A 72,089-nucleotide genomic window follows, 5' to 3' on the forward strand; every position below is an offset into this window, starting at 1 on the left:
CAGTATTCAGGGACTCTTTGCCGGCCTCTCTCCACCTGCAGCTCATCTCCTTTAATTAAGTGCGCCAGCTTTTAGGATGGGCGCAGACCGTCACTCTTCAAAAGATCATCTGCTAATCCACGGCATTATCTGCACTTTTTGTCTCACTCCTCATCCATCTCCATACCTACCTACTCTGTCGCCGGATCCTCTTCCATTTCCTGCAGCTCAAACTCTTGGACTTCACTTGACCCTAATTATAGACCATCTCCAACCTTCCACGTGTGAAGCAGCAGGAATGAGAATCAGCACCTCTAAATCTGAGGCCTTGGTCCTCAGCCAGAAAACAGTGGAGTGCCCACTCTGGGTCAGGGACCAGTTCCTGTCCCAAGTGGAACAGTTTAAGTATCTCGGGGTCTTGTTCACAAGTGAGGGGGGTAAGGGAGCGGGAGAATGACAGAGGGATTGGTGCTGCAGCTGCAGTCATGTGGACACTATCTGCAATCTACTTACATCTACTCTAAATTTAAGGGTTTTTTTTTTATCTCTGTGTGTGCTCATTTCTTTTTTGTCTCCATCTTTTTTGTGTTTTTCTGTGTTTCTTTTAATATCTATTTCTTTAAAGTGGTTTGCATCAATCTGTACTGAAGAGAAAAAAAAAACAGCAATGAGGAGGTTATTGAATTTCCAGATGTGCACTTCATGTATCCATATAAGCCAATCATATTTCTCAACTATACTATATATTCTTTGGGGGTGTTCAGTTAATTTGCTTTTTTGCAGATTTAGTTTGTATTTTTATCCTAAAAACTAAAGCTCTTTATTGTTGCTGCTCGGCTGGAATTTTATAAGCAATGACGTGTCAAGCACATAGCCTCTGTAAAAGTGCATACTGACATAATGATTTAGCTACTTAAAAGTAAAGAAATGTTATGCTTTGTTTTTATTGGATAAGTTCATAGTATTATAGTGTTCATAGCCATTTTCATCCAGAGCTTTCTTTTGCAAACTTTATTTTGCTTAATGACATAAAGGTCAATGCTTAAATTTATGCCATGTCTAAATGTTTCCAATGTTTAAAAATGCTATCAACATATGTAAAAAACAACCCTATTTCTTTAATGGTTAATCAATCAGCTGGATGAATAAATAAAATTTTTACAAGAAAATGAAATTAATGGCCTGAACTTTTTACTTTCCTGCGGATAATGAAATGGTTGCTGTGAAAAGCAGTTATTAGTCTACACCTCATTCTCAATGCAAAGGCTCTTTAGCATTGGTGAATAATCAAACTGTCTTCACTTTAATCATTTCAGTCACATTTGACTATGATATTGCAGCAAATGTGAAAAAAAAAAATCTCTCCCCTGGATCAGTAAATGTGAATAAAACAATGTCAAGTTTAAGCAGCAATATGTTTAAAAAGAACATTTTTTAAATTATTTTTAACAGATTGAAACATGCGATTATGTGTCTGTAAAGTGATCTTGGGGAAACATCGGGTGTCAGTGTTGTCACAGGGGGCCAAAGGCCTGTACAAAGTTCGGGACTTACGTGCAGAGGCGGTTGAGGTAACTTAACACAAAACTTTATTTGACACAAAAAACAGAGCTATACTTGGCGTGGGGGTATTAACAAGAAAACCTGCCATGGCACTTACATACAACGTGATACTTGGCGTGGGATTTGTGATAAGGGAATCTAGTGTGGTAGCCTAAGGGTAGTAAACATAAGGTGAGGCTGGTGGCATGATGGTCACTACCCCACTGAGGAGAGTGGAAAAGGGAGTTAGTGGGTGCACAGGCTGGTCCGGGGATAACGGTGGTATTTGAGATCTTTTACGTGGCTTACTTTTTGCAGGTGGAGTAGTAGGCTTGGAGCGGGAGGCAGAGATTCGAATGGTGAGTTGAAAGTAACAAAGACGGGCTGACCTGAATTCCAGGGCTCCTGGTAAGCTATGGTGGCAGGAGGGCAGGCAGGTGAGTTGTGGCGAGTATTTTCTTCCTGGAATATGGCATCAATCCGGTGAGGGCTGTGACCAGTGTCCAAAAGGTGAGTTCCGTTGCGGTACGGAGCAGCGGTGTTTCAAAGGAGGTAAAGGACATTGTATTCACTTACCTTGCTTTCTAAGACGAAGATTCCGAACGAGAAGGGTGAGCCTGTTACCAACATGGGTAAGCTGACGAACTGGCAGTGAAGAGACAGTGATGCTGGTCATAAATACCCTCTGACGATTGCCACGGATTAGTTCCAGGTGAGCTGCCCAGGTTAGAGAATGGCAGCAGTCGCCTCAAGGTGCTTCACACTAGATACAGTTAAAACCCCAACAATCAAACGACCACCTTTGAGTTAGTACTTTGCAACAGTGGGAAAACCTCCCTTTTAACAGCAAAAAAATCTCCAACATGACCATGCTCAGGGAGGGGTAACCATCTGCCGCAACTGGTCCGGGGTGATGTAAACATACATGGCTGTGACAAAAGAGTCTTAAAGATTTTCTAATTTGCTTTTTTTCCACCCTGGAAAAATGGGAGGGTTGTGTCAGTAAGGGCATCTGGTGTAAAATGTGTAGATCCACTGTGGTATCCACAGCTTGAGGAATTAAGCGAGCTAGTAAAAATAACATTAATTCTGTAGCTAGCTAAAGAAAGGGATGTAGAAGTCATCTTATAATTTTACTAGATGTTATAATAATAGATAAAAAATAATAAATACATAAATAAAATTATTATTATAAAAATAAATGTAATGTTATTCAATTCAATTCCATTTTCAGTTGCCTCAAGGCGCTTTTTATTGCGAGGTAAAGACCCTACATTAATACAGAGAAAAGCCACAGCAATCAGACAATCACCTATGAGTCAAAGTGACAGTGGGAAGGAAAAACTCCATTTTAACAAGATGTTATGTAAACATAACAATTTATTGTCAATTTCAAATCTAAGAAGCTTGGAAAAAAAGCATCTGGACTTCTTTAAGTTTCCTTGAAGATGTTTCACCTCTCATCTGAGATGCTTCTTCAGTTCTGAAAGCAATTGGTGGAGTGTCCCAGATTTTAAGCCCTATGGGAGTGTCCCCAAGAGGGTCATGGACCCCCTATTGATCCCCTACCTAATCACACGAGCCAAGGTGGGAAAATGGCCTATCATGTGATTTACTGAGAACAAATGACCCAAGATGTGAGTGGACATTAAGGCGTCTGGGAAGGGATCTCCAAACTGGATTATAAATGACAGACAGTTGATGTCATAAGCCACTGTCTCTGTTCAAAGATGGTTGTTCACAGTGGACAAAATGGCTTCTTTCACTCCTCTTTCAAACCATCTGTTTCTCTCTCCAAAATGTGAACATTGGCGTCCTCGAAAGAGTGACCTTTGTCCTTTAGATGCAGATGGACAGCTGAGTCTTGTCCTGTCAAGGTGGCTCTTCTATGTTGTGCCATGCATTTATGAAGTGGCTGTTTGGTCTCTCCAATGTAGAGGTCTGGGCATTCCTTGCTACACTGTACAGCATACACTACGTTGTTAAGTTTATGTTTAGGAGTTTTATTTTTGGGATGAACCAATTTTTGTCTGAATGTGTTGCTGGGTCTGATGTACACTGGGTTGTCGTGCTTGGAGAAGAATCTCCTGAGTTTCTCTGATAAACTGGCTACATAGAGGATGACAATGTTGTTGCGTTTGTCTTTCTGATCCTCCCTAGTTGGTGTCTAATCTTTTCTGTGCATCTTTGCTGATTTGATGAAAGCCCAATTAGGATAACCACATGTTTTAAGAGCTTCCCTTATATGTGTGTATTTCTTCTTTTTCTGTTCTGACATTTTTCTGTCCGGTGTTGTAGGGTCCTGATTACTCCAAGTACTGTACAACTTGGACTACGATGACCTGGATGACTGACAACCTTCACACACGTCAAATTCAAATATTAAAACAGCAAAATAAAACTCATATTCATTTACCAAATAAAAATGGACCAAGCATAACTAAGATAACTAATGTTCACTAAATATAACTTTATAATGTGCAGTTGATGTTAATCCAATAGATTTCTTTTAATCAACCTGTTTTGATCTTCTTGAGGTCTTACCTTCACTCTCTCTCTGAAGTAATTTTACGGATTTGTTATCCCTACTTTAAATCCATTTTTTTGCATCCCACCAAGGTCTTGGTAAAAGGTAAATGGACTGGTTCTTAGCGCTTTTCTACTCTATCTGAGCACTCAAAGCACTTTATACAACTAATTCATTCACCCAATCACTTCCATTCACACAAGCACTTTTTCTAAGCTGTTAAGTGCTCCCTAGCTAACATTCATACACATTCACACTCTGATGGATGCATCAGAGAGAAACATGGGGTTAGTATATTGCCCAAGGATATTTGGCATGCAGAGTGGAGCAGACTGAGATCGAACCACCAACCTTCTGGTTAGTAGCTGACCTGCTCTACCACCTGAGCTACAGCCACCCCAAAGGTGTTGAGGTTATTATGCAGATGATTTGTGTCTGTGTATTTATAGAGATTATAGAATGCATGCTGTGTGCTAGTTCATAAAAGTATGATACAATGAAAGCCAGACCATAAGGCGCAACAGGTTATAAGACCCATCAAGCAAAACAAAACAGTCAGATAAGTCAAACTTTATTCAACTCATTCACAATAACTCTCAACATCATTCAGTTGTAACACATAAAATACACAACTATACACTCACTTTTTCAGTTCATTCCTCTTCCACAAATCCATCAAATTCTTCATCTTTGCAGCTGCTCTGTCCCCATGTTCTACTGTGTGACTGAAAGCCTTGAGTTTAAAATCCACTTCGTAAGTGTGACTCTTAACAGGCGCCATTTTGGGGTCCTTATACACACACAATACGATAATATTATGTGGAAGCACAGTACGTATTACTCCATGAGGGTCCTGACTACGGTAGCCATAATGCTCCGCCAATCCATCAAGCGGTGCGGCTTCGTAGCTTACCAAAGTTGTACTAAAACATTCTGACAGATTTTTGAGCGCTGTGTACCACATAAAATCGGTTCGAGGTCAGTAAGCGCAACCAGAATTCATACATAAGGCGCACCGGATTATATTTGTATATCTTGATTTTTATCTTTATAGTCCAAAAAATACAGTACCTTTAAATCTGGCAAAGGACTCCCGGACCAAGCAGTCAAATTCTAGCAGGGCATGTGCCACCCCTAGCCAGCCCTCTGGCCATGGTACGGTGCACTGCTCTGTAGAAGTTTTATTCGGCATCAACAATCCATCATTGGTCCCATTATAGTGCTTCTCTGATAGCATGTTCACATTGTTAAAATAAGAAGAGGTGTGAAGGCAAAAGCTATGCTGTGTGTGCTGTATGGTCACTAAGTGGTGGGGGAGCCAGGTTCCTCTGTGAAGCAATGATATATAAAATGGAAGGGAAAGGTACTGTCTGTGCAGTCCACCAAGATTAATGACTAAAGGACTACATGAAGTGAAATAGTTTATCTCAAGCCTAACAACATGAAACTTGTAAATATGTCTGCTGTTATTCTCTCCTGGACTCAGCAACCATGCTCAGGCTGCATTCATCGAGTTCAGTCATTACACATTTGGAAAGGAAAACTGCAGAAGATATTCTCCCTTTGGACCTTACATTGGCTATTTGTTCAAACTATAGGTGGCTGGGGTGTTTCTTGTCTTCATATTTTGTGTCTTTTATTTTGGAATCTTGGCAGATTCACAATAATAGCGGAGCACTATTTTTCATCCACAATGCTTTCAAGGCTACACAGGCAAGAAAGAGCAGGATAACATCAATTCCACTCAATTTCCTCTGGACCTTGAAATGTGGGCCATGCTTTGTGTCACAATCTTCTGTAAAATACTGATGAACAGCTTTCAGTCTTCACAAAAATGGGCTGAGGTTTTTTAAATCTCCTTGAAGTTTGTATACCAGTGCACTGTGTTTGACAGCCCAGTCAGATTTAGACACTGCTGCTGTTGTAGTGAAGCTTGTGGTAATCCGTTATTAACATCTTGTTTTGTAGATGTTTCTCAGCCAGCTTCATGTCAGAAAACAATCTCATACAAATAAAAACTATCCCAACCAGATTACACTTGTCATCCAACCTTTGTCACCTAGTTGAAAGTCCTGTGTATTAAGACTCGCTATCTTCATTGCCTTCCTTATGTGGAAACCTAACTGAAAACATAGTCTGTGAAAGAAAATACCCTCCCTTTGAAACTAAAATGAGAATTCAGTACAGCTGAATGGAATTAATTTTTAAGAGACTAGATTGTCTCAACACTGTGCTACTTGACTCAGCTGCTTTACTGCAGCCTCGTGATCAGTGACAATTGCTGATCATCAAGACACCAGATAAGAGCTGCATGATTTTTCTGTGTTAAGTCATGTGGCATTTTTTGTCAAGTACCATTTTTTAAGGCAGAGCTAATACACAAACATAACATGAAGGGTTTTTCAACCCTTCATGGACTTAGCTGTAGGTCCACTGAAGATTTTTTTACTGTAGTGTGTGTGTGTGTGTGTGTGTGTGTGTGTGTGTGTGTGTGTGTGTGTGTGTGTGTGTGCAGGCATGGAAGCTCATTTACATCAAAGGTCAGCTGTGGTAGCATAAATTTTTCTCACTGTGAGTATGCATACAATCACCAGGCTGCCTTAGGCTATTAATTTTGTCTTTTTAATCAGTCCCAATGAGTCAAAGATACAAAAAAGTAGATGAAAGCATTTGGCCAGAGTATACTACCAGGTTACCACACTTAAATGTCTCCACATACAATAAAAAAACAACAAATTCCCAATTTTAGCCACTGTCTCTTTTGTTCAAAATGAACTTTCTTTTTTAAAATTCAGTATAGATTTAACTGTAGCCATCCGGGCAACAATAGTGCACAACTTTATTTCTGTTTCCAAGAATCACTGTGGCATACGTTTTAAAGGAATAACTCCCCATTCTGCTGACAGACATATACAGTCATTTGAGACTCACGCAGATTAACCTGAAATGTCTGCATAAGTCAAAACTGTATTCTGATCTGTCTAATGTGACACTCTAAAAAGCTGTGGTGCATGTCCTGTTTGCTTGAATTGTCCCTGTTATGCTTGTAGAACAAACTAATCAAATGAATTGGATATAGTCTGTTGCAGTATGGTGGTACAGTGGTTACCAATGTTGCCACACATTAATAAAGGCTTTACCTCTCACTAAATCAGAAATATTGGACAGGCTGTTAAGGAAATCAGTTGATTTACAGTATATGTCGGGACAAAAAATCAAGCTATTAAGTCCATAGGAGTTTAAACAGTTCAAGGTTATATATAAAATCCAAAGTCAGTGGCTTTCACTATTTTGAAATGAAAAATGGTTGTTGGAAATATGAGTTTTATCAGTAAGGTACCTCCGAATCCAGTAGTCATACTAAAAGAGGTTCAGCTTCTCAGTTCCTCAGAGAAGGTAATGTGTCAGAGAGATTTGCAATCCATCTATTCCACCTTAATAGTAAAACAAGCTAAACAGAGACAAAAGGAGCTTTAGATTTCTTCCAGTCAGATCAGACAATGTACATCTCAAACATCTAACAACAGATACTGCTCATCACTTGGCTAATATTTCATCAGTGGTCTCAGTGTCAGATTTTTGAAGTACTTCTCAGCAGCAGGAACAAGGCATCTGATCAGAACTGATCCTGTACAACACTACAAAAAGTGCAAAAACGGAAAGCATTTACATTCCATAGCGAATGTCTGCTATTCCTTTTGTTGTAGTATGTTTGCCTTGAACAAAGTTCCTAATATGGTATCACACTGTGATACTTACGGCTGCTGCAGTCAAGTTTAATAAAAGAAGCAGCACATTTGTGGTGTATGAAACAAAGTGATAAACATCTGCCCAAATCAAAGAGCAAACTACTCTTTTCTGACTTGCAACTGTCATATTCAACACATGCAGGGAAAACCCAGCTGATAAGAGACAGAGACACCTGTGAAGACAAAAAACAAAGAGAAAAAGAAGCAAGCAACGAGTCTTGTATTTCACAACTAGAAATGCTACTTCAACTCCCTAGCTGTCACTGAGGCTGCTACTGTTGGTTTCATTTCTTCCACCTACAAATAAAACCCAGCAGGATCCAACAATTGCAGGCGAGTCTCTGGGGAAAACAGAGAATCACTGAAGGAGAAGTTCAAGTAGATGAGTCAGTCAGAGGAAACAAGAAGGTAAAGCACAGCTTCATCAGAAAATGACTCATGAAATACACCTACATCACAAAGTTTGATGATTTTGATAGGTGAATAAACACATTTTCAAGTTTTTATTATACTAGTATTCTTTAACTGACCCCCATGTACCTTACTGTTTTTAATGGAATAGTATTAGACATTTCATTGTCAGTAATATCTGACAAATGTGACAAAAATCTGCAGAAATTATTATTAACAGATAAATCCATTTATAGTTTGGAGAGACTCTCTCAGACAAAGAAAATGAAGCAACTGAAAGTTGCATCAATGAATTATAAAAAGCAAAAAAAGGAAATATGATTTGTAAATCATCCTGCACATGTCAGACAGCATTTTAATGTGGCTGCTACTTTAAGCCTTTAGTTTTGTCTTCAAGGAAATGCAGCTTGATCAAGTTGATAAAGCAGCAGAATTTATTATTTGATCCACTGCTGAATTTGTAAGATGGCTCACTAACACATAAACGGTCACGTGATTAAGGATGGAGGCAGATAATTTGCTATGCTGGGTCGAAACAAAAAGAAATTGGGAATGCTTCCTCAGGTTTTAAATCTGTTTTCTCACTGTTAAAAAAACTTCCTGTTAGTTAAACATAATGATTCTCATATCATCAGCTGAACGAAAGTTTGACAGACTCAAGTTTTCCTATGTTGGCTATTATATGAATATCACTATGTTAAGTGCTAAATTATGTACCAATCTATGAACCTCAACCTAAAGATACTTGTTTCTTTTATCTATGCAGCATTAATATTGGCATTTAGCCCACCTTGGTCCTATTCTATCACATACTCCAATTCACCCCTCCTCAATTCCACGCTTGTAAATTTCAGTACCATTTTCCCCCTAAAAGACTTAAAACCATTTCTCCTGACTCACCGTTTCCTTTTAATAACTCATCGCAAACCAGACGTGTGATGATCCCACTCCAACTCAGTGACCTTGCTGGGAAAAAAAGACTAAAGTTTAAACCAGTAGATGGATATATTAATGAGAAACAACTGTCGTCTTTGTGTAAACAAAGACTGGGCTTACATTAGATTTTAATTGCAGCCAGATTTGGAGACCTACAACTTTTCAAACTGTGGGATTACAAAACTTCAAAAGTTCTATTATTGTTGCTTGTGTTTATTCACAGGGCAAATACACAAGTGTGAGCAAACGTTGACAAGTTTTCTCAACTTTTCCTGCTAATTAGGAGCACATAAAACGTGCTATAGGTCACACATCACATGGACTTATAATCAGCATGCGATCAACAAGAAAAACATGAATAATAGACTCAGAAATTTGCCAATTTAAGTGTTAGATGTAGAGGTGTGCATCTGGGCAGAAAAATCTAAATTTGTTCATGGCACCCACACATGTATCCACACACACTTTCTCCTTCTGATATGAAAATGTCTTTAGATGTCCAATTCATGTCACTATCAGACCGTAACAAAAGCCAGCCCCTGTATGAAGCGCTGCATATACCACAGACCATGATTCACTAAAAGAGGTCCCCAGTAATGATAGACACTTACACGGCTTGGATCACTTGATATATGCATAGGAATTACTGGGATGACATTCTGAGAGCAAGTGATATTCTTTTGCCTGGGTGAAAGAATATCACCTGCTCTGATCTCCTTTTGATTGTTCATTTCATGTTCGCTCATATGCCACCTGCGCACACGTTGGATGCTGAATGTGGGGACAGGCCAAATCAAAATAAAGAACAGGCGGCAGAGCCCCATCACAGAGAGGCGCGCTGCTTTCTAATGAGTGGTCACCCAAGAATCTCACCAACCAACCTGTGCAAATGTGACAGATTCAAAGGGATTCTGTGGTGAGTCAGAGGTCAGGCCACTCATATGCCTCAAGCCATCGTCTCCATATCCTCTTTATAATCTGCTGTCACAAGTGAAGGCGCGTCAGAACTGACAGGTGAGATCTTAGAACACAGAAGAATGAAAAAATGTAACAAGATACCTTGAGAGATATTATGGGTGAGATAATGTAGTGTCTATCACTGGAATAGTCAGATTTTATCATTTGATTGAACTTTTAGACACGTTATGATAGTTGTGGTATACATACATTACCTGTCGCAGCAGATGGCTGTCCCTTCCTGTGCTTGATTCTGCCAGGGTTTTTCCTTCCTGCTGTTGCCAAGTGCTTGCTCATAGGAGGTCTGTGTTATTGCAAAGTCTCAACCTTACAATATACCTGGCAACAATTGCTTCAAGTGCCTTGAAGCAATTGTTGTTGTTGTGATTTGGCACTATATAACTAAAAAAGAATTGAATTGAATCCATGTGAGCAATAGATCTACTGATGCAACACTGCAAATACCAATGTTAAATTTAAGTAGATAAATGAAAAAATAAATAAATAAATGAATAAATAAACTTGTTAAAGGGATCAGAATCTTACCTGAATTTATTATAACTGTCTGACAGCTGTGACAGAGCTCAGGGCTCGACCTGAGAATAACTGCACTATAACTAATGATTTAACTGTGTGACAGCTCACCTGTTTCTGTTGTAGACATGTAGAATATGATTTACTGTTAGATCCATTCTCCCACTGAGAATAATTGATAGGTATGAATAATTAATGAAGCGACTCTCTCACTTTGGTGACAGACCTATGGATCGCATGAAGCTGCAGGGATTTAATAAACTCAACAGCTGGAAGCAACAAACACAACTTCAGCTCTTGTCAATGTTTTATCACACCAGGGTTAGGCTACACTGTATTAACCTTTTACAGGCAGCTTTGTGTGGCTCTTGCAAGTCAAGGTGTTTTATGTTCTAATACATATATATATATACTATAAATAGATTTTAAATTTAAGGTTTTTCTTTTGTAAAGTGAAACAATAAAATGTTGTTTTGAGTGTGGGTCAAAGTAAAAAACATCTATATGAGTACCAGTCCAAACAGCCGACACCTGCCAGTCATGACTTTTCTAATCTTATGACAGTTATTGAGCTAGATTTCGCTTTCTTATTTCAAGGACAGCTTTTAATTTTTTCTGGGGCTCATCTGATGTTTTTTTCCCCCTTGTGAAAATATCTTCCCTAACTTTAAACCCCAACTGGATAGCACTTCCTTAATATTGGCAGCAGTTTGGATTATAAAGCCCCTGTACTTGCAGAGCCATTGAAAGCTACTCACGCTGTCTAAATATCGGAGCTTTTACTCCCACTTGCTCTGTTCCTCACAGTTATCTGTTCATAGAGAAGTCTCTCTCATCTATAAAAGAACTTTCCGCTGCACTCTTTTACTCTGGTGTTGTCTCTCTGTGTCCTTTGAAAAGACATTTCTTCTTCTCTGCCTCAACTTGTTAACTCATGTTAGCCACCCCCTTTTGTTCCACACGTTTGCTGGAGTATATCAAAGGTTACAAATTAATAGTCTCCAATATTCCAACGACAGCTTCTGATGTTTCCATAGATATGTGAAAGCGGCACTGGCTTATTCAGATATGACCACTAATTAACAGTTGTGCAGCCCAGTAACAAAGACGTTTAATAAACCCTGAGATGACAATGAAGGCGTCAGCTGCTAACTAATTGTGTTGATTTTCCTGCAGCCAATTACATGAGTCACCAAACACTGGCTTTACAGCTGATCATTTATTGAGTCATTAGCAACAGTCAACTTTTATTTTCCTTGGAATGCCACAACAGAATCGTTGCGGTATTTAGATGAGCGTTTATGCCTACAGACAATAAGCCATGACAAGACACAAATTTATTGTCTTGGCTTTTCACAGAAGTGCAGCATCATTTCAATTGGCAGATGAGCCTATATATCTATATATCTATATCTATCTATATATATATCTATATCTATATATAGATATAGATAAAGCCTGTTGCTGCTGACAGTCTGTAACCCCTTATGACTAGGGATGAGTATTGATAAGATTTTCACAATTCCGATTCCATTTTCGATTCTGTTTAACGATTCGATTCTTTATCGATTCTCTTATCGATTCTTTTTAAAAAAAAGGAGAACACTAAGGTCGATTAGCTTAGAACTTTGTTTTATATCTTCTTTTTGAACAAGATAGAAATTTAGGAGTAACATGGCCTTACAAACCCAACAGTGAGATCTTAAGAGATCCACAGCCTGTGGCTCTTCAATGGGGTGTCACAGGGTCCCCAGGAAAAAAAATTGTAAATGTGAAATAATAAAATAAGTATTCTTCTGTAGCAATAACAAAGTATAACATAAATTATTCTGTAGCAATTACACAAAAATATCCAGTAATGTCCCTGCCTACAATTAAACACATTCACTTACCGAAAATCAGGGGCATCTGCTGTGGCAAATGGGTGCAAGCCTTTGACCACAAACTTAGTCACTGCTCGGTGACATTCGTCTATCCTGGCCTGAAAGGAGATGCTAAAGGTAGACTGCAGCGAGAACTGCCAGCATCTGAGCCAGTCTGTCTCTCTCATCATGGTCACCTAAATGCAGCGCACAGTAACCGCAGGTTTTGTAATAAGGCAGATCGCGCTAACATAATATGCACTGTTAGTTGATTATTTACCTGCTGTATTAACGGGAGAGGACGTGCAAACGTTACCGCTGCTGCTGGGTTGAGATTCATGAGTCTGCAAAACTGGCAAAAAATTCCAAGGAATTGAAACAGTGGGAACCGGTGTTGTGCCAAAAAGTGATTGTCTGCCAAAAACTGATTTCCAATGTTTCTGTGTATTTTTTATGTGTAATATCTTTACGTATGTTCGTAAATAGACTTCGGTGAACAGGGTTTACAAAGGGGTTACATAAAGAATTAAAAATGATCTGTTCTTTAAGTATCTTTACAACTCTGTCTCCAAAAGTTGAATCTGTTCATCTGGACGTAGCGTTTTGTGGGAGAAACGTTTCGTCACTCATCCAAGTGACTTCTTCAGTCTCAGCTGACTGCAGGTTTCCCCAAACCTTATAAACAGTACATTTGCATAATGACTGAAACCAGCCCACTGAAGGACGTCCAGATGAACAGATTCAACTTTTGGAGATTTACTTTCCTGGATGATTGAGAATGCATCAAGACATTTTACAACTCTGTGTTATTGTACTTACGTTATAACCAATCCGGTCCTTTGTGGGGATAATTATCCCCACTTAAAATATTTTTACAGAACTATTGTAATATTTGCTGCCATCTCTGCTGTCCTGTTGGTCAGCTTACTCTTACAAAAAACATTTTTAATTTCAATGAGATTTTTTAACTGCATAAATAAAGGTTATATAAAAGTAACTGCCAAAAACTGATTGCGGCTTCTACCTTGTTACACGAATGTTGTTTGTGGCTCAAGATGACTTTATGTCATCCATAAGGGATGCATTTGACATATGTTTCACATATTATTGCCCAACAAGTTACTTATAGCAGTTTAAATATGAGCAATCAGTTTTTGGCAAATACCAGAAATCAGTTTTTGGCAGACAATCACTTTTTGGCACAACACCGGTTCTCAACAAGAAACGGGTTTCGATATACCCATCCCTACTTATGACCATCATCTAATGGCTATTTGTAGCATGCTAATGCACGACGTCAAAGCAAATTTTGTCTCAAACTGATTTGATATATTGGACATTGAGGTTGTTAAAGCCACTGGCCTCCCTGTCACTAACTCTTGATCCAATAGAACATATTTGAGGATGTGGTAATATGAGAGATTGGTAGCATGAAGAAACAAAGAAAACTGAATTAAACAGGAATTCACATGAACTATCGTACAATCCAGCCAGAACCTCATAGATTTGGAACAAAAATCCCTCCACACATCATATTATACTGTGACGTAGTTGCTGCAGGATGGTGTTTAAAGTGCAAAATGGTACTTGGTAACCTTAGAAATATAAACAAAATCCAACTAGTGGGCAGTGAGTTGAGTTGTCTCCCCTCTGAGTTGTGCCCCTCTGTGCAGACTGAATTGAATTAATGGCAACATGTTGGCAATGTGACTGCATTTATGAATATTATTGGTTTTATTTGCAAACCTTTTCCGGCTGTGATTGTTTGGAGACAGTTTGCATCCTAGTATGTGACCTATGCGATCGCCTTGCAGTCGAAAGGGTGCAACGCAACTACTTGCAGTCATTTGTCAATAAATAAAAGAATCACAAAAGCAGTACAATTCCAAGACAACCACTGATTTTTCCTACACTGAAAAAAAGGGATTGGCCAACTCTTGGATTTACGTAAACATCTTGCGTGTATTTAACATAAGTGCCTCATGCTTTAAAGTTAAGTGTAACTATATAGTGTAGAAACTACATGATATGCAGAGAGGCTAGATTAAATTGTTCATATCATGTTCGAGTGAAGTAAGTCAATAACTTTCAGTCTCGTACGCTTTGGATCGTGGTTTCAGGAAGGCATCCATCTCAGTCAAATCGAGCAAATTGGGTGGTTGTTACATTAAAAAAGTCTAACTTGTAATTTAAACACAATAATATCATGTTTCTATAAACGTAATTAAATCATGAAGGATCTGTATGAAATTCAACAACTTAATTTGTCTTTGTTGAGATGACATGATACAATCTAGTAAGAGTGGTTAGTTGCTGAACTCATGAAATTCACAAGATCGCACGAGATGTCAAACTGCAGGAAAATCACTGGAGTTATAAGAGGCAGACAATTACACACACACCACGTGTATGCTATTGCTATTTATTGTGGATTAACCTGTCAAGGACAAAAACGTACAAAAAAATTCTGCATCAAGCCTTTAAATCATAGCTTTCCTGCTTTTGTTAAGTCTGGATTGGTGGCATGGTGGTTAGTGCTGTTGCTTCACAGTAAGAAGATTCTGGGTTCAAATACACAATCTGGCTAGTTTGCACTGGTTTCTCTCTGGGTATTCTGGTTTCTTCCCACAGTTAAAAGTCATGCAGTTGTTAATTGGTGATTCTAAATTACCTGTCAATGTAAGTGCAAATGGTTGTTTGTGATAAACTTATGAGTTGTCCAGGGTGTACCCTGCCTTGTAACCTATCACTTCAGGGTTATTTCCCAGCCCCCCTGCAACCAGGATAAAGATAGGATGATGGTAGTTGTTTAGATCCATTCACTTTTTATGGTAACCAGGATCTAGACTTTGTTGAACATTACATAATATGAAGAGAACATGTAGTATTTAAGTGACCAAGTAGTATTGGGGTAAAAGTTATTGAATAGTGTTGAAATAAAATGACAAAATTGTGAAGGATTAAAATATTCCAAGAGCTCAACTTACTTCATCTAAACATGTTTCAATCGCGTTTTATGAACACAAAATGCACAGGTTTATTGAATATGAAAAAGTTGTGTTGATTGAACTCAATTGTTTAAGTTTCTGCCAAAGCAAAACATTTGTGTGCAACCGATGTCCACTATTGAATCAAGTAAATCCAACATGGCCTTTTTTTCAGTGTAGTTGCAAGGACGCTGCCATGCTATTTTTAGTGTAGCCATGGTCTTTGTCTGAAGGCAAAAGAGGCCCCTTATTAGTGTTAGCACAAGATTGGATCAGCCAGACTGATGTCTTTGTTTGTTGAGTGATTAGAGACTGTTAGACTTGACTAGGCCACAGATGTAATCTAAATTAGCGCTAGCCTATTAGTTTGGTGTTTCTGATGAAAGTTTCATCTGAAATCACTCATTCACAACTTCCTGCTCCTTGTGAAAGGAGTTCTGTGTAGGGGACCATAGCTCATTGATTGAGAAAAAAAAAAAACATGAATTCATTAATTACATAATACAGTATGGCAGATTATCGTTTGCTAATTCAGTGAATGCCAACATACAGTTTTGTGGCATATTACAGGCATATTTATTACACTCAGCACTTTTTCATTGTCAATTTAATGAAAATGAATTTGTGGTGGCTGTCAGATGTACACTACTTGTTCATGAAGTATTGTGGAAGTGTAAAGAAGTACTGAAAACAGACTGGTCAGTTTGCTGAGTGTATTTTAGTATATTGTTCTAAAAAGAATCATTTTCAGCTGCTACGTTTTTACTGTACAGTTGCATAAAATGAACATTTTTATAACAATTTGTGATTTTAAAAAGCAACTAATAGGGCATACTATTTATATGGCCAGCCTCTAGCCACATACATAAAACACAATTAGCTGGAACAGTGATGTTTTGGCCTCTGTATTCAACATGACGGGGCAACATGGCCCCTTCCACATACAGGTGCCTGGTCCTTTTAATTTTAAATGGATTAACACTACGTTCATGAAAGTGCAGTTTGTTGGAACACATAATTAAACACCATTTAATTATTTGTCAGTACATTACTCTTTTTGTATTTAATAACTTTAAGAAGTCACTTACTATGCGTTTAAATAGACTACAATCCATTCAAGTGTGCAATTCAGGAGTAATGTGATAAGATAAACCACTATGTTGAAAATGTTATTCTAGGTCATTACAGATTATGCCACACAAAGATAAAGTGAGACGGACATCATTCTAGGAGACAAACACTCACATCACTCCATCTGAGTCGTGTTTTATAAAACGCTGACATGTAATTCATTATGTCTCAATAAGAACTGTCAAAGGCAACTGTATCTTTTGAGCTACAAAGATTAGAAAGGGCTTTTGACAGGCTTATTTGTCATGTACTTTTTTGATATGTATCCAGTAGGTTTAGATGAATGAGATGTTTGTTCCATTGTATCTGCCTGCAGGCAAAAAAGGAAACCCATCTAATAAATGCTGAGCATAATCCCCCGAAGTGGGATCCTCAAAGACAATGAAGCAGACATTGAGAGGTCTACGACTGGTGATTTCTTCTTCAACAGAATGGAGACTGGGAGTATTTGAAACCTCTCATGTTACCACAGAGATTTCTTTGATTGATTTGTGTGTGAGCATGTGTGTGTTTTTCAGAATATCATTGGTTTTTCTGACTTCTATCTGGCAGTATACTGTATTGTGGACTAACCCTTTTATTATTGTCTGTAAGGTGGTATTAGGGAATTTCCAATTTCCATCTATAAGGCCTAACATAGTAAACTGGCTCCTAGTGAACATACTTGCACTACTACTGGAAAGGGGAAATGATTTCCTTCATTTGTCCTGCTGTCTTGTTCTGGCAAATGTATGATATGTTCCTTTCTTCTAATCATTAAAACTGGCTAAATGTGATTTCACAGTCCACGTACCTTGACAAATAAGCCACAAGAAGATTCGTCATTTGTTGCAACACATGCTGGCTGATGCTGACCATAGCCACTTCAATTTATTATGATGAAAAAGTTGGAAGCAGGTGAATGTTTGGTCAAAGTTATCTATCTATTAGTCACCAACTCTTGCTACTACACGCGTGCGCTGCTGAAGCAACATCCTTGCTGTTGCTGGTTATTTTAAGGGGATTTAAGTAACGTATGGTTCCCTTCAGATTTATTTGTGTTGAGGGGGAGAGTAAAAATCTCTCTTATGCCCCTTTGGGTTTACAAATGTTGTGAAAAAAACATAGAAAGTAGAAAATGAGGCCATTCATTTTGTTTTGCAACCCAAGTTTGTGCTTTTTTATTTTCAGTTCATTGATCTCTCTGGCCTCAAGTGGAATGCTGATAGCTGAAGCTGAGCTAGAAGCCGAGGTTGGAAATTTTGCAGTTTACTGTTGCAAACAAGTACATCTCACAAATCTTCATTGATAGGTTGCTCAGTTTTTGACAAATTAAAAGCAAGGCAGGGCTACAATTTCATCTGCTTAGTGGCCCATGGCAACAGTTTTTTGACAATAGAAAAGGGAAAAAATACATGGTATTGCCTTTTCATAATGGTACAAGTGCTAATTAGATAAGTGTAATGGAAAAGAAAGACTGGAAGATCAATAGATTTGCTTTCAAGCTCACCATCAACTCCAACAATGCATGCAAGCCTTCTCCAAACATAATTTTGGAGATGGTTTTTGCTGTTGCTTTTCAAACAAAAGCTGCAGCACACTGGGAAGATTTGAATGGCTGTAATCAACTTTTCATTGATTTTGCACTCACAGGTCCAGCTTTTGGTTGTGGAAGAAGATCACATAGATGGTGAATCAAGTTAGCAAGTCAATCTTATTGGCTGTCGATAGCCATTGGTTGAAAAAAAATGTGGGGGCTTGTTGAGCCGCTACACATCGCTGACTCTATTTATGCCAAGTGCCATTCTGTAACTATTGTGGCCCTAAATTAGTGTAGCATCTGTGACGGGATCTTCCCACTTGATAGCCCTAACATCCACCTCCCATTCTTCCAATATCAAGCGGTCAGAGTATACCCTCAATAACCTCCACCAGATTTAACATCCACCAGGCACCAACAACCCACTTATGCTGACACTGTAACTGAACTTTCATACATTTCAGGCTTTTTGTTAAAACCTTTTCCATATGGGTGTTTCAGATCCTAACCCGAGCCCCAACTCTAGTTAATTATGCTGTTATGTTAGAAGAGGTTACACTTTGACACCAAGAATTCAGCAAACATATCCAGCTCATACAGGGATTTGAGACAACAAATTTGACAGCTTTATATACCACTCCCCACAGAAAAAAAGGAATCAAATGTCATACTGTCATGTCTTGTTTGTTTGTTTGTTTGTTTGTTTGTTTGTTAATTTATTTCAAACATGTAAACAATATACAGGTACATTTAGAAAAGAAAATAAGAGATAAAGAATACTATACAAAATAAAGTCAATACATTTCAATATTGCTTCTTTTCTGATTCATTTACATGTCGAAAGGGAGTGGGAAGAAATACACACTTATTTAATCCCACCCCTTTGCCATAAGTTATCAGTCAATATTTAGTCAGCTTCCTTACTGATATAATCTGTAATAAAAATAGTGAACAGATTTCTGATATAATATATACTATATACTATAATATCACATCATGAAATTTTCTAAATAGAGACATTCACTTAATTTCAACATATTCCCTTTCTTTATATTTCAAGAAGATCATATCTTTATAACTGTTTTTGAACTGTTTTATGTTTGGATATTGCTTCAATTCCATATTCAAACTGTTCCACAGTTTCACTCCATGCACAGAAACACAAAAGCTTTTTCTTGTAGTATGTACTTTCCCTGTTTTGAAGTTACAAAAAACCCTTAAATTACAACTTACTTCTTTGAAAAAAAAAAAACAAAACATACTCTGAATATTACCTGGCAGTTCCTTATTTTTTGCTTTGAAACAAGGATCCATATTTATCGCTATAAGAATTAGCACAACTGAATAGGTTGATCATGTCATATCACATCACTAACCTTACTGGCCTAAGACTGGGTCAAAAATAATTTCAGTTATCAATTATATTAAAGAGAAAAAACTACATATTTGAAAAGCATTGGGTTAGAATCATCATTGATGATAAATTCATTAACAATTCTGCAAATTGTATGGTATAGTGGCTCTCAAATATTTAGTGGTCAAAGCATGTTAAAGCATTTTAATTCAAATTTCGGCTCATTTTTGGTTCAAGTTACTGAGTGGTAAATGATTAATATGATTCTTTAATGAGTTACATTGCCACTTTTGCCAAATATTGCCACTATTGTGTGAGGTCTCCTCTGCTATGCTAGCTTCACACTTGATTATACCTTTACTCCATTGCCTTTTATGCATATGCCAGTTTTTTACAGTTAACATAGAGCTAATTTCATAATTACCACATCTATAACTGCACAAACTAGTTGAGGCTCCCTTTGACATAGCTTTCTTGCTCTCTTTTTTTTTTATAATGAAAGAAATCCATGTCAGGGGAGTATACAATTTGCCTCTATACAAGAAACAACTGCAAAAAGAGAATGAATGGATGAATGGATGAAGAATGACTGCAGTAAATAACAGTCGATTAATAACTATTTTTGTATGAGTGTCTCAAAATCCTATAGCATACCAGTATGTTTTAGCAAATCACCAAGCAAGCACTGGCATAAAATATTTTAACACTCAAAAATTAACAAAGTAACAAAGTGGGAAATCCAGAATAACTAGTTTTAGGTGTAAGTTTCTCTGTGGTAAATGATATAAGTTGTTCTTTAATTAGTCACATAAATGTTATGAGGAAAGTTAATTAAAGTCATAATGGCTTTAATTAACATAATGGATGAGTCATGAATGAATAATGAATTTAAAACACTAAAACAAATTCTCAGATATTATTCTGATATTATTCTCAATTTTTACACAGGCTGAGCAGATACTGTGGAAATATGTATGGAAGGTATATGGAAGATTTGTGATCACGCTGTGGAGCTGAAAGTGTTTAGATTTAATAACATTAACAGTTAGAAAATGTATACTATATTGTAAAAAGGTAATATGCTTGATTGCTGTCTTATTTAGAATCTAAGCAATTTGTTTACCTATAGAACCCTGAGTTAACACTTTGTGTTTTGTGGCAAGATCAGTTCTGCTTTTAACTGTGTGAGGCTCTAAGTTATCACCTAGTCATAATCCTAACCTTATGCTATCAGAACATTTTTTTTCTAATTGTTCTCCAAAGGCTTGGCAATCAGGGGACAATATTAATCAATCTAACATGTATATTTGCATTTATTCTATAAATATGTAAATAAGTCCTTTTTTCTTTTCTACAAGTTTTAGGATCTGGATCGTCAGTTTGGGTCATTACTGATAATAATGATTTGGACTGTCATAGTCCAGCACTGGTCTGTTTTCTGTTTGGCCCTTCGGACTCTTACTGAGTCTAGGTTGGGTTGGGCACATGAAAGTCCACCTCTGGGTAGAGTCTTGGTTTCCTGCTCTTCATCCTGCTCACCTGTGGGTCACCAGTCTCATCAACAGCCACTACTTAAGAACCAGCTCCAGCACCCAGTCTCCAGATTGTCTGCCTCTCCAGAGTGGTAATCAGGTTTTATCATGGTTCTCCCTGATTCTCCCAAATTCTCTATTGTAACGTCTTTGTTTTCCTGTTTTCCATTGCTCCCGAGTGGCCAAAGAGAGGCTTCCTTCTCAGTGCAACTTATCCATTTCTGTCAGGCTGGTCCATTCCGTCCTGAATGTGTGATGGGACAACTCCTTCCTTCATCTCACCTGCCTGCCCACCCTCCTATTACTCAAACCACAGACCAGTGACCCCTTCGTGAGCTTCACTCTTGGGCTTGGAAAATATGCTACCTCACTCTCCTTACAAATGATAATTTGATCATCTGTTTGGGGATACACCTTGGCTAACCTACCTTTCCTCTCCCAGTAACCAGCTCAGTCTTCTCGAACTCTCCCCTGTGCATTGTCACTTCGAGTCAATAAACCAGTTAAACTGTGAAATTATCTGCTTTTGGCTTTGCTTCAGAGTCAACTTCTTGTTATCTCCTTTTTGGCTTTTGAAACAAAAAAGATGACAGTACATTTATGCCGGAAATGTATGTGTCAAGGCACATAAACTGACTGAAATATAGGACGTCAAAAGGTTCAGTGGTCTTTAATAAAAGTTAAGCAGATGTATTACACAATGTAATCAATGTTGACAGCTTGATATTAAATTCAATTTATTTTATTTTTATTTGATTCATTCATATACTTTTATTCAAAACACAACAACAGTCACCTCAAGGCACTTTATATTGTAAATCAAAGACCCCAAAATAATGCAGAGAAAACCCCATCAGATGACCCCTTACAGTATGTGCAAGTACTTGGCGACACTGAAAAGGAAGAACTCCAACAGGAAGAAACATCTGGCAGGACCAGGCTCAGGGCGGAGCAACTATCTCCCGCGACTGGTTAAGGGTGAGGAGAGGGGGACACAGCAAAAGACCCACCCACCATTGGACGAGATAACTTAACTGCCATTAACACCCACATTCAGAGAAAGCACCCCTCGAGGAAGTTCCACAATGTAGTTTGTTTCTTTAGACTGGACATGACTAAAACAACTGACGTAAAATTGGTCAAATCAAATGTAAAAATCAAATCTAACTAATTTGGCAAAAAGACTTGCTGCTGATGTGTCCAGGTGTACCTTCACTTTCACGACAGGCCAAAATGACTCAAAATGATGCCAGACAGTCTAGAACAGACTGATGATAAATACGGGCAAGGGAAATAGTAGTTAAAAGTGATCTATCAAAAATCGAGCAGGAGTCTAATAAAATGATCTTTTAAAAAAAATCTATTAAACCAAATTTAAATGTATTATTTGTGTATCCGCTGACTGACTCCTTGGCTTCTGTTGAATCAGTGTCTTACTTACTGCCATACTCTTTTCTTTGAATATATTGTCTGTTCTACCTTTTTTATTGTTCATCATTTTTTGCACTCCCTCACTTTCTCACAGAGGTGTGGACTCGAGTCACATGACTTGGACTCGAGTCAGACTCGAGTCATTAATTTTATGACTTTAGACTTGACTTGAAAAAAGGTTGTAAGACTTGTGACTTGACTTGGACTTTTACACCAGTGACTTGGGACTTGAATTGGACTTGAACCTGTTTACTTGAAAAGACTTGATATTTTACCCAAATCTAAAATTTAACATACATATTATATAAAAAGTGCGGACCATTAATTCACTTTATTCATTCATTCATTCTTACCACACTCCGTATGTATGTGAGCGTGGGCTGTAGCACAGCCAATCAAATTAACCAGATTTGAAAAAAACAAGAACAAAAACGCTCGAGCCAAAAATGCTCCCAAGAGTAATTTCTTTCGGGTACATAAACTACGAAGTAGTCAACAAAAAACGAAATGCATATGCAAAACATGCAAGAAGAGAATCACAGACGGAGATGGAACAACTTCCAACTTTGTCCGACATTTGAAGTTGCATAAAGAACGGTAGGTGGTGCTTTTTTTTTTTTTTTTTTTTTGCTACGATGAGACAGCTGACTTAGCTAACTTCATCTTATTAGCAAATGTTCTTCGGGCTACGTTGATGATACTGTTTAGCTTTAACAGGTATGATATGTTTGTCATGCTATTTTAAATCCGGTCCTGCAAGCGCATCCAAGAATAACATGCAACTTGTTAGCTCAGAATTGTCGGTGAATGGTGAGCAGGGTCCGTTTCAGAAAGTGGGTTCTGTAGCTGTACTCAGTCTCTCTCCGTCTCCTCCCCATCATTAACCCCGTAGATTTAACCCAGTTTAGACTGACAAATATTTATTTTACCATCACATCACAATTCAAAATCACTGTGTTTAATTTGCAATTAGTGTATGGTCGTGTTTAACTTTTGCATGTCTGAGCCTGGGAAATTTTTTTTTGGTTAGAAAATCGCCCACCTTAGTGTGTAATTGAGTAGTCCTGCTATACATGGCCTTTTTCTTCTGTCATTTATGTCAATACATCAAATAAAATACTTTGATCTTATATTATTAGCTGTTGTTTATTTGCAAAGGTTATTCTCAACAGGGATGCTAGACAAAAACGGCGTTTTCTACAGACAGCCTAGCATACCTCTCCACTTGCGAGTGAAAAAAGAAAAAGAAAAAACACCCCTTCCCTATTGGTGTTAGAGTTTACCATGTCAGCCAATCAAAAAAATGATAAGGCAACATGTGACATTTGGTTGTTTAGGGAGAAGGGGAAGTTTTTAGGAGTGACACCCGCGACAGAAAGCGGGCGAGCGAAAGAAAGAGAGAGAGAGTGTTTTCATATGTGAGACATTAGTGACGTTTAGCGTGTTTGGAGGCTATAGTTAGTTTGTTGTGTAGTTATTGTTTTGTATTGTGTGTCGGTTAGACTGCTGAATTTCATATTTGATCTAAAAAAGCTGTCAAAGGCAGATTCCAGTGTAAACGCTGTCTCCACATAGAAAACTGGACTGTTGCACCTCCAGTTGTCAGACCTGCAGGGTTTAGGCCTGTGGTGTTCTCCTCTGTCTTATACTGAACACAAACTACATTTTTTGGACTGGCACAAATAATTTGTGTGCCTTCTTATTTGATGCAGCACACCTGATTGTTCTGTAAATAGATTTAAATGGTTATATAAAAAACGCCTGAGGCCTTGGCTGCATTTTTAGGTAAATAGTACCATATAACTTTGTTGTTTGCAAAACTTGTGCATAATTTTTAGAAATGTACAATTTCTATTTGCATTTCAAGTTATGAAAATGATTCGTTAAACATGTAAAAAAATATAACTTTTTTCTACTCGGATTCTGAATTTTTTGTCTGAATTTAGATCAACTGTGCTAATATAGTATATCAAAATGAAAAAAATAACTCAAATTTCAGATATTTGAGGTTGTGCTGTAAATAATGATACCAAACAAGGCAAGAAAAACATATTTTAAAAGTGAAATATAGAAGTAAAATCAAAAGTAGTCAAGAACGGCCAATTATACCCGGGACCCCAGAGGGTTAAAAAAAAGACTTGAAAGGACTTGAAATTCAAAGTTTCGGACTTGGGACTTGACTTGAAAGTTGTCTGTCTTGACTTGCGACTTGACTCTGACTTGCTTGACTTTACTTGAGACTTGACTTGTGACTTGAGGATAAAGACTTGGGACTTACTTGAGACTTGCAAAACAATGACTTGGTCCCACCTCTGCTTTCTCACTCTCCATCCCAAGGATTAGCTTCATTACAATGTTAAAAAAGTAGCTTAGATGGTTGAATAACAAAAAAAAAATCATTTATTTGAGAGGTTATTATTTGATAGGGAACATATTCAATGAGGGCATATTTTCATTCTTTGAACTCTGATTCATTCCTTTGCTCCACATGTTAGCATCTACAGTTATTGTTTATACCTGCCAGACTCACTGCAGATGGTTGGTTTTCTTTTACTTTGACGTAGGCGTTTTGACAATTGTTTACTGTTTGCAGAAAAGAACATTCAGTGTTTTACAAGGCAAACTACAAACACAAAGCCTACTTTTAAGCAATGATAAAGTGTACCAAGATGTGGAGTGAGTGGAAAGGTTTGGCAGAAGCTGCATATACGCTATTTCAGAAAAAAAAACCCTTTTACATACATTTATCCTTAATTAGAGCCCTGAATGAGACTACATTGTCATGACAAGGATAAAGAATCTTTTGCAGAGAAACCTTGGAGGCAAAGGGATGTAGCTGAGAGGTGATGTGATGATGATGTGGTCGAACAACATGTTGTACAGCTTAGACCATTTCAACCAGGCTGAATGCTTAAGGCTTTTTACAACCAAGGTGCTCAATCTGAATGGCAACAAAGATAATAACATCAGATTGTATATGTTATAAATGTTACTTCACAGAGGTCCTAGTGATTTGTTTCTTTTTCAATTTGCTCTCTGTGTTCCTTTAGTTTCAAAGTACCAATTGAGACTAAAACAACATGTTGGGTTTGAAATGTTTGCTGTATACCTAGTGACACAGAAAACGTATGTGTATACGTCTTCAGTGTCTCGATACTGTGCCTGTGGGGGAACACTCTTTGAACAAGATTGGCAATCTTTGATCTGTCCAGATGGAGCACATAGTGAGGTCAGGGGTTTATACATTTTAAACCTAAACTGAAGATGTGGAGACAGAGAGAGAGAAACAGAGCGGGAGCAGTGGAGAGGGACAGATCAATATTAGGGGTTAATATGTCGATTAAAAACCAAGACTCTCTTTTTACCACCTTGGTAAACCTTGGTATTGTATTTACACTTGAACAATACACCTTTACAGTCAGAACGATACACAGTCCACATCTAAGTTCATACTATCATCGGAGTAAAAGGCACCAGAGGAGGCAAATCTGTCCATCTAGCCACCTCTCGCTTTACCTTTGAGGTCACTTTTATGAGTAAAACCTCACGTCCTGACCCGGCTCAGTTTCCCTCCCTGGCTGAAAATTACCTTGGTGAGCGAGTGACTCCAGGCCAAATCTCAGGTGATGGATTCTCCACGAAAAAAGGGGGGCAGATTGTGATAGATGTGCAGGTCCCAGAGCCATTTCTCAGCTGCCTCCGCCAGCTGGGCAACCCGTGGTAATGGCCTCTACAGGACACTGCAGCTCGGTGCTTTTTATATTTGGAAAACAGAGAAGTTGTCAGGTTCATGCCAAAGTCAACATTTAAGTCACCTCTATGTGACAGTAAGGAGAGTAAAGATAATCAGTGTGTATCAGAAACCTGCCTGAGATTTGGCATCGCAAAATAAATGTTATATAATATGAAATTCTGAAATTCATAATTATTTTTATGTTTTTTGCATCTCATTTGTAGATAATTGTTATAAATATGTAAATAAATCTCACTTCTAATAACAACAAAGAAACACACACTACACTACTAGAATAGTGCAATAGCAGCGTTCAGTGTTTTACCGGAATCTAATTCAAACTGAATATAGATTTTAGGAAAACAAACTTCTCAGTTTCAACATTTATTTTAAGTACACCTTGCACAAGACTTAGCTACTAGTTCATCTGATTTAGAAACTCGCCAAAGTAGCAGTCTTTAGGAAGGTACACGATTACTGAATAAACTGTTTAACAACAAATTAAGGATTTAAATGAATTCAGAACTTAATTATCTCATTTCAATTTTAATGTGTTTTACACAATACAATGGTCTAGATGTCCTTCTATCAAAAATACCTTAAAGGAGTAAAGGAGTCTGTATTTAAAGAGAGGTGTGATTTTCTGTGATTTTCTAAAACCTTTGAAAACTAACTAAAGCTGTCAACAGTTACAAAGAGAGAACATTTAAGACTGTCTTTGTATTGTGTTGACACAGACAGATTTTGACACTTTTACACAGACATTTTGGCCATGATGTATAGCCGAGCCGTAGTTTAACTTAAACCTGACAAAATTTCAGAGTCTCTTAAGGAAAAGGGGCAGACCTGCAAGGAATAAACTAATGAAATACTAGAATTTCACTCATTGAAACTGAAACACAAACCTCTTGAATGGTCTGTACTTTACACCAGGCCATTTAATTTGTCAAATAATTCAAACAGAAATGCTCCAAAAGGCACCAACAACACAGACACAATCAAAAGGTCCAGCTCAGTGACTCAAACTAAGGGAGCTGAGGCCTGGCCAGCTCCTGTAATTTGACACCATTGGCTACAGCTGCCTTTGTTGGCGCACCGGTGAGTCAAAGCAACCACACCTTGAACTTGAAGCCTTATCAGTATGCAGATTAGGGAGCTAACAAAAATAAATAAATAAAGTTGAGAGCAAAAAATGCTTGTTTGCACCAGTTTGATTCTATGATACCAGTGCTGTAAAGTTGAGCATTTTAACATTGGAGTTTAAGTGGATTGTCTTACGCTGGGATTTAGCTTCATGTGGCTGTTAGAGGAACTGCAGATTTTGGTACTTCCACACTCGTGGAGAATGTCACGTGATCTAGATTCATTTGAAATTGTCAGTGACAGAAAAATACTGATCTTATATGATAGGAAATTTCTGTGATGACCCATTACTAGAAATCAGTGTTTGTGATTAAATCTTTTCTTTATCACAAACCAAAAATGCATATTTTCTCTTGAATTAGGGAACTTATCACATACAACAAACAGCAAAGGCAAAGCAAATAAACTGGCTTCAGGTCAAAGGCATAAAAGCGTTACAGATTACCATATGATTAGCAAATTAAGATAATTTTTTACCCTTGATTTTCCCGTGACTCAGTGACCAGAGTTGATATCAAGCTTTACAGTGTTATTCCTTCCCCTTCTTCCTCTGCTTCTCATCCGCCTCGTGCCTTGAGAGGTAGAAAAATAGGCTTGCCATTTGAGCAGCTTATCTTCGGCAACATATGAAGAGAGCAGCCCAGCTAAGTTCCAGGAGAATGTCTTGTTTTAATTGCTTCTTTAAAGCCTGAGCAGCTGCACTGAGAGAGAGGGTACATCTGTAAAATAGCATGGAGGTTTCACAGTGTACCATGGGAGAACAGCATCAGTCTCTCCTTACAGTTACAAAGACCCCATTCATAGGTGTTCATAAGTTGCTACTTAACACAGTGTTCACTTAGTGGGGCTTTATTGCTTAAACTTCTTTAAAAAAAACTAATAGGTTGCATAAGTGGATGGAACTTATAATCTGTTTAAAGAGGGACAGTCAAATTTTCGAAAGAATACAAAAATACATTTAATAACATAGCTGCTGAGTTTATAAGGTGGTACACTTTTGATATGTGACTGATTAACCCCTAAAGTTACAGTCTCACAGCTTTAAAGGGAAAAAAGAAGAGCCTTAGCCTGTGTGGATAAGCGGCACTGTGGAATTTTTAGTAGAGAATAATTCCATTTTCCCTTCATTGAGTAAGATCAAAAAAAAAAAAAAACTAGCAAAAAAACCTACTCAAATCTGTAAAATTAAAGAGTAAATAACTTCTTTATAATAAGTGAATCTAATGATAATTAACTAGTTTCAAAACCTCTCAACAGCAGCTTTACCTGAAATAAAACAAGCTGACATGGTTCACGCCTACTGGCTGAAGAAGCTGACTGCGTTTCATGAGCGTCTGGCAGCACAAATGAACCAGCTGATAGTCAATGAGAGACACCTAGAATGGCTAACTGAAGGCCGGTCAGTCCTGATCTCCAAGGACCCCCAGAAGGGACCGGTCCCATCCAACTAACAGCCAATAACCTGCCTGGTGGTAGTGATTATGAGGGCAGCAAGGGAGGAAGTGAGGGGCCTCATTTGTAACTTTGTTCTTAGATTAGAACTTGAACTTAAGGCAACATTCCCAATACTAAGCATACGTTTAATTTATAAGAGATGCTGGACATTAAAAAACCTGTTAGTAAGGTTCTAATAATCCCATCTGTAAGTTGTGCACCTGTGATTTCAAATTAAATGAAGCCGACTGCAATTTTGACTTCTATAATGTCAGCACAAATGAGGGAGCTTTTTGATGAACAAGATCACGAGTAAGGTATAGAAAGCAATGGGTTATTTGGTAGATAAAATAGTGCATTGACATAAAAACCAAACATTCAGCTGGGAGTGGCATTGCTTAAGTGAAAAAGGCCGAACAGAATTCACTATTGGGCTCAGTGCATATGCATCAGACTCCCTGGTAATGATTCTGTTATTCTGATTCTGCCCAAATTAATTAAACTTTACTGTTACCTTTATTGTACTCCAAAAACCTTTTTCTGTTTAGCCACCAAGCTACAGCATGCAGAAACTTTTGTGGTCATGCGTAAATGATGCACAGGAGAAACTTTATGCCTGCTGTACATTTCAGGTACATATGGAAGAGATACATCTAATTATAGCAGCTTGCTGCACAATTCTGCCTGCTAATGTGACAACATTGTATTGCTTAACGCTTTTAAAAAATGTAAGTAAAAAAAACTTTGCTGATCAATGAGCTAAGGAACTTAAAAAAAACCCCCATTGTTTTCTTGCAAATACAATAGCTCAAAAACAATTCAAACAATTCACATTAACACCACAGGTACCACATCACACAATTAGAGATTGCTTTAGCAGCTCATTTTCTAGTGTGTGCATTTCATTTCTGTTATCACTTAACTTTTTTTTTTTTTTTTTTAGCTCCGTTCAGAATATCTGTCTCAAAAAATACCAGATAATGAAGAAGAAACAACTCGACGTGGTACCCAGGCTACTTGCACCTTTTTTTCTCTCTTAAAATCTAATTCAAGCACCATCATCCAACTGTGATTTATATCCCTGATCACAGTTACAGAAAAGTCTCTCAAACCAGAAATTACAATTCATTTTCTTTGCACTTTTCAATGGGGATTAAAAAGTGCAAAGTTAAAAAGTGCAGTTAATCCTAAAATGATCTAAGTATCTGGTGTGTAAATGAGGACTTGAGTGTGTAATTATAGTGTAAGTCATGTTGATTAGTTAATGTAATGTTTAGGAACACAGACGATATCATGTATACCTGTCAATCTGATATGCTTAGCTCTGCTATTTTTAAGAGGCACTTGAATTTGTTGTTTCTATGAAACACACCTTCCTCATGTTAGCCTTTTTGGCTATTATATAGCTATTACCAAACTGCATTCATAAACTTCATTACTGCTTTACACGGGGATAGAAAGCTGCTAATCAGATTTCTCTTACCAAAGCAAAAGCACAGCATTCCTGAACTATTAGTATGAGACATCAGCCTGTAATCCTAATATATATTAGCATTAATTAAATTATATATTATAATTCCATTGACGTATTCCAAACGACTTCATTAAAGACCGGTCAGAGGTCCGATGTGACATATTTTAAATCCTTATATGGAGCTTTCTACATGTTGACAATTGTAAGAATCCAAGTTTAAAATAGTTTCTTCAATTTATGACCAATAAATCATTGAGTTGGCTTTACAGATCTTGGTGGATGTAAGGCAAATTTTAACCGATTGTTAACATGACCTGACTCTGCAAAGTTTTATGAAAATTAATCCAAAATGTTTTTGCGCTATTGTGTTGCAGACAGAAAGAACAACACATCGGCAAAAGATGCCTAAAACAGAAGAACCACTCTTAGTGGAGGTAGTAAATAGATATATGATAATAATCCACAGAGGAAGATTAAAACATGTTCACTAGTCTTATAAGCATGTTTATCAAAGCTGTACAGTTGAACATTTTGACAAGGGACTCAATGACTCTTTACTCACGTTTGAAGCCAGCCTCAAGTGGCCACTAGAGGAACAGCAGCTTTTGTCACCCCATTGTGTAGGCTTCATTTTTCAGCTTCAGCTTCAGGTATTGCTTCTAATGCATGTTTATAGTTTATAAAGGCTGGAAGTTTGTCCACTATGAAGATATAATTATAACAGTCTGATTTTAATTTATTTATGAGATAATTTTCTCATTTGTTACAGCCCATCCAATCCACCACAGGTGCTTTGTCCAGTCTGTGCCACCCCATTAAAAAAAAATCCTGGAAATGCCTCTGGCTAAAAGCTTCAAAGTCTCACTTCTCGAATCTCCCCCAAATTTCGTTTTCATAAAAGAGCCCGTTGGGGATTGTGAATTATTTTTTGGATGCTGTATAAGAGAAGCAACGATAGCCCCGAAGGCAAATAATAAGAGAGAAACGCATTAATAAAATGGGCAGAGGCAAAAATGCAAGGTGTGCTGCCAGGAGCGATGTCTGACTCTGAGTCCTGGAGCTTTGCTTGTTCAGCTTGATGTCAGGATGGAGAAGCAAGAGACTTTTAGTGACATTGGCTGGACGCTTTTCACAGGCGATGGAGGAGTCTGCCTCGTTGTGTGGGTGTTCAGATGCTGTGTGTCAGTGCAGACGTGATTAGACTGGAACTGCCAGCTGTTGTTTAAAAAAGAATGATAATTGGACAAGGTGTCGAGACCCCACCTCAGGTTTTGTTTCTGCTTTTATCTGTCATTATTTATCTTGCTTCCCTTTAGCATCTTCCAGACTGGCTTCAGACAACAAAGCCAAAGCAGTGCGGTTAGGAAGGGCACCACTGTTCAAGGAGTTGCTGTTTTCTCAGGGGAACATGTTGCCAGGAAACAACAAGTGTACACACAAATACATTTTGGTTCTTGTGGCTCATTTGTTGCCACAAAGTGTTGTCTCTTTACACAAAACACAAGGAAAGCTTTTTTTGTTAAACTTCAGGTGACCACTAAGAGGATTTGATCCAGCCGTTTGAAAAGACCAGATTAAAAAACCCTGATTGATTTTTGTAACAAATTGATGAATTCGGGATTTGTCAATAATAATAAGCTAATCGTGGGATTTTTCGCACCTCAGGCGCTCGCATCGACCCTCCTTAGCATCCCAGCCTTCTTTTACCTCCACAATGGGCTGCTCCCCACTCTTTCATTGTGTCTGAACCAAGATTGTGGAAGAAATATTACCAAGCGAGGGGTCATCCATCATCAGGGCTGCCCAGGGTATGAAATACAGGCCAGGCCCTACCAACAATGAGTCCTATCTTGTATGTTAGACCTCATGCTTGTGTATTTATCACCTAAGTGGCTGCACAACGTGTGATTCATTGTACAGTCTCGCTGATACAGCGTGCTGACTACATCTCTGGGCAGTCACTCTGCAGCTCCAACTATGATTGTGCTCCACACCTCTTTTCCACACAAGTGGCCTCACAAAAGCATTTTCTTTTATTTCTGTTTTTGTTTTCTCTCTCCCACTGACGTTGTGCTCATGAACTATGTCTGTATGTTGTTGATAGCTTTAAGGCGGCTTACTAAAAAGGCCTGCTAGCTAAAGGATGAGTCAGCATGGAGAGAGAGAAAAGTTGAAGATGACACCAAGGCATTTACAATGGAGTAGGCCAGAAACAACTTTCTTCAGGCATACATCAAAAGGTCAAGAGCTTGACTGCAGAAGTGAGTTGGTGTGGATACACAAGCAGTCATGAGTTCTATAACAGAAATCAATGCAAAGATCATCTTTGCATCTGTTAGATATTTATATACATGCATACAAATCTAGATAGAATGCATCATGATGAAAATATTCATACAATCTTCTTGATTAAAATCCTGCAACCTAAGTGGCAATCATTCAGTACTGTGCAGGAGTCTTCAGCCACCCCTCGTGGCTTTAGAGTTTGCTAGGAGAATGGGATACAGGTGCTGCTATTTATCGGAACAAGTTTAAACATAAATAAAAATACACTGTAAAAAGCAACAAAAAATGTTTTTTGCATCTCTAAAAGCCTGAAAGTCAGTATTTTGCATGAATACATTTACAACCCATCCCCTGCAAAGGGTCATGTAGATGAGCTGGGCTAAAAATGAGTGAAAAAGTGGCCAATGTCCAATGAAAAACATACATTTAAAAAAAACAAAAAAAACAACAAAGTCTGGCTCCTTGGAAGAAAAACATAAATTTATGAGGGGTGGATTAAGAATTTTGCACAGTAATGTATACTTACAGCAGTTTGTGAAAACACTCACAAGGTTTTCCATTTTTTTATGTATATGGACACAAACAACTGCTTTAGTCTGATAGCAATTTTTGAAACCGTCATGAAATTTCCAGCAGTTACTTAGAGTCACCTTCAAACAAGATCCATAACCAGTTTAAATCATACATGTGGTTTTATTTATAGTGTTGTGTAACATTTATGTGACTTTCTAAATAAGTTCATTCACACTATTCCCGATACTGCAGTTTTGTCAAAGTCACTGACATCTCAGAAGTAAACAGTAATGTGTCCTTTGGTGTAGATCATAAATTCTTTTTCTTCTTAATATTATTATTATTATTATTATCTGTTGTTTGACACCCATTCAAAGCAGTCTCCTATTAGCATCCTCCTTTCTTCCATAATTGCAAACTAGCTGCACTACAGTACCAACACCAAAGCTAATTACTTTTTTTTGTTTTTCCTCCTTTTTTGCTCATTTTTGCCAAAGTTATCGTCTCAAAGAGAAGCAGTTAGCTGTAAAAATTCTCACACAACTCCATGTTTTAAGTAGCAGTTTTCAGAAGTTGCAGCAGAAAGATTAATTTGTTAACTTGTGTTTCTGGACATGAATTTCTGCAGTTCTCTCATGTTCTGTGACACAGTTAGGGTTAGGTGATAAAAGCTGCTCAGTTAGTTTGAGATGTCATAGTTCCCAGGGACTTTTAATTGTTGTTGCTTCTGCTGTTCCTTCTGTGTTCCCCTGGTCTTGTCTTCCAGTTTACCTTTACTCTGCATCTCTCACTGTTAGTTATTTATCTTTTGGTTATTTCATGTTTCACTTTGGAGATTTCTGGTTGTTTTCTATATCTTATTGCTTCCTGTTTTCTTCTGTCTTTCCTGATCATATGCCTCACCTCTAAACAGTTTGGCCTGTGTTTCGCTGTCTCTGTCTGAGGCTTGTTTCCATGTCTGTCTTGTTTTGCAGTTTGCCCAAAGTGCCCTCCCTTTATCAGATCGTCCGTTGACATCCCCCTCTGCTTTGCTGTCTTAGAACATGGCATAATTCATGACCATTAACACACAGAAAAAGAGGCTAACTGATTGATTTACAATAAGACTGGCTGCTTAGGAGGATGATATAACTCAAAATCTAAAGAAACATAGTATCTAACTAATGAGAGTTTGTTTTCATATGGAAAGACAAGGTAAAACTAGAACTGAAAGAAAGACTTCAAATTTATGAATGCACTGTTTCTAAATTTTAATTGAAAGTGATTTAGTAACTATATCACCCCAATAAGATTAGGCTTAAAAATGTTGACTTGCCTCTTTTCCATCTCTGTGTGTTTAAACACCACTTTGCACTCATTCATTACATATTATTAATCTCTGGCTCTCTTCTACAGCGTGTCTTTTGTTCTGTCCTCCTCCTATCATCCCCATAGGTTATGGCAGATGGCTGCCCCTCCCCCAGCCTGATTCTGCTATAGGTTGTTGTTAAAAGGGAGTTTTTTCTTCACACAGTCACCAAATGCTGGTGACTGTGGGGTCATCTGATTACAATACAAAGCGCCTTGAGTTTATTGTAATTGTAATCTGATGCGATATAAAAAAAATTGAATTGAATTTGTATTTGTATTGCTATGTTTAACTTCTGGACCAACTTCTTTGAGCTCTGTCACCACAGCTGGAGTGTCAGAGATGTTTTTCAATTTGCTAGACTCCAGAGAGATTTTAGTGAGTACATAAAACTGCCCTCCAAAAAGCCCATGCCACCATTCTATGAAACTACTTCCTGCTTGTATCGCTGCATAAATGCTTCCACATTCAATTACTCTTGATCAGATCTTTTTATATGAATCCATGGCACAAGCTTCCACTTGCAGGGCATGAAATGCTCTGTGAGTGTATTGTTTTTAAAAGATAACTCTGCTGGCTGCACCGAGCCATCCGCACAGATGCTATTTCCCTGCTTGCTGACTAGAACCATGCTTTTGATGGTGTTATTACAACTGCATCCATTGCTAGACTTTCCTTGGCTACTTTCCTTCCCAAGTTCATTATGCACACAATCTGTGACAGAGTACATTAGTTCTACGCACTGTACAGCTGCCAGCCCCTGTAATCTAATAGTAATGTATAAATTTCTTCTGGCAGGCCAATAAAACTCAGATTAGTTTCTCGCCAAAGGTACACTCGTTGCAGCAGTTGACAGACATGTGAAGAGAGTATTAGCATATCATCGGTATGGGTTCTCTGGGGACAGAGTACTTCCCCATCACCTGCACTGTCTAATACACAAAAATACACAGAAATGCAGTGATTTGGTTAATAACTGTTTGATTTAATGCACACTCAGTCAGATTGGGCTTTTGTATGGGTTCACCAGCATTGCAGGTGGTGGGAGAAGGCAAAAACAAAAGTTATCAAGCAGATTATGTAAATTAGAGCGCAAAATCTGCTTTATGTTGATGATGTTTGGTTTTTTTTTTAAACCCAGATAACTGTAAATCTTATTACTGCATTTCCCTGCTCATATTTGTTTTTGTTTGGTTGGTTTTTTTTTGTTATAAGACAGTGATAAAGGCAAACAATGCAAAGTTAGCTGGAATTGAATTAAGGGAGAATGAGACAAAAGTACATTTTGCACATTTTGCTCTTTTGCATTATTCATAAGGTGTTGTTACATATTATTTTTGTGTGAAAATGAATATAAATATTTTTTCTCAGCTGTCGGCTGTTAAATGCTTTAAGCGTTTGCAGGATATTACCTCAGTTGGGAGGCAGTCATTCCAGCACAATAAGGCTTTCATTCGCTTCTGCGTTATAAAAAGATGTGGAAGAACACAAGGATGCTTATTTTTTTAAACCATTATCGGACATACACTGAGCAAATAAAGATGATAATCTGTGTTGTTTAACATCCTCGCTGTATGTCAGAGGGTCACCTTCTTTGAAGAGGTAGTGGGAGGCAAAATGATGTTTTGTAGATGTTTAACTGCTTTTTCAAGGTCCCTCATCCCCCCCCAGTATTAAGCCCCCACCCTCAAGGCCTGCTCTATATTCAGGACATAAATGCTGCTCATACCTAATGTGTGAATAGTTCCCATCGTGCTCCAGTAAACAGTGGCTGCCCTCGCACCACTGGAGCTGCACCAGTACCTTTATTGATCTGTACACAATAAAGGAGCAGAAAACTACTTCTGGAAATTAGATTTTTATACGACAGAAATATGCCAGCTGATATTGCAGTACTTTAGCAGCATTTTTTTCTTAAACAAAGTTAGAAATTAAATCCCAGTCCTGCAGGTGTTGCTGTTTTTCAGGTTTAATCGTCACCCCTGCTCCTATCACCAAAAGGACCTTTGGCAACTAAAAAGAGAATTTTGCCCTCAGGGAAGATATCCGTGAACACTGTGTCTCTCTTACTTTCCTATATGCTAAGGTTACTTTATAAGGGGATTGTGCATTCAAGTAAAAAGAAGAAGAAGAAGAAGTAGAAGAAATTTAGAATCTGCTGATTTATTTTGCTGCTGGTTTCATTTTTCAGACTGACAAACTCACAGAATGAGGCTCCACCCTGTCCCACTGCTATAGACTATGGACATATAGTGATATACTTTAGCAGGAGAATAAAATGATAACCATGTTTTCTGCTGGGAAGAAATATTTCTATCAATATTCTCCTGTAGATGCACTCATTTTCTACACATCATCCATTGTATCACATTTGTGGTGATGTGGATCCTGCATTCAATCAAATGTCTTTTGTACTCGTGCACTCATGCTGAGAGTTTGCATTTGTAGTCATACATATTCAATGCAAAGAGAAGCTGCTATGCTGGTGCTCATATGATGCATTGCATTTCTGCGTGAGTCGACCAATTGAAAGAAAACAGACAAATGAACCACATGATTACCTTCAACTGCGTTGTGATCATTTCAGAATAACTGTTGGAAACTGTTTCCAAGAGATGCATGAATGTTGTAAGTTTGGTCGTTTTCACCCGAGACTTTCATTCATGGTTGTGTATAAAATATATTGCATAAAAATGCATTCTGCTTTACTGGACCAGCATAAACTAATACCCTGAGTAATTTTCAGAATCTCATACCAGGTATAATTTCACAGGTAGGCATAGTGGTGGCTCACATCGCATGGAAAACAGACATTTTTGTTAGCTGTTTTTATCTGTGCATAATTACTTTTAAACCATAACGTTTTAAAGTTAAGTGACTTCAAATGCCCATGTGAATAAACACATGTGAAACTCTGTTTTGCAATATGGTGTGCAATGTCAAATGTATGACTATCATCATTTTCATAACTGTCCAACCCTAACCAAACCTAAAGGCTAAAGACACTGCTTTCACATCTGTCTGATCAACAAGATCTCTAAGTCCAAGTTTCTGTCCCAAATCATCCATAAATGACATCAATTTCTAACCCTAACCCAGCATACAAGTCCACAGACACTACTGTCACATCTGTCTGCTCCACTAGATCCATCAGATCCAGGTGGTCAGAATCTTTCTGCCCAAAACCTTTCATTAATGCTGGCCTTTTCTAAATTACAGGCTCTGATGACCGGGACTCTCCTCACATTTGGTGAGTTCACAGGATCTGTCAGAAGCAGGTGGTGGTGATCTTTCTGTCTAAAATTATGCAAGTGCCATTTATAGGCTTTTCCGATGGCCTTGTCAAGCAGAGACAAAATAAATGTCAAGTCTGCAACACATGGTACCAGATCGTATCACCTGACCTGATTTCTCGGTTTGAGGCACAACACATGAAATAATGAAAGGACTTTATCATCTTCAGCTTCCACAACGAGTAGAGCTTCATGTTAATGCTTGCTGGTTGGTATCGCTGAAAGTAGTAGATGATAGTGACTGATACATTACTTATCATTTGGCTAACTGTTTTTGGAGTACAGTCACTCCACGGGAGCTGTGTGATTTCAGCTCCATGTGTTTCTTTCAGGGAATAGTTTGCTTGGAATTTAGGAGGGATGAGGTGAAGCCCCTTTGTAGTTCTTGCACCTTCCACTACCAGATTATCAATATCAAACAAATGTTCAAGAACACAGGGATGTGTGATATTGGTATGCTAACTTACTACAGAATAAACATAATAAATGGGACAAATGTCATGCCAGTTTTTTTTTTTTTTTTTCAGGAGAAAGAACCTTCACTTTCCAAGCCCTCATTAAACTTTTGACCTTTAAACCTTTGCTCAGATCCTCAAGATACAAATTTTGAGTTCTTATCCTACTGTTCATAACTGGGGAGACCCTAGGGTACGCATGAGATATATATATATATATACATATATCATATGTGCTTTCTTGGTTGTTACAGTAAATATATTGCAATACACTAGACAAAATGTTAAATAGATATTGTGGATATATATTTTAGTATATTTTAGCAACTTCACTCAGCAACTCCTTCTTTGAGTACACTTCTTCAACTCATTGTTTATGCAAATGTTTAATTTGCCAATCACACTGGAGCAACTTTGTGCAATTATGCATGTGGACATAGTCAAGACCACCTGCTGTAGCATCAAAATGGTGAAGAAAGCGATTTTGGAATGGTTGTTAGCGCAAGATGGTCTGGTCTGAGTATTTCAGAAACTGCTGGTCTACTGGGAGATGGGCCACAAAAGCAGAAGACATGCAGTGTACCACTCCTATTAGATGACAACAGGAAAGACAGAAATATGTCACAACTTTGTCTGATCTCAATTTCTGCTGCAACATTTGAATGTTAGGAATTCCAATTTGGCTGCCTTGTGTCAGTGGTTCATGCTGGTGGTGTAATTATATGGAGGATATTTTTTTGGTGCATATTTTCTTTGGGCCCCTTAATATGAATTGAACATTGTATAAATGCCTCAACCTACCTGGGTATGCTGTCCATATCCATCCCTTTATGACCACATTGTATCAATCAATCTGAAATATATATGCACAGTTGTTAGAATGTCGATAATTACACTGATTTTACATTTAAAAGTACTAAATGTCATCGCATTTTAGTAACAGCATGCTCTAACAGTAAGCATTCATGCCTTACTGTTAACATGAAAACTCCACAGGATATCTTACAATCAAACTTTCACAAACTAGTAGACAATGCAGCAAAGGCAGCCTGGTAATATTCTACTACTGCTGGTTTATTTTGCAGCTAAATAGCTTCAAAAGGGACACACAGGACATTTTTGCTCTAGCCGCTTGGACGGTTAACCCAACCCTGGAATATGCCTCTGAGATGGATGGCCCTTGGATTTTTAAATAAATAGGATTCTAATGTTGACTCTGCTATGTGACGACGCACCTTAATGCTACACAAACCCTCCAGCAGCAACTGCCAGAGAGCTGAGGCAATGAACTCTCCTCCTGAGGGACATTACTATTGATAACCGAGTTACGAATCATTTAATACCATTAGAGCTCCTCTACCCCTGTGCCTCACATGGAAATATCATTCCTATCCCGAATCCCCACGCTGTGAGATTATCAAGGGTGATGATGCAGTGGAATGGTGGAAGATTTGTCAAGTTAATAAAATGAGCTCTTGGGAGAGCTATTTCATGGCATCACTAAAGTATGTTTAAAGTAAAAGAGAAGAGATGACGGCCATGGAAGTTGTGCACAGAGCCCGCTGCTAACTCAAACACTTGCTCATTTTGTTGACTGTTGACTGTTGATATTGGTCATAGACAATGCTTTTGATTAAGTCATGGTTGTGTTGTTCCTTTCTGAAGAATAGGATGATGAATTCATCTATATAATCTCATAATTATCTATAGTAGACTGTGCCAAAATAGATTTTCTGAAGCTAATTAAAAAAAAGACTACAGGGAGTGTATGCATCATAATATGAGACTTTTATTTAGAGCAACGTAACAGAACAAACCTAAGTGAGCATTATTTCAACTTACATATATAAATCTACTGTAAAAAGGAATCCAAAAATAGCCATAAAAACTAAATAAAAACTAAATATGCATGGGTGGGGTGATGCAGCGGGCTCTTCCCTATTTCAGTGACACCAGGACCTGAGTGGTAGAGATAGAACTGGAAAGCTGTCAAATAAAAACTGTTCACTATAAATAAACGCTTCACAAGCACGCTGTGCCTGGTGAGTCATGACTGGGGTTTTCAATATTGTTTTAAGGTTGTTACCCACTCTAGATTATTATTTGATTTGGTATAAGTAAAAGAAATTAAATCTTCTTGTTCCTGGTACAAAAGTAGTGCTTGTTTCCTGCTATTGGCTAATTGCTAATTGCGTAGTGGCATAGACTGAGTAGCACTGATGTATACAGTGGGGGAAATGATTATTTGAGCCCCTGCTGAATTTGTAAGTTTGTTCACCTAGAAAAAAAATGAACAGTCTCTAATGTTTATGGTAGTTTCATTTTAATTGAGAGAGATAAAATAGCAACCCAATCTCCAGAAATAACAAATTATATAAAACTTATAAATTTATTTCCACGTCACTGAGTGAACTAAGAATTTAATACCTTACAGCCAGAATTCCAGCTCTAACAGATTGGCTGTTTGTCCATGTGGCACACATATTGCAATACATCAACCAGTCAATTACAGATACTCTTGATCTCACCTTGTTATATAATGTGTCCACAGATTCAACTTCTTCCATTCCAACTTCTACCCAACACATATGTAAGACCAAAGAGCTGTTAAAAGATGTCAGAGACCAGACTGTAGACTCCACAAAGCTTTGACCATGAGAAAGTTGGTCGATAAGCCCAAAAGTATACAGGAGGAACTTGGTGCGTATTTTAGATCAGATCAAGAACATATCCTCCATATCATTACACCACCAGCATGAACCTTTGACACAAGGCAGCCAAATTTGAATTCCTAACATTCAAATGTTGCAGCAGAAATTGAAACTCAGCTTGATCTAATGATCTGAAGGCAGTTGGGACCACATTCACCAACGGGCCTGTCTTAAGTTTGCCAGGGAACATCTAAATGATTCAGAGAAGCCTTGGGAGAAAGTGCTGTGGTCAGATGAAACCAAAATCAGGGAGAGAAATGGAGAGAAATGCTGAGTATAATACAAAGACCACCATCATTATAGTCAAACACAAAGGTGAAAACATTATGGTTTGGGGTTGGTTTGTTGATAACCTTACAGGACGACTTCACCGTATTGAAAAGTCAATGTATGGGGCCATGTACTATAAAATCTTAGACAAGAACCTCCTTCCTTTAGCCAGAACATTGAAGAGGCACATGAAACAGTAATGGCTGTGGATAGGTTTTTCAGCTTGAAAGCTTAAAAAGCTTAAAAGATACGAAAGGCAACAGAAGAGTGGCTAAAGAAATGCACGTTAAAGTTACTAAGTGGCCTGGTTAATCTCCAGATCTCAATCCAATAGAAAATCTGTGGAGGGAGCTGAAACGTCAAGTTACCAAGCAACAGCCAAGAAAACTAAAGGATTTTAGAGAGTTTCTGTAAAGAGGATTGGGCCAAAATCCCTCCTGAGATGTGTGTAAACTTGGTGACCAATAACTGGACACGCATTACTGCTGTGCTTGCCAAGTTTCCCCACCAAGTCCTAAGTAATGTTTTATTTGGGGATCAAATATTTATTTGACTTTATTTCAACATGCAAATTCATTTAGAACTTTTAATGTAATGTGTTCATTTGGTTCTTTGGTTTATATTCTGTCTCTCTCGACTAAAATGAAAATACCATAAAATTAGAGACTGTTCATTTCTTTGTAAGTGAAGAAACTTAGAAATTCAGCACAGAATCAAATAATTACTTCCCCCACCTATGTGTGTACCAGTACCCAGGAAAAAGGAAACAGTGTGCTTTCTTTAGTACTTGGTTTAATTTATTCCCCTTTTTATCTTCTTTATTCTTCCATTTTTGATGGTAAACTAGCGAACTTAAGTGTTGTAGCATTTTTTCAAAATAAACACATAAAATTCCACTGCTTGGGTCAGTTTAAGTGGGGCCACCAGGCTTGATGGAAACCCTGCTTAGAGCTTGTTGAGTCCATTATGGTTTATGTATCTTCTAGTCCACAAATATAAACTTTCCAGCTAGGTGGTTGATATATTTAGTCTGTAAGGGACCAAAAATGTTTGTAGTTGGTGGAGACTAAAACATACAGCAGAAATTAGAAGAGAAATAACAATTTAACATAAACCAGTGACACACTCCGGGGCCTGATCAACCCTGGCAGGGCCTCCTTGGATGAGGGTGTCTAGTGATAATGGCCGAAACACCTGATGAATCCAAGGTCCACTACTGATGATGTGTCCCAAATTTTAATGTGATAATCTAGATCAGATCTCTAATACCTAAACCTAACCAAAGACACAACGATGTGTCCCGCTGGTAAAGTTTCTGGGCTGCCTTTCCTCATAACAGCCATCCCTCAAGACTTTCTCCATTTAAAGCAATGCATTATCAGGGATTGTAACATCTAGTCCTTTACTGAATCACTAGTGAACTTTGAATGCTCATCAGGGGGGCAAACACAAATTTACATTACACTTATGTTGGTAATGTTTGAATATGTAACTTTGCACCTTTTTGGTAACATGCTAACAATAGCATCTCTGTCAGATGCTAACACTTCAAGTGTTCTGTTGATGTTTTTTCCTTTCAGCACCTAGTCACCTTAAAAACTTAAACAAGCAAAATACTGTAATGCTGTTAGGTATGTTTATAGTTGAATAGAAATAAACTACCTTCCAACTTGGCACACACTGATAAAAAACAATCAGCAAAACAAACTTTTTTCACAATAAAGCACAAAGCCAGATACACAGCAAATATCCCACACTGTGCTTTCTGATATACTTTTGAACTCTGATGCTCTAAAACACTCTAGCACTATGTAGCTCAGAAGTAACAAGGACTGCTTTCACAACGCTAGGGTTAAGGGTGGATTCCCACTGGGGCTACATATGCTGATATGATATGCAAGCTCATCGTACTATCAAGCACTTTGAATGAAAGCCCCATATCAAATGGCATATGTTAGAGAATGGCTGCACTCTAAAACATATTAGCACTCCTAATGCAGCCTTTTGGCTATATAATATACTGTTTGGTGTTTCCTCATGGGTGCCTACCCCATCGGATGTGTTTGATGAAAAAAACAAAAAACAAAAAAACAAATGTTTCAATAAAGCAAAGCATCAGTGGTAATCAAGTCACGATTGTCAGCCTCTCAAATCTATGTAAATATTTCTTTTGAAACATTGTGCATCAATGGTCAAGAATCACACAGGAAGAAAACCTTTCAGAATAGGCAGTGTACTAATTTCTCCCATGTCAATAGTCTCAGTGAAGCGGAATGCAAAAGACCCACAGGACATGCTGCTTTTTAAATAACAGACATGCCCTTTTAGTCCAAAGATATGCCCCATTGTTTATGCATAGTGTTCCTTCATGCAGAACATGTGTGTAATATCAGCTGATCAAAACCAACTTCTATCACATTTTACAAACAAAATAATCAGCTGCATATTAATTCCTGCAGCTTCAATCTGCTTTTCCTGCACCCCACCACCACCACAAAAAGAGTTTCTTTTTTTTTTTCCAGACATGTCTCTTGAAATTTTACAAATTTCATATGTCACTGTTAGGAGTGTAGGTTTGTGATTTGTACCCCAGGAGAGCTGATTGCATTTATTCCCTGGATTTCTGCTTTAGTGTCCATTGGAGAACCTCATCAATTACAGTAGTGCAACTATCAATATAGTAAGGTCTGATGATAATGTTCCTGGCTATGTTAATACGGTTATACACTCAGCTATAATTAACACTGATAAGTTCAGTTTCATTGTCTGGGAGTTGTGAAAAAGTATTTTGGATAAGAAGAGATATTTTTAAATATCTGATGTTACAATGGCATGTACACTAACTCTAAGACTAGAGTTCTGTTACTGGCTACTACTATACCTGCTTGTTGGGATACTAAAATTTGTTAGTTATAGTACTTATTAGCATTGCAAGTGTCCATATATTACACATTTGATGTCACCAAATACAACATTTTGAGGTGGAAGATATAAAATATATGTCCAGTGTTCTTTTGGTATACCCCTGGGTATCGTGCACATTTGATGTGCATTTGATGAAACACTTAGATACTTGCAGACCTTGATGTATATCAGTTAATATATAGTAGCATTTATTCTACTTCAAGCTCTTTGAATGTGGTAAATGGTAAATGGAATGTATTTGTATTTGTATACCTTTTAGCCATTAATATTCATCATTTCAATCTATCTGCCCTTACCTGAAATTGTAAAATTGAGACATGTATATAAAAGTCATAAAGTAATTTCAGGGTAGTGATACAAAGCAAGAAGGCCTTCATCAACGTCACTAGACCATCTTCTGGGAATCATGAGTGTCTACAAGATCCATTAAAGATTATATATATTATATTATCTCATGGCCTCTTACAGTGGACTCATCTCTGTACTTGTCCTGCTGGACCTCAGTGCAGCGTTTGATACTGTTGACCATAATATTGTATTAAAACAATTAGAGTACGCTGTAGGTATTACAGGTACTGCACTGCAGTGGTTTGAATCATATCTATCTAATAGACTCCAATTTGTTCATGTAAATGGAGAGTCCTCTTCACACACCGAGGTTAACTATGGAGTTCCACAGGGTTCAGTGCTAGGACCAGTTCTGTTTATACATGCTTCCCTTAGGCAGTATCATCAGAAGACATAGTATAGATTTTCACTGCTATGCAGATGACACCCAACTTTATCTATCCATGAAGCCAGGTAACACACACCAATTAATTAAACTGCAGGAATGTCTTAAAGACACAAAGACCTGGATGGCCGCTAACTTTCTGCTTCTTAATTCAGATAAAACTGAGGTTATTGTATTTGGCCCTGAAAATCTTAGAAATATGGTATCTAACCAGATTCTTACTCTGGATGGCATTACCTTGGCCTCCAGTAACACTGTGATGAACCTTGGAGTCATTTTTGACCAGGATATGTCCTTCAATGCACATATTAAACAAATATGTAGGACTGCTTTCTTCCATTTGCACAACATCTCTAAAATTAGAAATATCCTGTCTCAGAGTGACACTGAAAAACTAGTTCATGCATTTATTACTTCCAGGCTAGACTACTGTAATTCCTAAGTCCTAAAAACTCCCCGAAAAGCCTTCAGCTAATCCAAAATGCTGCAGCAAGAGTACTGACAGGGACTAGAAAGAGAGAGCATATTTCTCCAGTATTGGCTTCCCTTCATTGGCTCCCTGTTAAATCCACAATTGAATTTAAAATCCTGCTCCTCACATACAAGGTCTTAAATAATCAGGTCCCATCTTATCTTAATGACCTTATAGTACCATATCACCCCATTAGACCACTTTGCTCTCGCACTGCAGGCTTACTTGTTGTTCCTAGAGTATTTAAAAGTAGAATGGAAGGCAGAGCCTCCAGTTTTCAGGCCCCTCTTCTATGGAACCAGCGTCCAGTTTGGATTCGGGAGACAGAGACTATCTCTACTTTCAAGATTAGTCTTAAAACTTTCCTTTTTGCTAAAGCATATAGTTAGGGCTGGACCAGGCATTGAATTTTTCCTTTTCAGTCACCTTTCTCACTCAACATTTGTTAACAGACCTCTCTGCATTGAATCATATTTGTTATTAATCTCTGGCTCTCTTCCACAGCATGTCTTTTATCCTGTCTTCCTTCTCTCACCCCAACCGGTCTGTAACAGGGCGGCCCTTTAATCAAGTAAACAGTATCTGCAAGACAGTTTACCTGACCTTGACTAGCCCCCTCTACTTCTGTTACCTTCTCAAACCAGGGTTTTAGAGTAGGGTCGCTTCTTTGGAGTGCACCTAAATCTGAGGGAATGTCAAACTCAAGCTGGTTAATTGGCTTAGAAAACAATGCCATACCCTTTGGCCCTGAGCCTTTGAACTTTTCCCTTCTTTTCTGGGCCCTAGACTTCCTAATCTTTCCTGGCTCTGTTTCCAGAGACTCCTCAAAAAGGGTAGCTCTTGCATCATTTCCTTTGCACTTTGTGCTCTTGTGACTACATGACAGGGTTTCAATGGTTCAACTGTCATATCTAGAGGAAGTGAGCCTCCAGATTCATCACCTAAGCCTTGAATGTCTTTCTCAGCACTCACTTGGGGGTCATAATCTGACTGATGTATTAGTTCAAAAAGAGTGGAGATATTCAGTGATACTTGGTAATGACATGGCAAACTGGGAACCACAGCTACCACTAACAAGTAGGTTTGACCTCCCACTGTCAGATAAACCTCAGCAGTGGGGTGCCTGTGTTCATCTCCATGCACACAACTTATTGTAGCCCCCACCCCACTTAGCTTTTCTCCTGAAATTATGCTAGAGTGTACAAGGGTTTGAAAGCACCCAGAGTCGAGCAAAGCTTCTTCTTTACGCCCATTAATTAAAACAGGGACTGTAAAAGCTTTCTTTCCTACCGGCTCTGTGGCTGGTCTTGGAACTGCACACAAAAGAGATGGTTTTGACTTAAGGGCAGGGCAAAATTGTTGTGTATGGCCAAAGTTATGACAGTGATAACATTTAATATCCTGAACTGGAGACTTAAAGGATTTCTTCACATTGTGAGGTCTATGGGAAGGGAGCTGCCAGGAACTAGAAAGATTTCTAGCATGAACTTGACCAGAACCCTGTTCACCCCAAATGGAGTTACTTGGTACTGGGTCTCCCGGCTGAAGTAGGTGCTCTTGCTTCCCTTTCTGGCTGAAGTGAAAACCTCTTCGGGTCACGTGTACATATCCAGATCTCCAGCTCTGGGTTAACCATTCTCAAAAACTGCTCTAGAATTATCTGCTCAGATATTTCTTCTACGGATTTTTCAGGTTTAATCCATCATGAAAACAAGTCTTTCAGTCTTACATGAAGTTCACATGGCGTCTCACCTGGTTCTACTTTCAGGGATCTGAAGCGGCGTCTGTAGGTGTCAGCAGTAATCTCATATTTTGCCAGAATTGCCTCTTTCACTTTATCATAGTCCTCGGAGTCTGTTAAATCCATAAGAATGTAGGCTGTGCGGGTTTTACCTATCAACAGGGGAACCAGGCGAATAGCCCACTCATCTCTGGGCCATCGACACACATTTGCCATTCTTTCAAACGTGGTCAGAAAATGTTCAATGTCATCTTCTGGTGACAGAGGAAAATGTTTCGGTTCAATTGAAGACCTGGACCTGTGGGCCACTTGGATGTCTTGACCACTGAATCCATGTTCTTGTTCTTCAGACGTTGTAGGGGGCGCTGGCGCCTCTGGTGGATCAGGCTTATCAATTACAGCGTTAACTTGTAGCTGGATTTGCTGAAATTGATGCTGCATGCCTATCCACCTTTGCTCCTGACGTGACAAATCTTTCTCCCACTTCTGGTCTCTGGCTGCTTGAGACCTCATAAGAGATTTCACCAACCCTGTCAACTCCTCCAATTTGTCCTCAGGGCTTGTTGCTGCCATGGCCTCTAGCTCAGATGAAGCTCCAACTCTCTGCTCTTCTTGGCCTGGCTTTCTTCCACCTCTTCTCATCATCTTCTCACTGTGGCATGAGTGACACACTTCTGACACCACTTGTAACAGGGCGGCCCTTAGCAGCTGGAATCACAGTGAGATGAACCAAGGCAAGTGTAGTGGAACAAAAAGTATTTATTTGCCATACGGCTCTCCTTACAAACAATTCACTCGTCGAGCTTCTTCACATCACAATCAACCCCCTCTAATGACAACCGGCAGCCTTAAATATGTTCAGCTGTCACAGACTAAACCATTATTCCACCCTCAGGTAAATTCTTGAATCCCAACCTTCCACCACAGTGTACAATATATCATTTTGAATAAATAAATACATAAATACATTTCACATTTTTATATTAATAAATATTTCACACTTTAATTTTACACCAAACCCAATATTATAAAAACCAAGCACAAAAAGATTCCCCACACTCCCTTAACCCATGGTCTCTCCCGGAACCTTTAACTGGTGTCTGGACCCCCGGGGAAACATTTGCCCAAACACCTTGAAGAGGACACAGGCAAGAAAGATGAGTAATCCTATCTTACAAAGACTTATTTGCACCACTTTTATTCCATTTGTGTTAGTTTTCCTTACTGGTAACCCTTATTCACAATCTCGATCACCATTCCTTTCTCCTCACAGACAACCACCACATTCCTTGATGGGGAGCAGCTGTGCAGGATCTGAAAGAAGGCTACCAACCGATTTTAAAATTCCCAATAAATATTCAATAAATAATTAAACTTCTTGTGTGCAAATGTTTTACTGTGCAAATCCATGCTTAAAGTGTGATGCTAAATAATGTGCTTGATAAGGTGCTTTTAATAAAGTGAAAGATATGCTCTAAAGTGCTATACAGATAATATAATATAAATAACTGTAGTAAGGGAGTCCTCTTCCTTACACGGTCGCAGCAGATGGCCCCGCCCCTCCCTGAGCCTGGTTCTGCCGGAGGTTTCTTTCTGTTAAAAGGGAGTTTTTCCTTCCCACTGTCGCCAAAGTGCTTGCTCATAGGGGGTCATTTGATTGTTGGGTTTTTCTTTGTATGTATTATTGTAGAGTCTACCTTACAATATAAAGTGCCTTGAGGCGACTGTTGTTATGATTTGGCGCTATATAAATAAAATTGAATTGAAATTGAATATATCCATTATAGATTATTTCCACAATAATATGTAATATACAGAGTATATAGACATGGTATCCCCACAGAACAAATGGATGCTGTTTGTTTTGGTACCAAGGCAGGTCTAATGTTTTACCCTCTGAACATCCACAAAGACTTACCCTATAGGGTTAAGTTTCATTTAGATATCTCCTTTCAAATTAACTATCTCACATGTATTTTGGCCTTACAGTTCTTCATTTAAAAATATACCATTTAGATATGCTAACTAGGTAAAAATTCAATTTAAAGTTATAGATATGAACAGTAATCCTCACATAAAGCAGGTCACAAGTGACATTTAAAAACTTTGTTTTGGTACCAAACCGAATGACATGCATTTATTATGTTCTATAAGTAGAGTTCTTGATAATTAAAAAAATAGTCATAGTGGCGATTTTTCCTAAATAAACAGAAATATTAACCAGTTTGTGAAGCTGGAGGAAAGTACCAGGGCTCACCAGTGGCAGTAGGATACATCTCTTGTAAACAATGGATAGCAGCACATAATTTGGTAATTCATTTGATTAAGATAAGATAATTGTGTCTGGTCAGACTGGCCTTCTTTATCACACAGCTATTATGGTACTAGATACTGTGAGGTAGAAAAACAAAAATATATAAAAATAAATTTCTGGAATGTATTGAGCAACCCAATTTTAAGAGTATAGGGATGTATATTCACAGGGTTTTGATTTACTGTCCTGAAGCACTACAAGCAGCTCTAGCAAAGAATTATATCTGCACTTTAACAAAACAGCTCTTTTATTAAAACCTCATCAGAACTGTGCTGAAGCACAGTTGTGTTTACTGGGTTATGTAGTAATTTACAGATGCAATTAGCAATTTAGTCTGTCATGACAGCGCAGCTTAAATTTAAAGCATAGAGCAGTGGAGGATAACATGCATGTAAATGTACAAAGACATCTCAGCATATGAGTTTTTCTGCATGTAGCCTTCATTGCAGTATGTGTGTGTGTGTGTGTGTGTGTGTGTGTGTGTGTTTTCATTGTTCTACATTCAATCTTTTTCCATGGTCCAAGCATAGTACAGCAGGATTAAAGATGCATGAGATTATCCCCATGTTCAGCTGGGTGGAATGAAGAGTGATCATGTTGAACACACTGACCTTGTTCTAAGAGTTATTGGCTTCCTCTCACCTTTGCAGAGGGCTTCTGTATTTAACATTGTATGGGACTACTTAATTAGCACCTTGGTTTACTGCCAAACTATTGTCTGTGAGCACAGTGTCTCCCTGACTGCTATCCTATTAACATTGCTAGATGTGTACTTGTATATACTGTATCCTAACAAGGTTTGTATTACTGTTTACTGTGATAACTGCACAAAATACATGGTTCAACATAAAATTCTCAAATGTATTCTTTACAATTCTTGTGAAATGTATATTTTTGTTTTAGTGTTTTGTATTGTTTAATGTATTCTTCACTAAGTGCAAAACAGTATCAGTGCTAGGATGTGGATGACTATGAAATCTAAAATTAAAAGGTTAAATTAAATTAATATATTTGAGCCAAATAGCATGCATACCTTTTTCTTTTCCTTTGCAGAACATGTCAACTCCACAACAAAATATCAACAAATCATTAGTTTTAAAGCCCATGAGACATTGAATATGTTTTTAAAAAATTGCTAAATCACCAACAACGGCAGTCTTCTTATAGATAATCACCGTAAACAAGTTGACTGTCGAAAACCTAAAACTGTCAGCAGGACTTCCTGAACAGCAAATCAGGTGTATTGTTAATCTTTGTAATACGGATCTTTAAACTATGCTCTATTGTCCTAGAGGTGTACACCAACAGGTGTGCAATGGGCTACAAAAGTAGTACACCTAGCAGATGCACATGACAAGCAATTTTCATTTGAGTGAAAGGGAGCCATTCTTGAGTCCACTATCTAGTTCCCAAAGTACATCCTTGGTAGCCTGTCATAAATGATTACAGTGAACAGCTTGGGTAGTAATTTAAGCTTTCATTCATTGTTTCTAACGTACCTACCTGTCTGCCAGCTCATGTTCTTTTTCTCATTAGACCTACTTTTTGCAGTGTTGCTGGATTTTTCTGTCCACCTAATAACAGCTGGTGTACATTTCATTTCAACTCACCATGTACTGGTAAACACCAACCCTAGAGGGAAAAATCTGGTTCCTTTCCTCTAATACCAGCTTGCTGCTAACTTTGTGTTCCAGTCAGGGCTGGGCATGTAGATTCAGATGGTTTTATCAGAACATTTTTGGCTGGAAACAGCTGTCTTCTCTCATTAAGTTGTGCAGTACGACGCCAACACAATGTGCTGAAAGATGCTAAAATGTTTTGCAGAGTTGAGGGGAATATCAGAGACAGCTTCTTATTCTGTGTTCATCACTCTCAAGGACTTCATCACTGTAAGATTAGAGAAAGTAATTTCAGACATTTAGAAAGTTATGAAAAAAAATCACCACTTTATTTTTTATAAAGTGGAAAAAAATTTTTTTTCAGGATTATTGCAGGTGCAAAGAGCTTAGAGTTAACTGTGATCATCCCTAACTATCCTTCCACGCATGTACACATTGTTTGAATTATGTGTTTGAGTCATCATTTGATGATAGATACCACTGACTGGTAATATTTGAATGCTCTTCTTCTTCCTTTCTCTTTACAGAGGTAACAGTGAAAGGATGATGCACTGCTTTTTGAGATAGCAAAATCAGAAGTCGCATGAACAGCGGCAACGCTTTCTGTGGCAGTGAGATTCAGTGCAGATCTCATCCATCATTTATGCATGACTCTCCATTACAGGTTCATTTGAATGAGAGGATGGTATATCCCCCTCGATTTTTTTGAGATCTAAAGGTCAGTGATTGAATATAGTCCTCGTGCTGAAAGTAACCTGATTTTCCTCTCATAGTTGTGCAGTAATGCCTAGGCTCTTGGAGTTCAGTAAATAACAGAGCGGACTTAGTATGCCACAGAATTGTTGCATTAATCTTTCTGTGGAATTGGTGGGATTACTCTCTGTCAATTTACAATTTGGAGTTGGGTTTACTATTCAAAGCTTTGCGACATTCTCTCTTGCACAAACCTGGTGCATATTGCAGCTTATTTGATTGAGCCCAGCATGTGCTGAACCACCTCTAGTGTCTGGATAGCTATTGTATCATTTGACAAGATGTTGAGAGGAGGAAATGAGCCTTGGCATAATGATCATCCTGTGGTTTCATGCACCTGGCCACTGGTTTGTACAGAGTCTTTCAAAGTAACTTTGGACTAATGCCTCCAGGATGCCTATACATGACTATATGATGACTATGTATTTGTACCAATGTTGTGTCTTGTTCTATTGTAGGTGTCTTAACATAGTGCCCTTTAAATTAGCAAAGTAAGACCTTATCATCTTTCTATAAAAAGATTTTTTGTAGGTTTTTTTCAAACTGTTAAATTTCTAACAGCTGCAGCAGCTCATCATAAACAAGTTAAACTGGTTGACAGGATTTCCAGAACAGCAAGTCATACTCAAATACTAGTACATCTAAAAAAGAAATGATTACAAAACTATAATAATCTTCTGTGAAATTTAATTAAAAGGGTAAACTTTCAAATATTATATATTTTATACACATAAATTGAAATATTTCAAATTTTTTATGTTAAATTCTGCTGATTATGTCTTTTTGTTCTAACAATAATCATAAATTCTATATCAATTTCAATAATGCCTTCTTAATAACTTGCCCTATACTCAAGTTTGTGTTTGACAATGAAAAGTCCCAGAAGGCATTTTTAAACAGCCAGAAATGTTAGCAGTGAAGATTTTACTGGTTCTGAGTAAAAAAGATAGTTATTTTTATTCAGATGTTAGCTCTGTTCATTCTGTGATATGAGTTAAACTGTTGAAATCTGTGCAATCCTAGACCAAACTTAAATGAATCATTTAACATGAGAGGAACATTCAGAAGCACTGTGACTGTCCATACACCACATACGTCATAACTAAATGTAACAAAAACAATAACTAACTAAATGAGCAAATTTGATTCAGTTTGCACATGCAAGATTCATGTGGCCAGAAGCCTGTGATTTTCATTAGGTCTGTTAAATTACTGAATGTAAATCTGTTATTGTAACATTTACAGACCAGCTGACTGCCTGCCTCCTTCTGCTTTAACTTTTCACTGCACTTCCACCCCAGACTCCCAATTCCCATGTCACATTTCTCTACAGCTCAAACTGCTGTAGAACGTTCCAATCCACACTTAGTATGCCACGGTACCATTACATCAGTCTTTCCCTGAAATTACTGAACGCATTCAATACATGATTTTGTGTCAGTGAAGCAGCTTTTAAAGCATTATCTGTCATACTGGCCAGATGAATGGGAAAAAATTAGCATGCCTCGCACACACCTCATTTGAATGACGACTGAAGGGACATATTTACAAAAGGACACGTAGGCTCTTTATAGTCCCGACTGCGCGAGACATCAGACGGCTTTGATAACAGCAGCCTGGTGGCCACCCCAGCTGGGGGGGCTCAGATCAACCAAGAGAGACAGCTGGGGGCCAAGCAGAATAGACCATCCACGGCACAGCGTGAACTCTGCATCATCCCTGACTGTTTTTCTTTCCCCTCCTCTGTTTTTAGGCTCTGGAGAACAAACTGATGGGTGATGAAATGGGTTTGGATCAGAGTGAGCTGCGGTTTAACTCACCGGTGCTGACAGGATTTGGCATTTAGGTGTGCAATTATTTATTTAGCTCCTTTTTCCTTCCTCACATGAGGACAATTGTTTTTCATGCCTATATACGTGATTTGGGTTAACAGAATTTAAATACATTCTGAATACGAGCCCCACAAGAGCTTTTAAGCTAACAGTGATGGGGAACAATCTCTTGGAAAGTGATGGAAGGCCTATAATTACTTGCCAAAGATGTGGTCTTTATATCAACAAATTACCAGGTGTACAAAGCAAGCTCTGTGGTCTCAGAGAACCGGCAAAGATAAAGCCTCTGCGCTTTTTCCTCCTGGTGTTTGTTTCTTGACTGTAATCCCATCAAAGACTTCCCTGCTTTTGTTTTTCTTTTCTGAATACTGAGATCCTCCCCCATCTTGGGCTTACCTCCCCCCAGGATTGGCATCATGGAGTACGCTCACTGGTGATTACGCACTTCCAGACAAACATCTGGGAGCGTAAATACAGCTAATCCTCTTCATCACCACAGTCTCTCCAATACGGTTAGTTTTTTCTAAGAGTAAATATCAAAACAAGGGAATGGATTGACAACTGGATAAAGTCTACTTAAAAAAGAAGCCTCTGCTACGTCTGCAGCATTTGAATGGAAACACGACTCTGACATTCTTCGATGCCTGTTAAATACAAGGAATTATTGGATCAGACTGTTTCCCTTTGCTCCACAAATGTGACAAATAAACATTACAAGTAGACATATTTAGCTCATTTCTCAGTATGTTAATTCATGCTCCACATCTTTATTCTTGGACTTGGACAAAGGTTGGTGTGGTTTAAAGTAGTCAAAGAGAGTGTAGTTTACCATTTCCTGGACTTTTTTTTCTTTCCAAACCACAGTGCTGACAAACAACAGAATCCTTTATTCTGTCACCTATTATCTTATTTGTTTAACCTCTTAACATCTGCCATATTTATTGTGTTCATGAGAACCATCTTACTTATATGGTAAACAATTAGCAATGGCCTACATGCTATAAGTGATACAAGTGCTTTCTGGCATGCCAAATCTATGCTCAAGCTTTAGTCAGTTTCAGCCAAACACAGATTGTAGTTTCATGTGGTTTTTGGAAGAAAACATGGGCTCAGGCAGACCTTGGTTAAAGGTACACAATGATGCAAACGCAATTACAAAAAGTGTCCCTCCAAGGAAAAGCACAACATTCTTAATGGAATCTCAAATATGACTTGTGTGGTTAAATGTATTAGCAGCACAGCCAAGAAGTTTGGTGTGTGAAATTCTAGCGTTTCATCGTCACTTAAAACTAATAATAAATAACATCTGTGTCTATCCATGCAATCCACTAATACACAGGTGCCAACCTTACGGCCCACTGGCCACATCCGGCCCACAATTCAACTATATCTGGCCCACAAGATAATTTCATATGTCAATTATTAATTATTAATGTCTCATAATTACCATTAAACAATATAAACCTCATGTAACACCCCAGTAAAAATCCCTGTCCAAATGAGAACACAAATAATCTTTCTCTTAGAACTTAGGTCTGCATGCAAAGCCAACAACACAAAACAAAGATAAAAATCAGCACAAAGAGACTTTAAAGCAATCGCCACAGTCCTTTTACAGTAGAAATATGAACAGGTAACGTTTGTTACCTGTTGAAGTTAAGGGTCTGGCTTCTGGACTGGGATCAGCATTCACTCAGATCTATCATCACTCTGACTTCTTTGCTAGCTTAGCGTTAGCATGCTCTCTCTGCAGTTGCTTTCAAAGAGCTGAAGTTGTGTTAGCAGCATGTTGTAGTCATTTCTGTCTGATGTCTTCTGTCTTTTCACGCAATAAAAAAAAAAGTTATATCCATAGCGCTGTAGACTGCATCACTATTTTACTCCTCCCACACACAAACTGAAATCAACTGATTGTACAACAAGTACAAGTGGAATGCCAGAATCAATTTGCAGGAAGACAAACAATTCCAAAGGATTGAACTACGGGAAACTACTGGTTAGCTAGAAGAACTGACTCTGGATTCCCATCCCTATTTATATGTGTCATTACAGTGTCCATGTTTTTATATAGTGCATTGGTATTGCCAGTATCTTTTTCAAGGTTAAAAGGAAATGCTAGCTATAAGGAGGTCTTAAGCCAGTGTTCCCCACATGCCTGACCCAAGCCCAGATAGGGTTGTATTAGAGAGGGCATTCAACTTAAAAATTCTTGCCAAATCAAATATGCACATTACAAGAATCCAAGGGAGGGAGGCAATTTACTTGTTGAGCCATCCTAAAAGGAGTCAAAAGAAGAAGTAAAATATTTTTGTAATGTAGACTCAAATCAAACTGAGCTAGAAGCTATACTTTAGCCATACATTTTTGTAAAATGTTTGAAAAGACAGACCTTGGTCAGTATTCACACCAGCTGTCACTGCTGATACTTGGTAGATTTATTTAATTGTGAGTGGGTAAAAAGCTGATCACAGTCCTAAGTCTGTGTAATACAATGACCGTGTTACAAGGCGACACTATGAAAGTGCTTTTTTGTGTAATTACTCTGCCAATGGAATACTGAACAGACCCAATTCATCACTCCAGCACTGTTGCATTATTCCCGTTACCATATATGTTAGTCTTATGATCGCTTTTTTGGCACTATAGTCTGATTGTGTTGGGGAGATGTGATTGCATCTCTACAGCTTATCCGTACACAGTCTAATCTGTAGCATTTCATTAACTCACTGTCACTCAGTATTTGGAGAATGTTTCTTGTACCTATTTGTCAGTTTCTTAAGAAACTCTTAAGCCTCTTAAAAGCCATCCGTCCTACTCAGTTTTTCACTGGTGGTGGAAGGAAAGAGCTGTATAAATTAAATGCTTCCATATTTATCAAGATGTGGTCTTAATGGGGGTTTTTTGTCCAACATGGCTAACATACTGTAAGAATGGTGATGTGGCACACAAGTGCTGGTCCGATGATGTACAGTTTCAAACTTAATCGCTGTGTAATACAAACAGTTTGTATTACACAGAGTTTCAAACTTCGGTGTCCTATCTTCATTTTCCAACTAAACAGTAAATCTGCAGCATTGAATGCCACGCTCTGTCATTTGGCAGGGAGAGAGAGGACCCAAAATGCAGGATTTGGCAGACAGGCTTAACAGAACTTCAATAGGTTTATTGGTGGAGCTCAAGAAACAATATGCAAAACAACAAGAAACGCAGCCTAAACTGAAAAGTAGAACTTACTGATTTCATAACAGAGCAAACAGGGCACACACACAAGGGGGGAATGACAACTTGACAAGTAACAGAGGAAAACTAAGGACCTAAATATAGAGGATAATGAGAGGACGGGCAAGAGGAGGAAAACACAGCTGGAACAAATACAATTAATAAAACACGGGAAGGAAAAATAAATGTAACACACATGAGGGACTGTCAAAATAAACAGGAAGTGATAACCACACTGAGAAAGACACATGAGCTTGACACTAGGACAGGGGATAACAGACATGAAAACACACACGACAGACCAGGGAACAAACCAGACTGGACACTAAAAGGGGAACAGACATGAAAGCAAGTAATAATAAATGAACATGACAGGACAAGAGACAGAGAGAGAGCGAGAAAGACACCAAATTTTGACAAACAGGCATGAATGACTACACACTGGAGATGCTGAGGAGCAACACATCAGGGAAGGACTAAGAGACTGAACTAGAAATTTAACAAAAATCAGAGGCTCTCTTAAACTGAAGATCAGAATCTCAGTATTTCACAAAAATGAAAAAGAAGTGTAAACAAACTCAAAAACCCAGATCAAAGACTGAGGATCATGACATGCTCATGCTTAACACCAGCATGTATACCACCCCCCCCCCCCCCCCCAAAGAAGAGAGCAGATTTGAGAAAAAAATCCATGAAAAATGTGGGGTGCATGATAATGTCTGTGACCAGGGTGATGTAGCATGGGCACAAAAAGCAAAGAACAGCCATTCATTTAACAGTGGAAGGACTGGAAAAAGGACACAAATGCAGGACACAAGAGACCATGAAAAAGTTATAAATCCAAATATTTAACAGGTAGCTTAGGTCATAAGTTAGAGGCCAGTCACTGTGGACAGCAAATCCAAATCTAGTAGGAAGTAGATAAATCCAACAAAACTGGCATGGATGCATTAGAGAAACTACTTGGAGCACACAACAAAGCAATTAATGCTTGGAAATATCTAGGAAGCTTGAGTGTGGTGAGAATATGGAAATTCTTTGAAAACCCCCAAATTTGAAGAATTTTCTTAGAATTTAATCACTAACAGCATGCCTTTATACTAGGAAGCATTTTGATTACATGGATGTGCTGGCTGCTTTATTCTCAATGAACAAAGAGCAAGGTTTTTCATTTCAGACACCTACACTTTTTTTTTTTTAACCAACTTGGACATGAACACACAAATTCAGCTAAATTGATGCCCTTTTAAATATCATTTCCTGTGTTATCTCATCTAATTCTGCCACTTATTTTGAATTCTTTTTCAATGTTTTGTATTTTTAACATGATTGTGCTGTAATTTGCAGCTTGTGTAACTTAAAGACAGTTTTTGAAATTAATCATTGCAAGATTTAACCAAAGCTTCACCACCAGCAGGAAGCTTGGCCTGGAAAGTTTTAGTGTAGCTGCTTATAGTAAGAAACTAGAAAATGCACTGCTATGTCTAAGACTTAAGCTAACATATTACAATTTGATAGTTGCTGTAGCTACGTGGCAAACACGAGCGTTAAGAGCTTTTATTTCAGAAGTGTGAAAGAAGTGCTGTGGCATCATGCTCTTCATGCATCATCCTTTTCTTCTCTTGCTATCATTTACAGGAGCTGTCTCCCCCTGTCTTTTTCCTTTTTTTGTGATTGTCGTTGCAACCAAGCGTGATTTCTTTCACTTTAACTTGTCACTTTCCAGGTATTTCAGCCTCTGTTTACCATCCCATTCCCTAGAATGCCTGTCTTTCCACATTAGTATGTGTGCTTCATAGGCTTTCCATCAGTATTCATCTTCCTCTCAAGTTTGACTCATGGCAAACTGCACGCTGCATTGACTGAATCCACCAGGTTGTGGTGCAATGTCGTATTAGATGAAGGTAGAGTCCTGCCCTAGTTCAGCTGCAGTTGAATGCAATAAACAGATGCTTAGATCATAAAGTTTGTTTTCTTCGTTTTCTTGTCATAGCTCTAACACTTTCCAAAATTACCTAGATTACATTTTAACAGGAATTTATGGTATGTACCTTTTAAAGCATTTTGTAACTTGTGTTTTAAAAGAGCACCACATAATTAATAATTAAGCTCATTATAGTTTCACTATATCAATACGATACAACAATGAGCTGCCACTATACACAGATCTTACCTGTTGCTCGAAACTATTTGGTTATGAATCCTTTCCGAAAGCAAATTGAAAATCACAAAATGCTCTGTTTCTGAATCTTGGCTCATCTAGCAGGTGGAGCCTTTATTTCCGGGTGGAACAAACTTGAGTCAAATTACTGCTTTAATTGTGAGCTGTGTTTGGTAATGGAATCCATACTTTCCATTTATCTCATAAAGATCTACCTTGGAGGAAAAAACATTCTCTGCAATTGCCAACTGCAACAGACAAAAGGCACCATGCGTTTGTGGATAGGCTCGTGTTTGCAGGAAAGCACTGCACCATTTCTTTCTTACTTCTGTTCACTTTTTGCCTGTTGACTCTATCATCTCACCATTTCACACAGCAGTCATCAACCAACATATTACTGAGCAATATCAAATCAATTATTGATCTTAGCTTGATACACTTACTTTATATATTGATAGGTGTTATTTATCTAAGCATCTATCTAAAGACAGGTAAACAAACATGAAGCACGTTTATACTGTTGTTTTAAATGACTTAGAGACAAATATGAGCTGCAACACAAACTATAATTCAGCTCCATTTGAGAACATAAACGCACCAGACAGGAGAATTGCTTTGTAGTTACGGAGGTACTCAGTCACAAAGAGCTTTTCATCAGGCCTTTTCACACTTGACACCTGTTCAATAAAAAACCCTCAATGTAAACCACATCATCTGCACAATAAATTTTTCTCTGTAGCAGCATGAGGTACATTTTGAAGTGTGAAAATGTGCTGCACATGGTAATTCAAAGCTTTTTGTTCAAATTCAATAGGTGATCACTTATTTTCTGTTAAATGGGATTTAATACACACTGATTATGATAACAGGAAGAAGACGGTGAAACTGGATGGACCAAAATGTTAATGCTGTTATGCAGGAATCTGTTTTTTAGTTAAGTAGCTAGTACTGTTGAACCCACAGACAATCCATCCATCTTCTTAGCTGCTTATCCAATCCAGGGTCAAAGAGAGCTTGCGGCCTGTTCCAGCTGTCATAGCGTGAGAGGAACAGAGGTCCCTCAGACAATTATTTTTCCAAATGAACTCTAATAGTTCCTTTACTCTAGAAAATGGTTAGGCCTTTTCATGACCTTTCAGGCCTTAATTCCATTTTGGTTACTTTTAAGCCAATGGAAAAGCCAGTCCAGGAATTCCAAACTTTGACAATGAACATGTTACATACTGAAGTTCTTTCAGTGAAAATGACACCCAACATCCTGTGAACCAAGATCACTACATGTCAACAGGCCACGCAAATGCAGTCTGCTCTTAATTATTAAGCAATTTTAATTAACTTTTATTTTTAATGTACTTCATTTTGAAATTTGTATCGTCTTTGACGCTCTCTACTTCCACTCCCATATGTTTTAGTGAATTGGGAGTACAAACTTGTACTTTGTACTTTACACCACTTATTATAAACCTATAATTGATTTATTTTCTCACAGATTTTAAAATCTAAGAATATTACATTGTTATGTTCTGTTATTTATAGTGCTCCCCTGCCATATATTGGTAACTACATGCATCTCAACATTGTAGTTTGTAGATGATTCTCTATAATAGGTACTTTATTTTAAGGATATTTTGATACTTAAACATATATTTATACATTATACTATTAAACTATAAAGACTGGTTTAACCACTTAGCCTTGGAATGTGTTGTGTATTAGTATTTCAATACAAAACAATTTGTGCAGTACCACATTTCAAACAATTCCCAGTATCCCTGAGTACTGGGCATGAGCCTTTTGTATTTAATTAATTTACAAGCCACCTTATCACAGTAATGAGCATCTGAACCACTATAGGTACTTTTGTCTGCCCTTTTATTCCCCAAGGGATCACCATAGTGGATGGTGGTGCATATTTGGTTTGGCAAAGACCTTATGCCAGATCCTTCCTGATGCAATCCTCCTGTTTATTCCAGCTCATAACCAGCACTAGGAGAACGCTAGTTTGTGAACCTGTGAGGATGGGATTCTGAGTTGTGACACAAGCTTGTTTATTTATTGACCAGCTGACTCCAAACCAAGAAGAAGTAACATGCAAAGAGCTAGCAGAGGAATAATGGTCCATCTTGGCCTTCAGTCTTAACAACTATTATCATCTATATTGCAACAAACCTGATATCATAACCAAAGCTTTTAGATTCATGTTCCATGGTATAGCTTGTAATACCAAGATTACAAGTGTGTACCAAACAATAAACTGCTCTGCACTGATGAAGGTCAAATGAAGGTCTGGCCGCTATCACAAAAGCTATATTGTCATCTGTTACAGATAGTGGGGGTATTTTCCTTGGGAGACATGTTACATGTCACATACAGAGACAAGAGCTGATTCCACTTAAACATTTTAGAAAATCACAAACTCCTCTTATGAATGTCTTGCCATGTAATAAGTCATGAAAGTGAAAAAGTGAAGAGACTGGTTTTCCTAAACAAGACAATGATCAAAACAAACCTTAAGTTCCACCACAAACTACAGCGGAACCCCAACTTACGAAATTAATTCGTTCCTGAGGGTCTTTCGTAAGTCGAAAATTTTCGTAAGTCGAGGCACCCATCGCGCCTTTTGAGTGAACGATAGGCTATAGGCTAATTGCTAACTGCAACAACCTTACGTCGTTCAAGTGGAACAGCAAAGCACAAGTACGAAAGCCAAGGGGTTGTCATATGATTCAGAAGGCAATGTGGGCATTGTAGGCATTCTGGGCTCAGCCAAACAGAGCCAGCGGATTTCATTACGCGGGCATTTTGTCGTAACACGGGTAGAAATATTGCCGTTAAGTGCCTTTGTAACTTGAATTTTTCGTTAAATGGGGTATTCGTAAGTCGGGGTTCCACTGTACTTTAAGAAACACACGGTTTTAACCTATCATTACATGCAGTTTGCCTAATAACCTATCCACATACAGTATATTTAAAAAGCACCATGCCACATATCTGAGCTCCCCTGGGGAACCAGTCTTCAATTCAGGCTGCAGTGAACAGCATTTTTATGGAGTCCAAATCAATTCCGAGACCTCTAATTGATTTGGAATGAAGGTGAAGGTTTAAAGGCTGTTGAGACAAAGCAAATCAAAGCACACTAAAGAACTAAACAGGCAATAAATGGTAGAGCGTACACCCAACTAAATATCAAAGCATTTACTCTGACAGGCATTATTCTCAATATTTAAAACAGCATTTAAAAAAACACTATTTCAACCAGAGCCAGTTTTTGCACTAGTTCATCTTTACTGTGGAATGACTTAAAAAAATCATTTCGAGCACTCCAAGAGCATACCTTTGTTAATTTTAATTAGACAGCACACAGAATGGGCCTGAGGCTGCTCATAAAAGCTACAACAGCAACTCCATCATTTGGTGGAATCAAGGAAACACAACTAAGGTTTCAGGAAAAAATGACTTGTATAAAACCAAAAGCCTCAAGTCAGTCCTGCTTTGAAATACGTACACATATGTGCTCTCATGCAAATCATTTGCAACAGTGAACATTTTTCAAATATTAGATACAGAGATGGGAAATGAATTGGCTGACACACTGATATAAGACACAATTCAAACAGATCTAAGTGTTTAAAGTATTTTTCTTAGAGAAAGGAGAACATGTGCAGTTTTTCCTTCTGTATTACAACCATGCATGTCTGACCTCCCACAGTGATACTACCTTCGCAAAATTTGGTCTCTTTGTACATGCTACAATGTTCCTGGAAACTGATTTCTTCAAGATGATTGAGTGGGTTGCTCTTGTCAATAAGTCCTTGTCTGGCTGTCAGTTCTCACTGGTTTTCAATGAAAATCATTTTTAAGATGGTGAATGTCTCTCTCCTACCTCTGCAACAATTGTTTTCCATTCATTCACTACAGTATGAAAATCCCACTCTGGACTGAAATTTGCTATTTGAAGCTTTCATGAGTTGAGAAATCCATCACACTGAACACAATGCCTGCTTTTATTGTAGTCAAAGCTATATTGTTGCTGTTCTAAGTGAATGCTGATTTGAATAGTTGGTATTGTATTACCCTACAACAGTAAGGTAACTTTGACAAAAATGAAACCAAGCCTGCTGTTACCTGTGATGGATTACTTGCTGTATCTTAAGCATCAAAGTAAGTTGATTTTCATACTGCAGAGAAAAAAAATGGAAATGAGTTTCTGCATGAAAAATGCATTCAGTAAAGTCAAATCTCTGGTATGCATCAGAAAAGACATTGGTATTAGGGTATTATAGGGTTTTTATACCAGCTATGCCTAAATCATCCTCAACATGGTCTGAAGGTTTCACTGTGTATCATGTTAATCCAGATGCTAAACAAGACTTTAGTGAACAAATGAAATTAGTCAATGATTAGCTCTGTGAAGGAGGTTAGGTTTCGATTGCCATCTGTGTATCTGTTTATTTGTTTGCAGGGTTACCTAGGGGATTTTGTTTTGATATATACCAGTACTACCAGTCAAAAGTTTAGACACACCCTCTGATTTAATTCTTTATTTTGATTTATTTACATTGTAGATTCTCACTAAAGACATCAAAACTATGAATGAACACATATGGAATTATGTAGTAAACAAAAAAGTGTGGAATAACTTGTTTTATATTTTATATTCTTCCAAATAGCTTTCTACACTCTTGGCATTCTCTCAACTGACCTTCATGAGGTAGTCATCTGAAATGGTTTTCCAGCAGTTCCCAGAGATGCAATTGTTGACCCTTTTACCTTCACTCTGAGGTCCATCTCGTCCCAAACCATCAAGTGTGTTTGGGATTATTGTCCTGTTGATTGTCCAACTAAACGCAAACCGGATGGGATGGCAGGCCAACTTCCGGCGCCGCTCCGAGCTGGCAGCCAGTATCAGCAGCTCCGACCTGACCGAGTCCTTTTTTCTTTTTAATATATGTTTCTTTGTTGTTCTTGTCTTTCTTGTTTTTGTTTTTCTATTGTGGACTGCTGTCCCCCACAATGGAGCTCAGAATGTTATGGACAATTGTGTTCTTTATTACATTTTTTACGGCATCTGTGTCCGGAGAGCGCGTGGAGGTCCGACCTCCCATTGTTTACAGCAGGGATCAGCTGTTAGCCCTCGGAGCCTCCGCTGCCCTGCCTACCGCCGAGCAAGCCAACATCCCTCGCGAGGTGAGGAGGAAGAGACGCGGTACTCGGGCTGGGATCGGGCGTCGCAGTAAATTTAGGAGGTACCGCCCAGCGATTCCATCCATTATTATGGGGAATGTGAGATCTCTCCCCAATAAAGTAGACGAGCTGGCGGCTCTTACCCGACATCAGAGGAGCTACAGGGAGTGCAGCCTGATGTGCTTCACAGAGTCGTGGCTAACTGCGCTAACTCTGGACTCACACGTAAACATGGATGGTTTTCATCTGATCCGGGCTGACAGAACAACGGAGAGTGGTAAGAAGAGAGGAGGGGGTCTGGCTGTGTTTGTGAACGATAGATGGTGTAACCCTGGGCATTTATCTATCAAAGAGACGCTATGCTGTAAGGACATTGAGCTGCTAGCGGTTAGCATGAGACCGTACTATCTACCGTGAGAGTTTATACACGTTTTTGTGATAGCTGTGTATCTGCTAATGCTGCAGCAGCCTGTGAGGTCCTGCACACTGTAACCAGCATACTCCAAACACAGCACCCTCAAGCCCTTTTCCTGATCTCTGGGGACTTTAATCACATCTCCCTGTCCTCCACTCTCCCCACCTTCACCCAGTATGTCACCTGCCACACCAGAGACAATAAAACATTGGACTTATTGTATGCCAACACCAAGGAGGCATACAGCTCGTCACCTCTCCCTCCCCTGGGGGGCTCAGATCACAACCTGGTTCATCTCCAGCCTGTGTATAAACCTCTAGTAAACAGAGAACCAGTTGTGAAACGCACAGTAAGGAAATGGTCGGCAGAGACTGAAGAGGCCCTGAGGGTCTGTTTCCGTTCTACTGTGTGGGACAACCTCTGCAGCCCCCTGGAGGATGACCTCAACATCATCACAGACTACATTACGGATTACATGAACTTCTGTGTGGACAGCACCGTTCCCAGCATAAAGGTACGGTGTTTTTCTAACAACAAGCCATGGAAAATCCTGAAATTAAGGCTCTCCTCAAGGAGAAGAAGAGAGTCTTTAGATCTGGAGACAAACAGGAGCTGAGAGTTGTCCAGAGGAAGCTGAAATGGAAGATAAGGCAAGGAAAGGAAAACTACAGCAGGAAAATGGAAGAGCAGCTGCAACAGGACAACATCAGAGGGGTTTGGAACAGCCTGAGACAATCTCAGGACAAAAACCAACCCCCCAGGCTGCAGGAGACCTGGGGTGGGTGAATGACTTAAATAAATATTTTAATAGGTTTGATCAACCACCCACCCCTCCCACAGCATCGCCCCCCCTGCCGCAATCTCCTTCATCTTCAGGGACTGCCTGTCCTTCATCTGAGGACTTCACACCTCTCAGCTTCACACCTCCCAGCTCCCAGTCATTACACCCACCCCCGGCTTCTGTGGACTCCAACATACACCCCCTTCCCCCAAAATCCACTCTTTCTACCTCAGCACTTCAAGTGAGGAGCGAGCTTTGCAAGATCAAGGTGCGGAAGGCTGCAGGTCCAGATGGCATCAGCTCCAGGCTCCTGAGGTGCTGCGCAGATGAACTGTGTGGCATCCTAGGATATCTGTTCAACCTGAGCCTGTCACTGAGGAAAGTACCACAGCTGTGGAAGACATCCTGTGTGGTACCGGTACCAAAGACCTCCCATCCCAAGGACCTCAGCAGCTACAGGCCGGTAGCCCTGACATCACATCTGATGAAGACTCTCAAGAGGTTGGTTCTAAACCATCTGCGCCCCCTGGTGAGGTTTTCATTGGATCCGCTGCAGTTTGCTTACCAGCCTGGCATTGGGGTGGAGGACGCCATCATCTACCTCCTGCACTGAGCTCTGACTCACCTGGAGAAGCCTGGAAGCACTGTGAGGATCATGTTCTTTGATTTCTCCAGTGCTTTCAACACCATCCAGCCACGACTTCTGAGAGACTGGAGCTGGAGCTATCGGGAGTGGACCACCACATGTCCCAGTGGATACTGGACTACCTCACAGGACGCCCACAGTATGTCAGGACACAGGGCTGTGTCTCTGATACGCTGGTCTGCAGTACGGGGGCCCCACAGGGAACTGTGCTGGCACCGTTTCTCTTCACCCTCTACACTGCAGACTTCTCCATCAACTCCCCACGCTGCCACCTACAGAAGTTCTCTGACGACTCTGCCATAGTCGGCCTCATCACAGGTGAGGACGACTCAGAGTACAGACAGTGGACACTGGACTGGTGCCAGCAGAACCACCTGCTGATCAATGCCGGAAAAACAAAGGAGTTGGTGGTGGACTTCCGGAGACGCAGACCCACCACACTGACACCGGTGAACATCCAGGGAGTGGATATTGAGATAGTGGACTCTTCAGTCCACAAATATAATCAAACAGTATATGAGCGACTTTGGTCTTTGCGATGCATGGCGCTCCCTTCACCCCAACAGTAAGGAATATACTTTTTTCTCACATGTTCATCACTCCTACTCTCGTCTGGATTATTTTTTGGTCAGCAGCTCACTGCTGAGTGAAATTTCAGACACTGAGATTCACCCTATAGCTGTCAGCGATCATGCTCCTGTATCTTTAACACTGATGCGCAAGAATAATACTACGCCAAGTAAAAACTGGAGATTTAATACATCACTGCTTAAAGATGAAGACTTTATTAAATATTTTTAAAAAGAATGGACTCTATATTTAGACTATAATGACACTCCCGGAACATCAGCATCTGTTGTATGGGAAGCAGGGAAAGCTGTGATGAGAGGCAAAATAATTTCTTTCTCATCACATAAAAAGAAAGAAGAAAACAAAAATATTCAGGAATTAGAAAAAACCATCAAATCCCTAGAAGAATCCTACGTGTCCCACCAAGATCAGGAAACACTGAACAAAATACGCAAAACAAAACTAGGATTAAATGAGATAATTGATAAAAAAAACAAAATTCTTATTACAAAGACTACGCTTACAAAATTATGAACATGGTAATAAATCCGGTCAATTTCTAGCAAACCAGCTAAAAATAAATAAATAAAAAACAACTATATGTGCTGTTCAAGATTTATCTGTTTCAGTTTCAGTTTCAGTTTTATTTGTCATATGCAAGTTAGCACAGGGTCAACATTGCAATCCAATCCAATCCAATCCAACTTTATTTATATAGCACTTTTAAAAACAACAAAGTTGACCAAAGTGCTTTCCAATAATAAAACAGAGATAGCAGTTAAAAACCATACATTAAGCATACAATGAAATCAATAAACAAAATAAATATATAATTGAAAAAGAAGATAAAAATAAATCAGTGTATATATTAAATATTAAAACATGAGTAAAATAAACAATAAGATATACAATGAATAAGATTAACAAAGTAAAAAGATTAAGAATGACCAACAGCTGACTAAAAACTGACTACAAACTGACTCTGATAATACTCCTAAAAAGCCTTTGAAAAAAAGTGTGTTTTTAAAAGTGATTTAAACATTTCAAGTGTTGGGGCCAACCTAATATGGAGGGGCAGTTTGTTCCATAGTTTGGGGGCCACAACAGCGAAAGCTCGGTCCCCTCGGTGTTTCAGTCTCGACATGGGGACAGCAAGGAGTGACTGGTCAGATGATCTGAGAGACCTTTGTGGAGTGTATTGGTGTAAAAGGTCTGACAGGTAAGAAGGAGCCAGGCCATTTAAGACTTTAAAAGCAAGCAATAAAATTTTAAAATGAATTCTAAAATGGACAGGCAACCAGTGTAAGGAGGCAAGAACAGGGGTAATGTGCTCATGTTTGCGTGTCCCTGTCAGCAGGCGAGCAGCAGCATTCTGGACCATTTGCAAGCGTGATAGTGAAGCCTGATCAATACCAATATAAAGTCCATTACAATAATCAAGGCGAGTGGTCACAAATGCGTGCAGAACTCTCTCCAAGTCACAAAAAGAAATAAAAGGTTTTACTTTAGAGAGCTGCCTCAACTGAAAAAAGCTTTTCCTCACCACTGTATTTACTTGTTTGTCCATTTTAAGAGCTGTGTCAAATTTTACTCCAAGGTTGGTGACAATTGATTTGACACACGATGTAAGAGGACCCAAGTCAGATGGAGGGACACCAGGTCCATTCGGCCCAAATATAATGACTTCAGTCTTCTTTTCATTAAAGTTTAAAAAATTCAGAGCCAGCCATGCTCTGATATCCTTAAGACATTCTAAAATAGGCCTGAGGGGGTTAAGGTCATTGTGTTTCAGCGGTAGATAAATTTGACAATCATCTGCATAAAAATGAAATGAGACTTTATGTTTTTTAATAATATGGCCAAGGGGAAGTAAATAAATACTAAAAAGAAGGGGCCCAAGGATGGATCCTTGAGGTACACCACATGGGAGGGGGGCGGAAGATGAATGAAATTTACCAAGTGAGACAGAAAAACTTCTATCAGAGAGGTATGACTTAAACCACTCCAAGGCAGTGCCTCTAATTCCAACATGATGTTCTAGACGATAAATCAAAATATTGTGATCTACTGTATCAAAAGCTGCTGTGAGATCCAAAAGCACAAGTAAGACAGACTTCCCAGAGTCAGCAGTTAGTAAGATATCATTAAAAACTCTCAAAAGTGCAGTCTCTGTGCTGTGAAGTGCTTTAAAACCAGATTGAAATACCTCAAAAATGTTTTGACTCTCTAAAAAAGTCTGCAGCTGTGAGCACACTTCTTTTTCTAAAATTTTAGAAACAAAAGGAAGCTTTGAAATAGGTCTGAAATTACTCAACAAAGAGGCATCCAAGCCAGGGCGTTTCAGCAGAGGCTGGACCACTGCCTGTTTAAAAATTACAGGTACATGGCCTAAAGTCAGGCTGCTGTTTATAAGCCTTTGAATATAAGGTCCAATAGTGCCCCAAACTTCTTTAAAAAAGCGAGGGGGAAGAACATCACTGGGAGAGCCAGACTTGATTTGGGTGACAATTTTACCCAGTTTAAATAGAGACACAGGTTCAAAATGGCTAAAAATTGCTAAAGGCGTAAAAATAACAGAAGGGTCATAAGAAGGGGGTAAAATATGTGCTCTAATAGATAAAATCTTCTCCACAAAGAAATTTAAAAAAGCTTCACAAGTTTCAGCAGAAGCTTCTGTACAGTTGGATTGGGGAGGGTTAAGAACAGAGCTTAAAATACTAAATAAAACACGGGGCTTATGGCAGTTGTCATTAATAACACCTGCAAAATAGGCGGATTTCTGGTTCTTGACAATTTTCTGATATTTATGCCAGCTATCTCTACACTCTACAATGAAATGTGTTTGACGAGCAGCAGTCACTCAGCAGCATGGTACAGTAGAAGAAAATATAATAAAATAAAATAATAAAAAATAAATAGAAAAATAGTAAAGAGCAAAATATTAGAGAGACGTGGTAAAAGAGAAAAGATGACTAAATATATATGTATCTATAAATATAAATATATGTACACTAGTGATTAAATAAGAAAATCTTGAAAAGAAATATGACGGGGGGGGGGGGCAGATGGGATATTGCACAGGAATGAGCAGCAGAAAATTACAGTATTGCACTTTTAAATATAAATATCAATAACAATAAAGTGGAGTGACCAGTGCAGATTAAACAGAGTACTTGTGAAGCTGCAGGGTAGCTTCTGAGTGCGTCCTGTGGACTGTGTTGTGTGTGTTTAAGTGTTGTGGTTGAGGTGTCGTATGGCTTGGTGGTAAAAACTGTTTTTAAGTCTTGTAGTCCGAGCAGACAGACTCCTGTAACGTCTGCCAGATGGTAACAAGGAGAAGAGCTGATGTGCTGGGTGGCTGTGGTCCTTGATGATGCTGTGTGCTTTACGGAGGCATCGCTGGAGATAAGTGTCCTGAATGGCAGGAAGCCTCATGCCAGTGATGTGCTCTGCTACCTTCACCACCCTCTGTAGTGATTTACGGTTGCTGGCAGAGCAGCTTCCGTACCAAACTGTAATGCAGCTCGTCAGCAAGCTCTCGATTGCACACCTGTAGAAACACAATATATGAGCCGAAACAAATAAACAACATTTTCAGGGATTTCTATAAAACGTTGTATTCACCACAAATAAACCCATCTAAAAAGGAAATTGATCAGTTTTTGGACAACATAACTCTTCCAAAATTATTAGACACTCAAGCAATGGCACTGGATTCGCCACTGACGCCAGGTGAACTCCAGGAAGCACTGATAAGCATGCCCAATAATAAGGCTCCAGGTCCAGATGGCTATCCTGCAGAATTCTACAAAGAATTCTGGACGATTCTAGCACCAGTTTTTTACAGAATGTTGTTGGAAATCAAAGAAAAGGGCAGACTTCCATCAAATATGAATTCTGCAAACATTAATCTCCTGCTAAAACCAGACAAAGACCCTGTATATCCCTCAAGCTATCGTCCAATATCCCTTATAAATGTAGACCTTAAAATAATCTGCAAAGCTCTCTCAAAGAGATTAGAGAAAATAACCCCCCTCTTAATTCATCCTGACCAAACTGGTTTCATAAAAGGTAGGCACTCATCAACAAATACATGTAGATTACTTAATTTGATAGACTACTCATACAGTAAAAACATTGAAACTACAATATTTTCTTTAGATGCAGAAAAAGCATTTGACAGAGTTAACTGGAAATTTCTGTTTGCAACTTTACACAAATTTGGTTTTGGAACCTCTTTCATTAACTGGTTAAAAATATTATACAATTCCCCAACAGCTTGTGTCAAAACAAATGACCAAACATCCTCCAGCTTCTGTCTCCTGAGGGGCACCAGGCAGGGATGCCCACTCTCCCCTTCACTGTTTGCAATTTTTATTGAACCACTAGCAGCAGCAATTAGACAGAATTCAGTAATTAAGGGCATAAAATGCAAGAACGTGGAACATAAAATCAGCCTTTATGCGGATGATGTGTTACTTTTTCTCCAAAACTCACAAACCAATATCTCTGGGGTGATTGAATTGATAAACTCTTTTGTAAGAATATCAGATTACTCAATTAACTGGTCAAAATCTACAGTCCTTCTGATTAATTGCTCCTTCCATAATTCTTCTTCTACACCACTGCAATCGGGAAATATAAAATATTTAGGTATTAATGTTTCTCCCAAGCTTGCAGATCTAACTAAATTAAACCACATCCCACTTTTAAAGAAAGTAGAAGGCGATCTGGCTAGATGGAAATGTCTACCCATATCACTCATGGGAAGGGTTGCCGCTATAAAAATGATGGTCTTACCAAAAATAAATTATTTATTCTCAATGATCCCAACTAAACCGCCACAAGATTGGTTCAGATCTCTAGATTCATATATGTCCAAATTCCTTTGGAAAAATAAACCCCCACGTATAAGCTTAAAAACACTACAAAAGACCAAGGATAAAGGAGGATTAGAACTACCTAACTTTCAGCACTCCTTCTTAGCCAACAGGCTTCAATTTATCTCAGGATGGCTAAAACATACCCTCTTAGATGAACCTTGGCTAGATGTAGAACAAGCACTTTGCAATAATCTAGAGATTTCAGACCTACCATTTATCAGCTCAAACATCCAACGACATGAATGCTTCAAAAGCGTCAGCATCAGCTCTTCTCTGACAGCATGGTGGGAGTTTCTAAAATTGACGGAGTCTTCATTAATCCCATGCAAACGTACACCTATCTGGAACAACCCTGACATATTACAAAACAATAATATGATAAACTTTCCAGATTGGAGTAGTAAAGGAATCAAATATTTAGAACATATATTAGAAGGAACAGAATTTATTCCATTTGACAGACTAGTTACACAATATGGGATCAACAAGAAAAGATTTTTAGAATATCAACAAATTAAATCCATAGTAAAAAAGAAATTTAAACCGGGTCAAGTTGAACTACAAACACCACCAAGTGTGGTACAATTTCTTACTCTTAAAACCCCAAAATTACTTTCCAAAATATACAGAATGCTTTCTAAAACAGATGAATCAATATCACTTCCTATTGCAAAATGGGAAGCGGATTTATCAGTTAACTTAGACCAAAACTTCTGGTCTCAGATATGCT

The sequence above is a fragment of the Oreochromis niloticus genome, linkage group LG12 (assembly GCF_001858045.2).
Source record: "Oreochromis niloticus isolate F11D_XX linkage group LG12, O_niloticus_UMD_NMBU, whole genome shotgun sequence".
NCBI lineage: Eukaryota > Metazoa > Chordata > Actinopteri > Cichliformes > Cichlidae > Oreochromis > Oreochromis niloticus.